General features: G+C 39.2%; 3 protein-coding genes across 3 annotated transcripts; 1 reads left to right on the top strand and 2 right to left on the bottom strand.

Annotated features, from left to right (window-relative positions):
- The first annotated feature begins 6,981 nt into the window (after positions 1-6,981).
- Positions 6,982-13,767, top strand: fzd5 (frizzled class receptor 5). The gene is made up of 2 exons (XM_007260429.4): positions 6,982-7,620; positions 9,057-13,767. The coding sequence occupies exon 2, from the start codon at positions 9,317-9,319 to the stop codon at positions 11,075-11,077; it is 1,761 nt and encodes a 586-aa protein (XP_007260491.3). The 5' UTR covers positions 6,982-7,620; positions 9,057-9,316; the 3' UTR covers positions 11,078-13,767.
- A 1,708-nt stretch (positions 13,768-15,475) lies between these two features.
- ccnyl1 (cyclin Y-like 1) lies at positions 15,476-38,406 on the bottom strand. Its single transcript, XM_007260430.4, has 10 exons — positions 37,160-38,406; positions 29,438-29,512; positions 28,838-28,872; positions 28,638-28,738; positions 26,127-26,162; positions 25,963-26,014; positions 24,290-24,409; positions 21,907-22,073; positions 16,856-17,018; positions 15,476-15,951 (listed from the first exon to the last, which is right to left on the bottom strand). The coding sequence occupies exons 1-10, from the start codon at positions 37,311-37,313 to the stop codon at positions 15,835-15,837; spliced, it is 1,020 nt and encodes a 339-aa protein (XP_007260492.1). The 5' UTR covers positions 37,314-38,406; the 3' UTR covers positions 15,476-15,834.
- Positions 38,407-42,296: 3,890 nt separating this feature from the next.
- On the bottom strand, positions 42,297-56,171 carry creb1b (cAMP responsive element binding protein 1b). Its single transcript, XM_007260432.4, has 8 exons — positions 56,035-56,171; positions 50,124-50,236; positions 49,031-49,177; positions 48,741-48,841; positions 48,520-48,659; positions 47,661-47,843; positions 47,357-47,510; positions 42,297-46,747 (listed from the first exon to the last, which is right to left on the bottom strand). The coding sequence occupies exons 2-8, from the start codon at positions 50,226-50,228 to the stop codon at positions 46,603-46,605; spliced, it is 975 nt and encodes a 324-aa protein (XP_007260494.1). The 5' UTR covers positions 50,229-50,236; positions 56,035-56,171; the 3' UTR covers positions 42,297-46,602.
- Between the last annotated feature and the right edge of the window lie 15,918 nt (positions 56,172-72,089).

Consider the following 72,089-nt stretch of genomic DNA (forward strand, 5'->3'; position numbering starts at 1 on the left):
CTGCAATTGGGTTCAACAACACTCTGAGCTGGAGAGCTACTAGACTGTAGCACTCCATCCCATTGCACATTACATTTTGCAAAACAGAATTTTTTTGTGGCCCGCCACGTAATGGCTTGGAAAACATCTTAATTGCCGACCCCTGGTTTAGCTGGTCTACATGCATGATCATAGAGTTTAGGGTGAATCCTTACTCTGGTCTTTGTCTCTAGGTGTGGGATTCCTCAAGGGTTCTCATTTCCTCTCATCTCCCAAAGCACACAAAATATGCAGATTGATAAAGAAAAATGCTAAATAGGATGTGTGTATGTACATATGTGGTACTTTATTATGGACCCGTTGATTCCAACTGGGCTCTGGACCCATCATGACCTAATGTGCAATCAGCTGCCAAATATTTTGACTGACTTGCTGCCTTATATATCCACCATAGACATGAGCCACTGGAACCAGTCAGCTTTATAAGGTAGAGTCACCTGGAAGGGTTTTCAGTTAACAGCTGTGCTGAGCTTGTTTTGGAGAGCATCAGTTGTGAAGCTGTGAAGAGGTAGAGTTGGTATACAGTGAACAGCCCTGTTTGAGCAATGTTCTGATCGATATTACGACAAGAACTATTCAAAAAATGCATTTTTTTGTTAAATTAAGGTCAGTCAATCTGAAAAAATCCAAGAACTTATAGAACGTTAAGAAAAATCCTCAAGTGCAGTCACAAAAAACGGTTTGATGAAACTGGCTCTCATCAGGACCGCCCCAGAAAAGGAAGAGCAAGAGTTACCTCTGTTGTGTTGCACTTTGTTGTGTTACATCCTTACCATCCTCAGAAACCGCAAGTTATCAGCACCCCAGATAAAATACAAAGAGTATTTTGGTTTGTTCAACACTTTTTAAATTACTACATGATTCTTTATGTGTTCCTCCATAGTCTGGATGGCTTCAGTATTTATTTACAATGTAGGAAAAATAAATCTGGTACTGTAGCTCAGAACCTTATGCTTCTTTTTTCTGACTGTTCACTTGTTGACTAATTTATTCACTTACTGACAAGAGCCATTTGAAACCAAATAATCAATATTATTTACTTCATCTGTTAGTTTTAATGTTATGGCATTTTTTTTTTTTTGCTTTTTTTTCACTGCAAAGTCAACACTTCTTGTGCTTGTGAAAAGAACAAGTGAGTGAGAGATGAAGAATGATGAAGCGTTAAATGTGCTGAATTACATCATCGGTATCGAGTGTTTGTGTGTGTCTCATGCACATGAGACAAGGGTGTGTATGTGTGTGTGAGTGTGTAGAGGTACATAAAGCCTTTTGTGCAGACACCTGTACAGACATGCAGAGCGGACAGAGAGAAAGAGAGAGGAATAAATGGGTCAGAGAGTCTGTATGGTCAGGACACACCACATACCACACCCTAACCAGGACTATAGCAGACTATGATGATCAAATATGTAGGTGGGTTCATTGTGTCTCAGTGATACACACAAGTTCCAAGTAACTTCCATGGCATGGAAAAAGCACTGACCGATAGAAAGAGATGCTCTGAGACAGGTCACTGACTGCGGTGTGAATGGGAGTTTAAAAAAAACATGTTCATGAAGTTCTTTGCAAAAAAAAAAAAAATCCAGTTTAATCTGTTGCTGGTCACGGCCCATGTTTACTCTCAGCATGTACCACATGTTAGAGTTATATTGTGCTAAATGGCAAAATGTGAACTAGGTAAGTCATGCCTAATAGATAGGCATCTGCTGACTTGCCACAGACAGTAGGTACAGATCCCTCCCTCAGACGAAGTCTGCTGGCTAATCCTGCTGTATACTGTCTGAGGTTCTCAATCAGCAAACTGAAATGCTGGCTATTCAACTGATTCATCTAGTGGGTGGAGCTCTGGTGGGTGTTGACAGGTGAGGGGTGGTGCCAGGGTGGTTCTAGGCACATTCCTTATTATGACATCACAGTAAGAGAGTCATAGAAGTCAAATGGCTCATAGAAGCACACATAGATTCCTGACACTATCATATGCTTCCTCTTTCAACTGATTCACAGAAAACTGATGCTTGGATTTTATTTCACACTTGAAGTGTTTATAGAAGCAGACTAGACTCAATATGAAAATAAAAACACACAAAAAGTAAGTTTTGAATGATAGATCCCTTTTTTAAAATGTGTTTTTCAATTGATAATCCAGCATTTATGGTTTACAGTATTTTGGTCGCAACCTATTCATACAAATGGTAGGCTGGTCCTGCATGATGGGAAATAAGCACTTGGTCCCCAGGGCCATTTCATTTTGGGGGCCCCAAGCTTCCATGTTTTTCATTACTGCCCTTAAGTATTAATTAAGAAGATGTGTACTTTATATAAGGATTGTCTAGTCATTTCTCTTCTAATTGCTCTTGATTACAGATGGCTGTGGCATCACTGTGGTTAGAAATTACAATGCTAATTCTGGCGCTTAGACAGTTGCGCCACCTGAAAGTCTGTGTATAACTTCAGGTTCTTACTGAGTAATAAAAAGCTATAGAGCTATATTAGGCAAACCTACTGTAAAGCTGGTCCAACCTTAATTGCTAAAAGTTTAATACCAGTGCTGTTGTACTTTCCTGCACTGACTATTACAGAATTTAAAGGGGTGCTTGCACGGTTTGTCATTGCTTTTTTTTTATTTAAAACCAGTCATTGTCTGGGGGCCCAAGGCTAGCTTGGGGCCATAGGCAATTGATTGTTTTGCTTGCCTTGTTGCAACGGACCTGCTGGTCACGTTGCAAAGATGGCCGACGAGTGAACTTTCTTGCCTATATGGACTTTTTCTAAATTCTTTCTTTGCTTAAAAGGCATCTACATCTCTGGTTAGCATATTGTCTGCTCACTTTTGAGATTTCTCAGTTTTTTGGTGTTTAGTTTGCCAAATGTCGTTGCCTTTGTTACTTCTGCAAGTATTTTTGCATTTTTATTTTGTGTTTTTTATACACTTACACTATTTTTATGATTTAAGCTGATTATTCACTGAAGTCAGCCATGTCACTGGACGAGAAACCCTGCCCTAGAGTTACCCATTCTTTTGCCAATGCCTTATTAATGTCAACTGGTAACGTCTGGGATGGTGGGTGTCTAGGAGTAAGCATTATACTCCAATGAGGTAGATGGAAAGATTGAGTAGACCTCTCTAGGCTTAACCAAAGAAATTGTATAAGTGTGATTGTCAGTCGTATTTTGTGTGTGTGTGTGTGTGTGTATCTTCAGTTCACACACTGATGAGTGAGTCCCTAAGCAAGTCTGTGGAATGTGGACATCTCTGTTTGCTCCCATCTATCAATGTAGAGCCACAGTTTAGTCGGGGTAATCTGAGTGTTAACAGCCAATACAAACGCCTGGCTGAGCTGTTAGGTCACAAAAAAGTTCTTGGACACACACACACTCACTAACACACACCCTATAAGACCTTTGGACCTGAAGAAAGCTGTTAGGTTACTGAATCAACAAGGGTTGGAGTGACTGAGAGAGAGAAAGAGAGAGAGAGACCCACCCATTCTAGGAGAATTCCAAAACATCTCATCTCTATATGTCTCTGAGGAAGTGGCTGGCGCTGGCATTAACACAAACAGTCGGCAGCGGTGGGCCATACATCAAATATATTTCACTGTGAGCTGTTCACTCCAGTTAAATACATTACAGTCACATGACTGGCATAATAACATGCAATATTTTGCATAGTGGTTGTTTTTATGAACAGCTTATAGTCTGTCTGTATTCATCTATTTCTCAACACCAGCACTCTACTCTTCTACTCAATCTTTTGATGTGAGGCTTCTGCCAGGCTTCATAAGCTCAAACAACCTAGTTTATACTTAACTTCTAGCCAGAAGAACAAAACTCATTATTTGAAAGTACTTTCTCTATACCCCTCATCTGCTGACTTGCCATGGACAGTAGGTACAGATTCCTCCCTCAGACAAAGTCTGCTAGCTAAATTCTGCTGTGTACTGCCTGAGGTTCTCAACCAGCAGACCGAAATGGTGTTTCTTTAACTGTTCTATTAGGTGGCGCTCTGGTGGGGGTTGACAGGTGAGGGGTGGTGCTAAGGTGTTTCACAATTACAATGAGGAAGACATTCAAAAAGCTCATTAAAGCATATTTTTGCTGACACCAAACTCTTTCAATTGACTCACAGAAAATGGATGAAGGGATTTTTTTTTTGGCGCTTGGACCGGCAATAAGGCAGCCTAATAATAATAAGTATTATTTATAATTATCTGTCTTTTGAGTGAGTAGTAGCTAGTAAATGTAATTCATTACTATACTTAAGTACATTTTTGGGTATTATTTTGGAAGATCTATACTTTATGTGAGTAGATTTGAGTATACGGTATGTATTTCATTACTCCCTTAAGAATGAATTAAGAAGATGTGTACTTTATGTAAGGATTGTCTAGTCATTTCTCTCCTGATTCCTCCTGATTACAGATGGCTGTGGCATCACTGGGGTTCAAAATTGCAATGCTAATCCTAGCGCTTAGACTGTTGCGCCACCTGGAAGTCTGTGTAGGGCTCCAGTTTCTTACTGAGTGATTCAAAGCTATATAAGGCAAATCTCCTCTAAGGCTGGTCCAACCTTAGAAGGTTTGCTAAGAATGCATTTGTGGACGAGGCATGATAGGTCAGTTAAAGGCTGTATATGAGACAGAGAGAGAGAGAGAGAGAGAGAGAGAGAGAGGGAAAGAGGGAGAGAGCAGTGAGTGCTGCACCTGAGAGAGGAGGTGCTGAATGCAAAATCAATAGAACTAAATGAAAACGGTTCTCCCGCTCTTATGTTTGTGTGCGAGGCCGCAAACACGGAAGCGACCTCTGAACTTCAGGGCTTTCACCAGGGGAGCATCAAAGTAGAGCTAGCTGGTCTCCAGGGTGATGCTATCTCCACGGTAACAGTGCAGAAGGGCACTCCTCCCTCCCTATCTCTTTATCTTTCCTCTCTCTATTTATCCCTCTCTCTTTATCGTTCCTCTCTCTGTTTCTCTTTGTCTTTATCTTTCCTCTCTCTCTTTCTCCGTCTCTCTCCCTCTCTCTTTAACGGTCCTTTCTCTCTTTCTCTCGGTGTATATGTCTCTCTGTCTTAACGCCTCTCTTTATCTTTCCTCTTTCGCTATGTTTCTGTCTCACTCTCTTTCTCTCTCTCTCCCTCTATCTCTCACCCCTTTTTTATCTTTCTTCTTTCTCTCTGTTTGTCTTCCTCTCTTTCTTTTTCTCTCTTTCCCTCACTCTGTCTCACCCCTCTTTATCTTTCCTCTTTCGCCAAGTTTCTGTCTCTCACTCTCTTTCTCTCTCTCCCTTTCTCTGTCTCAAACTCTCTCTTTATCTTTCCTTTTTCTCTCTGTTTTCAATTTAAGTTGGCTTTATCGGCATGACTGTTTCAAAAACATACATTACTACCAAGCATATTGTGAGACATCAATAATTATAAAAACAACAGCAACAACAATAATAATAACAATAATAATAATAATAACTTTCAAGTATAATAATAAACTGTGGTTACTCACTGTCCCTCGGGAAGTGGCATGTTGCCACATCTGCCACATTTAACTCTGCGTCTCTCTGTCTTTCTCGCTGTCTTTGTCTTTCTCTTTCTCTGTCTCTCTCTCTGTCTTTCTCTGTGTGAGGTGTGAGTAATTAAGCTCACATTAGGAGTCATTATATGAGTGTTTGCACACCTCCATCCAGGCCTGGTATGTAAACACTGCAGGAACACCGGACACACAGGTTCTGGAGCTCAGGTCCTCTTCAGTGTTTATGTCAGGAGTCCAGAGTGGCTTAATTCAGATTAGCTCAAGTAGAACCACCATTACAAACCCTTAGCTGAGGTAATTAAGCATTAGCTTGTCTTAAACAAGCTCAAAGTAGCTCCACACCTTATTGGTAGAATTCCAAGGGCCCTGCAATTAAGCAATAATACACGAGAGTGAGTGCTGTAACATGTAATATTGGCACTGCTGTGCTGCGCTCCACGAGCACTGTAAGCCTGTTGAAAGCATTGGCTAAAAGCTCTATATTTCGGAATGCTGGGGAGTGAACAGAGGTTGGCTATTCCACAAAATTTGGTACTCGTTATCATGAATTTCCTATTTCACACAAGATTCCTCCAAAACAGCAACTTTGTGAAGACAGAGATAAAACCTTTTTAACTTTCAATGGAATCAATGTAAAAAGAGTTTTTTTCAGATAATTTTGGAGAATTTCTATTGATCCAATTATCAAAATGTTTTGACACAGTGTAAGGGACAGTTTGTTTATTCAAATTGTGTAGTAAAATACATGTGTCCCTTAATTGTTTTTTTTTTATGTTTAATATTAATCTTCAATGTAGAAAATAAATAAAATAAAGAAATTGAGAAAAAATGTTTTTTTCCCCCTTCACATTACTTTTACTTTTATACTTTAAGTAGTGTTAAAAGCAGTTCATTTACACCTTTACTTGAGAAAAAAGTTGAGTTGATACTTTAACTTTTACAAAAGTATTTGTAAATACCAAAATCAGCAAAAATGGAGATACTTGTTTTTCATTGGACAGTGACGCATATAAAGTAAACAATAATATTAATATTCAAAAGCGATTCTTAGCTTTATATGGATAGTGCCAAAGCAAAATAAAAAAATTCAAAAATGTTGCCCAAAACTAATAAATTAATTAATTAATAAAAAAAAATAACCGTGATGAACCAAAAGAGAATAGAAAGCAAACTAAACAATAATACATACATGTGGAAATAGTCTAAATTTTACTCAAATGAATACAAACTAATTTAATGAAAAAAAAAACTATTAGATTCACTATGGAAATACAGGGTTACATTCAACATCTATCAGCACTGGAGCACACGGTTGGGCGTGGCCTCGCCATCCAGCCCCTGGCAATTGGTTCACAGCTAAATGGGGCGTGGTCGTGTGGAGTAGTGGGCGTGGTTTATCCACTCCACCGCTTGTCTCAGTAATTACCTCCTGAGGAGCAGCAGCACACAGAGAGCAGCAGGCACCCGCGCAACGGCCAGAGACAGACTCAACAACTTTACTCTCATAAAAGAGAGGAAAAGAGGAACGCTGGAGGAACGAGAGGAGCTGAGGAAGATTGTGGAGCTTTTTTAAACGGAGGTTTACAGTGTTATGGTGTTAGAAGAGAGAGGGAGGCTGAGTTTTTGGAGTTGGAGGTTGTTGAATGAGCTGAGAGCACCTGAAACCTGTTGCTGCTGCTGCTGAGGAACTGCCCGTCGTGTTTGGAGCTGTTCGCTGAGGACTATTTTCCCTCTTTTCTCTCTTTTTTTAGGACTTTTTCTTTATTTTTTTTCTTATTTTCATTCAGGGAATCAAAGCTTATGTCCTTTAAGTCTTTCTGAGTGGAAGTATCTTGCATGGGTTTCACCTGCCATGTGGGAAGTGAAGGAAAGGAGCAGGAACAGCAGAAGCACCAACACCATCAACAATGAAGGAAATTGTGGCTTTAAAATGCCATTTACTCAAACCCATTAAGAGGAAATGAACTTTCAGCTCTGCCTCTTTCTTTACGGTTTGCGTGGTGAATGATCTACCATTCAGCTCTAAGGAGAGTCCATGCATGGACACCCCCCCTTAAAGGTATGTTCAAGGAACAGTGTTTCTCAATCCTGGTCCTCACTAGTGTCAGAAAAAAGGTAGTGGTAAATTTTACAAGACAGTTTAGCTTTATAAGGCTTATTTTCTTGTATGAAGTGGGAATTTAAACGTTTTACTGAGCCCTTGCTGTGAAACCACAGTCAAAAACAAAAAATGAAAATCTTCAGTACTACACAAATTGATAATTTAGCCATTTTGTCCAACAAGAGAACTCAAAAACTGTCCAAATGTACTCTCAAAAACATTTCAGTTCTACCTGTGTCCTTTAAAAGCAGGGAAAACAACTGCAAAAGAAATGATGGTACAAATGTGTCCCTTTTCAACTGAAGAGACTGAATACATAGCCTTGAGGGATACCACCCTAGTTACAGTTTTGTATCAATTTTAGTTTTGTTTTGTTTTTTTAGTTGAGTTAAAAGTTCTGGTGCCACCATGCCCTGCACATTTACAAATTTACTTATTGTATTTTCCACCTTGATTATACCTGATTTCAATTAATGACCATATTAGCAAGTTCTTTCTGAATCCTTTCTCAGTGGGTGGGTTAAAGCAGGGAAACTTCTAAAATGTACAAATTACATTTTTTTTCAGGACAGTGTGGCTGTTCAAAGTTTATTTTCTTGGTTGAGAGGGCGATGCAAACGTTTTTACTGAGCCGTAGCCGTGAAACTACAGTAAAAAACAAAAAATGAACATCTTCAGTATTACAGAAATTGATGTCCCACTGTCCCAACCCTATCGCTCAGGTACATTTATGTTTTCACAAATGTGCAAAGGTTCCCTTTAAAAACATGATAATTCAGTACTAATTGTGTCCCTTAAAGCTTTCAACTTAAAAGCATAGAAAAACCACTGCAAAGTAATTGTAGGACAAAATATGACCCTTTTTAACTAAAGAGACTGAATACATACCCTTGAAGGATACCAGCCTAGTGACAGTTTTGTAACATTTTTTTAGTTGATTTGAGAGTGCAGGTGTCACCATGCCTCCCCTCCTCCAGATACAGACATACATACATGTATAATTTATAGATCCTAAAGGAAATTTAGTAACCAGTAGCAGTTACACAATGCAGCACAAATAATATAAAAATTGCAAGAATTTATAAAAGAAAACCCTATCTACAATTATACACTTCACTATATACGATAAATAGAAAATGTAAAGAAACTCAATACACCTGATTCAACTTATAACTGTATTGGCAAGTCCTTTCTGAGTCTCAATGGGTGGGTTGAAGCAGGGAAACTTCTAAATTGTTCCGAGCAAGGAGACACCAGGACCAGGATTGAGGAAAAAACAAGTGTAGAAATGTTTTACATTGGTTATTTCTGAAAAAATAAGTTTTAAGTTGTTTAGTCTAACTTTGTCTAACTCACTACCTTTTCTGTTTTCTCTTTTTGTCTTTTATTTCCAGTCCTGTGCCCAGTTTAGGCTCGGGGTGTGTGTGAAACTCTCCCTCGGTCTGGAATGAAACTCTGCTATGATTTACGACGCTGTGGACTGTGGACATGCTGCTGGAGCAGTTACTGTTTCCTTTGGGGATTTCTACTTTCCGACGAGTGGCAGTAAATTCAGAGAACTGAGAAAATACTCAAGCTTCGCCATTTGACATTCCACTTTCCCTTTTTTTGTGACTGTTTGTGAGTGAGATCAGTTTGGAGCCTTCGTCCTCCAATGGCTACCTTGAGGTGGAAGGTGCCTCATGCTTCTGGTTTGGGCTTTGGGCTCCTTGCGCTGCTGCTGTCTCACCTGCCTGGACTGACCTCTGCAGCTTCCAAGGACATTGTGTGTGAGCCCATCACTGTGCCCATGTGCAAGGGCATCGGTTACAACCTCACCTACATGCCCAACCAATTCAACCATGATACCCAGGAGGAGGTGGGTCTGGAGGTACACCAGTTTTGGCCCCTGGTTCGGATTCGCTGCTCACCGGACTTGCTGTTCTTTCTCTGCAGCATGTACACCCCTATCTGCCTGCCGGACTACAAGAAACCCCTACCCCCATGCCGCTCTGTCTGTGAGCGAGCGAAGAGGGGCTGCTCTCCTCTCATGATACAGTATGGCTTTGAGTGGCCTGAGCGCATGAGCTGCGAGCAGCTTCCCATGCTGGGTGACCCGGACCGGCTCTGCATGGACCAGAACAGCAGTGAAACCACTACGCTCTCTCCATCCTTCCCCAAACCCACACCCAGGGGATCATCCAGGCACCGGGCCACTTCCAAATCGGCTGTGCCCCAGAAATGTGACCGTGAGTGCCGCTGCCGTGAACCTTTGGTTCCCATCAAGAAAGAATCGCATCCACTTTACAATCGGGTGCAAACGGGCTCATTGCCCAACTGTGCCCTTCCCTGCCACCAGCCCTACTTCTCCCAGGATGAGCGTGCCTTCACAACCTTCTGGATTGGCTTGTGGTCTGTACTCTGCTTTGTGTCCACACTCACCACTGTGGCCACTTTCCTCATCGACATGGAGCGCTTCAAGTATCCTGAGAGACCAATCATCTTCCTGGCTGCCTGCTACCTCTTCGTGTCACTGGGATACATCGTGCGGCTCCTTGCAGGCCACGAGAAGGTGGCGTGCGGCGGTTCGGGAGACCAGCGTCACATCCTGTATGACACCACTGGTCCAGCACTCTGTACACTGGTTTTCCTGCTGATCTACTTTTTTGGAATGGCTAGCTCCATCTGGTGGGTCGTCCTTTCTTTCACATGGTTCCTGGCAGCTGGCATGAAATGGGGCAATGAGGCTATTGCTGGCTATTCCCAATATTTCCACCTGGCAGCCTGGCTTGTTCCTAGCGTTAAATCTATTGCCGTTTTAGCCCTCAGTTCTGTGGATGGTGACCCTGTAGCTGGGATTTGCTACGTGGGCAACCAGAGTCTGGAAAGCCTGCGGGGCTTTGTTTTGGCCCCACTGGTTGTCTACCTCTTCTCTGGTTCCCTCTTCTTGCTGGCCGGCTTTGTGTCGCTTTTCCGCATTCGTAGCGTCATCAAGCAGGGCGGCACCAAAACGGACAAGCTGGAGAAGCTGATGATTCGCATTGGCCTCTTCACCGTGCTCTACACAGTTCCTGCCACCATCGTGGTGGCGTGCCTGGTGTACGAGCAGCACTACCGACCTGAGTGGGAACAGGCACTGGGATGCTCCTGTGCATCCGAGCGCCAGCAGCAGGGCCTGGGGCCGGACTATGCTGTTTTCATGCTCAAGTACTTCATGTGTCTGGTGGTGGGCATCACCTCTGGAGTCTGGATATGGTCAGGGAAGACGCTGGAATCGTGGCGAAGGTTCGTGGCACGGTGTTTCCCCTGCAGGGCAAGGAAGCCACCTGCGTCTGCCTCCTCCATGTACAGCGAGGCCAGCACTGCACTGACTGCCCGAGCTGGATCCGCACCGCCAGGGTCCTACCACAAACCAGCTCCACCGTCACACGTCTGAATAACGGATATGGTGCAGCATAGACTTTGGGTAAAAACAACCTGACCATTGGACACAAACTTTGGTCCAGTTCATCATCTCCACCTGCACGCTTTAGGAGTTCGAAATGGACAAAGGTGTGTACCATGAAGGATCTTTACAGACTACAGTCTAGCAAAGTTCTTCTGTTTAACAGATCTTGCATGTGGATAAATGTTGGACATGTGGAGATCATACATGCTTGTAAATGAAATAGGGAAAGAAAAGCAGTGAAAACATTTCTGGAAAAGAAAAAAAGTGACTGGCAAATAAATGGCATTCAAGAGACTGACATTTCAGGAGCCACAGCAAGTTTTAAGAATGCAAAAAAACAACAAAAAAAACAAATGACGGACTACTCTACAGTCCACAGTTCCCGTGGACCAAGCTGTGGAAGCATTTTATTTATTTGTGCATTGCTGTAAATATTTGCTCTTTTTAGACCATCAGGGAATGCCCCAGCTGCTGTGTTTGGGACTGTATAATGGGAACCAGAGCTGGGCTATTCCAAAGAGATCCAGACATTGTTTAGATTTTAACGCCACGTCCAAGTCGTCTAATTTAGCACTAGTGTCTTTTGCTGGTAAAAGACAAACGTGTGTATATGTTTAAATTTGCTTTTATCCTCTGTATATTCCTGTGAGAAGAATTTATAAACATGGTTTATTGATGGGGAAACGTGAAACATTTCTGACAGATGATTAGTATCAGTCAAAACATCTGGTTGCGTCTGGTTGAACCGTTAGGGTTGATGTTGTTGTTAAGACTAATTTAAAAGTGGTTTAATCAGCGTGAGGAACCAACCAGGGTATCACGATTATTTTGGGACTAATCAGCATTAGGTAAAAATAAACATCTTGTGTGTAGCCTTAGCAGAGCCCAGCAGAGAACCCACTGTAGCAGTGACTGAAAACACCTGGCCAAGTTATTGATTGCCTAACAGCAGTTCATAGTTGGTCACTGAGCTTGACACCCCCCAGTGGTGGTTTGTGTTAGGTATGGTCCTACCCTTAGAGCAGCAGTTCCCCAGACAGGGGCTGTGTCTGAAATATAGGAAATGCTGTCTATTTAGGCTGGATTATGAGAGGGGTAGGCACTCGATCATAGTAATCTAGCCTTTTTTTTATTAGGTGATAATGATAACAGCTAATTACACCAAAGCTAAATGCACATATACTTACTGTCAATGTTTTGGCAGGGTCTGGCTGTATTTTTATCTTTTTAATTCAGATTCAGATACAAATCCTGCATCACTACATTTCCTACTAAGGCAGCAAGTCAGCATTTCTTGCTTTCAGACACAGAACATTAAGCCTAGTCTTGGACTACACAGCATGGTAAATATGTTAGAGATTTTCCTTTGAAAAGGAAATATAGTCTAGGACTAAAGGCTTAATCCCTGCCTATGATGTTTAACTAAACCCTTAATGTTCTAGTTTTGTGAGCTGGACTCCAAACCTTGTCCCATGTCATTTATTTAAACCCTGGACTGGATATTAGCCTGTATTTCCAGTGGTTAAGCTGGTTCCCCCAATATCTAAGTAGCATCAAATCATGTTTTATTTTTACACTTTAGCAGAGATTTCAGGTTCCTGATTGTTTCATTTCTGATCGTGTCATTGGTCAGTTCTCCTGGTAACTGTCTGAGCCTTGTTTTGTGGGAAGCTGAAATTTTACATTACATTGTAAAATAACTTGACTTCTTCTCCTATGAGCGACTCTCGTGCAGCTGTAGATTTGTGTACATGTTTTTTTCGAAACAGTCTGAAGTGGAAAAGTTGAGTTTTTTTATTATTATTTTATACGATATTGTTTAATACTAGCATTCCCTGAGCTAATCCAGAGGTGGGCAATTCTGGCTCTGGAGGGCTGGATTACTGCACAGTTTTTTTTACTTTTCCTGCTTAAGCACACCTGATGATGATTCAACTGTTTGAATCCTTTGAAGCCTAGGTTTATTATTAATCAATGCATCCTAGTCAAAATCTAAATCATTGTAGGAGATATATGCTGATCATTTAATTTAGTCTATTTTGTGGAATTGAATCCCACAGGGCTCTATTTTAGGGTCTATTAAACTGATGATAACAGAAACACTTATAGTTATAAGGTTTAGAAGGAAGATCTATCAGAGCAGGAAAATCAGCAAACTGTGCTGAACTCCAGCCCCCCCTACATTACCCACCCCAATCTAATCAGAGCTGGCAATTTCAGGTTCAGAAAGTACAGATCCGTTCCAGGATTTTGTATCAAATGTCTGAACAGCTCCACTGCTGGTCATAATTCTTGGTTCTGGACCTGAATTTGCCACCATTGCATCTATCTGCATTTAACTGCCAAGTTTTCAGGAATTTGTTAAATTGTTTCTCAACAAAAGTCTGGTTCTTCATGTCATCCTGAGAGTTTGTTAAATGTAACCCAATAGCTTTGTGTCTCTACGTGACCGTGTACATATTTGTTTTGCTCTTTTCATTTGTAAATCCTGTAATGAACATTTCTTTTAAAGAGCCTGAACTGCAGCTTTGTATGTAAATACTTTTTTTCTAAACAAAATGTCAAAAATTCAGTGCTGAGATTTTTAAAGAGATTCTTAGATATTTATGAAAAATGAGTGTCTTGTTCATTTCTCTTATTTGTAGAGAATAAAAACTGTGGAGAAATCTGTGAACGTGCTGGTGCAGTATGTGTTCATTTTCTTTTTTTTCAACCAGGTTCAGAGAAAACTGAACCCATTTTTTTTTAAAAGATACTAGGGTATATTTTAAAATACTTCTGTAGGAGTTGAAGTATCAACTCAAGCTTTTTACTCAAGTGAAAGTATAAAAGTACTGCTTTCAAAACTACCCAAAGTATAAAAATAAAGTAATATAAGAGGAAAAATAAAAGTGGCTTAAGTTCTCTTGAATGTCTTGAGTCATGGATCATTTTCATACTAGGCTACATACGTCTGCTATGTTCTTGCTAGAGTGGAGGGGGTGTGGGTGTGACTTGTGCAGGTGTGATGGATCACAGTATAAACCAATAGTGTGTCAGAACATTCTATGTTTATACTTCTCTATATCCAACCACAATCAGATTCACTCTATCTGGATGGAGAGATTTATCTGGATAGTTTTTTTTGAACAATGAGAAGTCGGAATAAAAACCAGCTAAAATTAAATAAGAGTAACAGAGCTATTATTAAAATGTAAGGAATAAAAAGTTCATTATTGTGTAAAAATGTCAAAAGAGAAGCAAAAATTCAGCTGAAAAATAATTATTTCAGTAAAGAATAGATAACCAACATTTCTACCTAAATAATATAAAGTATTTGTACTTCATTACCCGACACCTCCAAATGGAACCCAAAAAAAGCGTGATTATGGGGACAGTAGCAAAAGTTTGTTTAAATGTTCTAAATCCAACCAACTACAGTATGTGTGTACTTTTTAGTTCCATAAAAGAGAACCTGTGTATAGATAAAGAACCTATAAATTGTTATAGATCCTTTTATAGTATCTTTTAGTAGTATTGTAGTAATAATATACTACTATAATTATTGTAAAACAACCAAAACAAATGTATATTCTTTAATTGAAATTTTCAATTATGATTTTCTTTCTCCTTAGTTCTAATAAAGTACAAGACAATTTGGTTTCATTTCTCTAGATGTGACAACAGAATAACATACAACTATATTAATAAAAAAACTTTCAAATAACTTTAATATTGTTAATATACTTTCAGCCTTAGAGTAGCTCTTATATTAAACAAGGAGCGAAAATAACCTGCAAACATATACCGTTAATAAAATAAATATTAAATAAAACTTATTCTTTACAGCAGAACCTATCTACTGAGATCCCTTCTGGCAGCTTCTATATGTAAAGATGCTTTATGCAAGTATGCAACCTATTCTAACTGTAAAAAGAGGTGTTATATGTTCCCTTAAAAAGAACTGTTGAGAATGTGTTAGTATATCCATCTATACATATTTATCACTATGTGAATTGAAGCTGGTTTGACTTTTCTCTTTTTTAGATTCTTTGGGTTTGAGAAAAGAAATAAAATACAGTTGAGGACATTAGAAAATAAGGTCATTGCAAAAAAAAAAAGCAAAGAAAATTGTTTAGAAATTCAAGTCTGTTGCAATGCACCTGTGTGTATCTTTGCAGAATAAAGTGAGCATAAAATTAATTGGATTCACCCTTCAGACACCAATGAACTGATATTCAGCTGCACACAGATGTTCATTTTCCCCCCAGTGATCAAGAAGAAAGCTTCCTGAGTGTTCCTGAAGTTCCTCTTATCAAAATTACTCAGCTCTGTCACATGAAACAACAACTGATCCACTCATGCATTCGTCATGCTGCAGCTCTAATAACCTCAGACAGGAAGACGTACCTTTTACATGATTAGTGTTTATTTAAAATACTCCATCTGCAATTGATTTCAATTAAAAACTGACAAGTTTCACAGCTAGTAGCCTACATAGTAAGCAAAAAATGAAAGAAATAAAGAACAAAAGAACAAAAAAAAAAAAAAAAACAATTCAGTCAGTTTTTGTTTCTATGTAGATAGGTCATTTTGCATTGGTTTGGGCTGGAGTTCTCGTAAGGGGAGGGACGGGACCGGTGAAAAGTCTCTACCGGAAACGACACGGGAAGAGTCTGAGGGGGATTCATGATGCTGAACTCCAGTCAAAGGAAACAGGGCTTCAGGATATTGAGGATCTCAGCGGTTGTAGGATCTGTGGGGGTCTAGGACAGTACAGCGTTGGACCTGCGGATGCCCACCAGGTTGTCCGCGCTGAAGGATCTCCTCATGGCGGCTCTGCTCAGGTCTTTATACTTATCTTCACACAGTCTGGAGATAGCCTGCACCAGAAACAACAGCAATAAGATTTCATATGGATTTCTAGATCTTCTTAATCATTCAAAGTCCCAATCCCATTTCACTTCTATGTCCTACCAATAAGGGGGAAGTGGGGAGAGAAGAGGCACACTCAAAGTAGCGCACTGAGAATTACTGAAAAGATGGAAGCGGCACAAGCATCCAAAGAACCCCATAAATGTGAGAATTTTCCTTATTAAAAATTATAAAGTTAATGTGTAGTTTCAATGTTTATTGGTCATTTTCTTCATAAGAATCAAACAAAATCACTTGCAGGTCGTCTCGGTAGCTATATAGCTATTTAACTTTCCTGTTCCACCTTAAATGATGCAACAGACTGCAGAGCCTGCAGCATTTAAGGTGGGACAGAAACATAACACAAAATTAAAAGCTAATAAAAGCTCATTTTAGCTCCCCATCACAGAGGAATTAAGGAACGGACAATAATAATTAATTGCCACACCACTTCCCTATTTTTGAAGGCATACGATGCCCTAAAATGAACTAGTTAACCAACATCTTGGTTGCTGAACTTTAGTGCTTCTCTGCTACAGAGCTTGTAGTCTGCTTAAAGGGATGTCTTAATTCTTAGTGTGAGGATTTCACCCTTTCCTCTTGTAACTCTGTTCCAAAGGGGAGGGTTACTCTTTAAAAAAAGGGGTAGTGGTAAAAAAAAAAAAAAGAGAATGGGATTAAGTCCAAGTCTTCCTTAAATAGTCCTTTAAAACTTAAAAAAAAAAAAACTTCGAGGTTTTAAAACCTTTTTCACTTTTGCATAAAGTTTTCTGCCCCAAATGATCACCATGAAACCAAGATAAACAGCCTCCCTTATTGAAACAGTTGGTGTATTTAAGTGATATGGTGATAGATGCACAGTTCCTGACTCACCTCGAGTTTCTGAGCTCTCTCGTTGCTCAGAGGCTCCAGGGGGAAGCTGAGGTTGTTGTCGTCGGCCAGCGAGCGCAGGTCAAAGTAATACTTGGCGTAGACGCTGGCCGGCACGTTGATGTTGAATTGCAGCAGCTCTAGAAAGTGCCTCTCCATCTCGTTCCTGGTGGGAGAAGAAGCGAGGGTCAGCAAAGCAGCACTTCTTTCACAAGTTTTCACAACTTTCACCATTCAAAAACTGGTTGAGCAAATCCTTATGAAATACGTGGATCTGTCAAGTAAGGATTACACTAGTCACTGAGAGAGTTCCTGCCTATTTAAGTCAACTAAATATGGGACTAAATATGATTGACAAGACAAGATCAGTAGTTCTCATTTGCCAAAATCTGGAAGACCCCAACGGTCACCCTCTGCTAAGAAATTATTTCTGATGATCAGGAACAATCCAGGAACCACAAATGTCCAGGCCAAGGATAACTGGAACCCCAATATTGCAATACCAGAAAAAAATCATTTTTTTTTTTTTTACAATGCTAGTGTTATTCTTGTCATGTATTCTTTGCCACAAACAGCAAACATTTCTCCTAGTTATCCCAGTGGTGAGATTAAGGTAGTTTTTTTTTTTTTTTTTTTTTTTTTATCTGCACACTTTCATTCAAGTTAATTCAAGACTCTACTTCATGTTCATGAAGTTTAAATGAAATGAAAAATATGGATCAAAACAACTACAGAAAGACCCTTAAGAGGGTGTGGCTCGGGTTGCTCCTAATTGATCTCTGGAGTGGATTGTTTGTGGGAAGAAATGTAAGCTGTTGTCTGCAACTCTGAATCAGTTTAGCTCAGAGCTGTAGGTGTGAAAACCATTAAACACAGTGGAGTAGCTGACCCTGCACTACGACCCTGGCTTTTTAAAAGCTGGAAAATGCAAAGAGCTGTGCTGTACACACATGCAAATGTTGAACGGCTAGAAGTTAAATTTCTAGTTTATTTATCCATGTATGCTTAAGTCAGTGTAAAACAGGGCTAAATTAGACAGGAGTCCCAAAGAAACTAGTGTAATCCTGTAACACCCGACAGGACTTTCTAGGAAGACCATTCCCTGCACACCACTATTTTGTTTTTCTTTCTTTTAAGAAACCTAATGCAATTCTAATAAAAATAAATAAATAAATGATAAAAAATACACTTTATTTTTATAGCTCCTTTCATACATTAAAACGCAGCTCAAAGTGCTGCACATAAGCAGATATATGTGAACAAAACCCCCACCAAAACCTCAATACTAAAAAAAAATCCGATTTAAAAAATCTAATTAAACGCTAATGTAAAGATAAATGTTTTTAACTTTTCCTTAAAAGCAGTTTTGGCACTTAAAAACAAAAAGCCACTTCTCCTTCCTTTTATGCTTCTTTTGGGGGGTCTGGAGGAGCCTCTTAGTAGATGATCTTAAGACATGGTTTGGAATGTATTGAGTCAGAAGGTGCTAAACAATATATTTATTTATTGATTTATAGTAATAATATAAGCCTGAATCAATTCTAAAAGAAACAGGCGTAGAGGGAGGCTAGAATAGAATATTCCTGCTGCAATTTGCACCAGTTGCAGTTTGTTTATAGTAGTCCAGTCAGTAGCAAGTCCAGTCAGTAATGTGTTGCAGTAGTCAAGGAGAGAAAAGACAAGGACAAATGCATGATTTCTAGGGGTCAGTTTCCCAGACATGGATTAAGCCTAGTCCTGGACAACCACAGCATTTTAAATAGAGATGTTCCATTGTAAGGAAAATACTGTCTACAACTTGAGAAAACTGGCCAAATGACCCTAAATGTCTAAAATGAACTGATTAATGAGTACACAGGGATAAGACAAATAAACAATATGTGCAGAATCAGGTTTAAACAACAACACTGTGTAAATACTAGGGGTGGGCGATATGGCCCTAAAATAATATCACAATATTTCATGGTATTTTTGCGGTAACGATATGCGATATGCACTCCATATATCTCTGTATATCCAGTACTGCAGTAGAATTAATGATACTGTACAGATATAATCTGTCTCTAGTAGATATATAATGGAAAATGAGAACAGTTTGAATTTTTCTTTTGCTAAAAGCAGCAAAAAAGTCTTACCCTGATGTGATCATTAGGGGTGGGTGATATGGCATGTTATTTCAGAGTTTAATATCGTTCACGATATTCAAAAATGTTGGCGATATTATCGCATACGATATGATATGGCACACCCCTAATAAATACAACTGAACATACAACCAAGTACCAGAGGAGAACAATGCATGTGGTTCAATTTCACGCCGTGGGAGCTCATTACTCCTGATAGTGGAAAATGATTTTGTTCCACTGTGCCGTGGGACACGGGGCAGCCACCGGCGTCCGCTCCAAATGACACCATTACAAAGATTACAGTCCATGTTCTTGCTCAATTTCAAGGCTTGAAAGTTGTGCAAGCAGCTCCCAGCCGGCTACTTTCCTCCATCCCTGAATGAAGTCTAATTAAGTCTGATTCGGCCACGAGCGCAACATTAGCGCGCGGATCTATGAAGGAGAAATGCGAGGGACCAGCATCTCTCCGGCTCATCACTCGGACGCTCTCATCTCTTCACTTCTGAGAGACAGCGGCGAGCCGGTCTCCAGGGAGACAGCGGCCTGGATGCTTCAGGGAGAAGACACACAAGGGCGGCGGTGTAGGGAGTGCGGAGGGGGATACCGGTCGCCAGGGGCAACAAATGGAGTGGGCGAGAGCCGGGGCCATTATGTTGGGGTGCTGAGAGCACTTGAGGCCAGCCAGCCCAGAGGCTGACAAAGACTGCTTCAATGGAGGGGATGAAAATAGACCTGAGAGAGCATGGGGCTGAGAGAAGAGAGGAGAAAAGGGACACGGCCTTGCAAACACACGCTCGCGCACACACACACACTTTGCTCAGGTACTGATTGGTATGAGAGTAAGCGGGACTGTCTGTAAATGATGCTGAATCTGTCATCTAAGGGGTGACTGATACACCTGCAGTGGTAGAGAAATGAATGGACACTGGAGAGTAGGAGAGTAAGCGCTTCACGCATCAGGATCAATAAACAGCATCCACTTAGGTGGTGGGTGATGCGGCAGTGATACCATGTGTTAGCTTTATAAGTGTACTCTCGTTCAGTATCAAAAAAATAAAATAAAAGTCTTTGATCAGTTTCAAAATAACTAATTTTATGTGCAAAAGGAGCACCAGGATCAATAAATGTCCCCAGCTTGGTGGTGGTGGGCGATGAGGCAGTGTTACGAGGTGTTAAGTTTAAATAACTTAAAAAGTATTTTAAGCACAAGGATCAGTTTTTGTGCATCAAAATCAATCAATAAAAGCCTCTGCCTACTGGTAATATATAATGATGTTATGTTTTAGCTTTTCTGAGCTTTTCTGTTGTTTAGTATTTAAAAAATAATTTTAGTCATCAAAGCCTTTTTTGTACTTGGTTTTAAAATATTTTACAACTTTTACATATGTGGTGTTTACACTAAACATCAAATAGTTTAGGTTTTGATAAAATTGCAATAATAACGGCAATAGAATTTTTTCATGACCATGGGGTTAAATTATAGACCCCCACTATGATGAATAAGGGTGTTTTCACACCTGTAGTTGATTTCCATGGTCCGGATCAGTTGATAAGTTTTTTCCCTCTGTTTGGTTTGGTTTCACACAGGCCCAAACCTAAACACACCAAAATGCTCACCCATAAACCACGCGAGCAGAGGACTCTCTGGTGCGGGAGCAAGAAAGTAAATATTGCAAGAAGATTCTGTGTTCCAGATCATATACTTGTGTCTTTTAAAGCTGCTTAAAATGGAATGCTGAAATGCTGCACTTTTAAACACAGTGTATTCAATAGGACATTAGTGCAATGCAGATGTCCACGTAGGAAACAGATTTGCGCAGCTGCGAGTAGTGAACACAGCACAGCTGTTGTAATTAGCATTACCTGGCTAATATACCAGATTAAAAACTGTGCCTTATCAGCAGTTTAGCTCAAATAACAAAAAGGAGTACATGTGATAGCTGAGATTGGACCATGTTCTCACCACAAGTGAACTGCTCCAGAGTTCGATTGGGACCGGACCGAGACCACCTCCTCTAGCTGGCCTCGATCCTGTTGTTTGAACCGCACTAAGGGTACAAACCAACCAGAATCCATTTTAACTGCACCAAATAGTGCTAGTTTTCACACCTGAAAGTCTGGACCAGACTCTGCACCAAAATTTGTGTCTGTTACATTGTAAACTGTATATTTGGTTCGGTAAGTTTGGGTTTTACACTGCAGTTTAGTTTAAAGGGGACTAAAGAACTTAACTAAATCCTGTCCCCTCTATACTTTATATTAATTAAATTGTAGAATATCAGTTATGTTAGAGTTTGATGAGTTGCTTTGCTTTGAGGTGTTGTGGCAAATTCTAGCTCTCTGTCAAAATCTGACTTTTCCTCGCATACAGGTGCCCACTGTAACAGATTGAGTTTAAAAGTTTATCCTCATATTTCCTTTTATTTCTGGTTATAAATGAAGATTAATCTATTGTTAGCGTAAATAAATTAATTCCCAGTCTAAGCGTTTGTGTTCATACTGATTTGTGAAGTGCCTGCAGGCCAAGGGGAGATGGATTTCGGCACAACATCAGTGCTTTTTCCTCTGGCTCAACTTTCTGTAATTGTACTGAAAGTCTGAACCATCTAGAAAAGTCTTTCACACTGCAGATAAATTGGACCATAGTTCAGTAGATCTGGACCGAGAACACCTCTTCTTGTGGGATCAAACGCTAATCTTTTGAAACAGTCCACCAGGGTAAAAAAAATAATATATATACCTGATAAAACTGTGATACATACTGTGATGTGTATAATGAAAATGTACTGCAATGCTATTGTGCCACACAGAGAGATTTGGCTGACGTCTTTGAAGTTCTGGGCATGGTTACAGCGTGCATGGAGACAACACATGGTTATACTGTTCACGTTGTGTCCCACACACATATACACACACACACACACTCACATGTCCTCCACGGTGATGTCTTTGAGGATCTGGCAATAGTCCACGTTCCAGACCGCCTGGTCATCCCACACTTTGGAAGCTAGCAAGATGGCTCCCAGCACGATCCGCTTCCAGTTACACGGGCAGATGTCCATCTCTGCGTACGTCAGCAGCCGCTCCAAATACACCTGCATCACAGACAGAGAGGGAGAGGCTTTAGTAATGCTGTTCAGCTCTGCATTCTGATCACACACTGTAACACTGCATCTGTGATGGGAATTAAACACAATAGCATGATTAGATGATTAACAGAATTCAAAATTAAGATATAGGTATAATTTTGGGTCAGTTGGTGGCAAAGGTGGCTTATACTGGGCCAACCTATTAGATTTATATTATGACACTATACTGCCCTCTAGTGGTGCATCATGTTTAAGCATCTGGATTAAGAATCTAGGTGGTTTGGTATGTTTGTTTGTTTTTTTTAACATATAAGGAAACTGTGGGAATGATTTGACCGCAAACATGATAAACAAAATTAAAAATATATATTTTATTATAGAAAAACGTTATAAAAATGCAAATATACCAAAATTTAATGTTGATCATGTTGAGAAACCAAAAAAAGCGGTCAAGAACAGCACTTATATACTGTATATGTAAAAGATCATAAAGGATGATATTTTCTGTAGTAACTCATAACATGATCAGGATGTATCATCAGATATTAAGGAACCATGCTAAGTTTAAGCACTGGCAGCTCTTGTCAGCAAAGCTTCATCCAGTATGTTCTTATTTAAACTGTGTGGGTTTTAACTTCCAAACTTGTCCACCGTCATTCCCCCAGTCCCCTGGGTTGCCACGTATAGAACACAACAGCACGCAAACAGTGTGCTGCTTCCATGGAAATGGCTATTTTCTCCTAAATATTTATAATCACAGAGCTTTTTTTGAGCTTCACTAACCTAGCTAACAAAGTTAAATAAAATCTACATGAGTTTGTTTGGGGCTTGAGATAATTTCAGTGATAATTCAGTGTTTTGAGATTGTGCTGCTATAGCCATTTAACAGGCCTGTTCACATTAAAGGGAATTAAGTATTATGTATTATTATGTAGGCTGATATGATTTTATTATAAATCAACATTTTCTTGAATAACGCATTTTTAGTAAAAACAAAAATAAGTTTTACCTTTAGAAACACACAAATACAGTTAAAATAAGATTTATAAAAGGAGTTTTTTATTTTTATAGACATTCCTAATATGAGAATCCAATAATTAAAAGACACAGATTTTGGTTTCTGAGATCTCTGTGAACCAAGCAAAGCCAAATACAGTCCGTTCTGTCACTGCAAACAATGGACTTCCTTGGGCATGGTTCAAATTAACTAAACCAACTCCGACAGGCAGTAAGGGATGGTAATGTTCTGCAGCCTGAGCTGAGAAAACAAACCTACATCTCAGTTCCTTCCCAGAATTTAAATTTCTCAATATTGAAATAATATTTTTCTTTGCAAAACAGATTTTCCTGGACTTAACTTGCAACCTGTTGTCTTCAATGTAATGTTGAACAATTGTGTGAAACACTCAGAAACTTAATATAAATGTTCGCTCACACCTGTATTGTAAATTTTACAATGTAAGCTGTTATCTTTTAAAGCAGCACTAGGTAGGGTTCCTTGATTTTTTAACTTTTTAAAGAAGTAAAATTACAGCTTGAAACTCACTGCAGCGCTGCATTGAGGTGTAATAGGAGGAATAGCGGTGCTCTCGTGTCTGTGCCGGAGCTCCTCTGAGGCGGCCGCAACCAATGCTCGCAAGAACTGCGACCTGCTTTCCGACCTTTAGTTCTAACAGTTCTACAAGGACTACTGGTTCATTCTTTACAAACTAACATACAGACACTGTGGCAGAAGCTGGAAAGAGACCGAATATGTCTGTGAAAGCCAGAAAATGAGAAATAGAAACTAATCCGCCTGAAACATTTATTACACTCTGCAACTGTAGGGGGAGCCCACGAGCACAAAATCTCAATACTACCTAGTGGAGCTTTAAAGTTAGGTTGAGCACTAGTGAGCATGCTCATGTTATTCATCATAGCCTTGCCAGGAGGTCAAATGTTTTACGCAAAATATGTACATGTTGGCAGGTCTGAAGATTCCATAGGACATCATGGATACCATTCTCATGACATTTACTATGTCAGTATACGACCTGTCTAAAAATAAAATGCAGGGTCTTGACCAATAATGTAATACATTTTTTAACTATAATTTAATGTCCTTAATATGTCACTGGGAGGTTATTGTATTTTCAGGAGGACCATTTTCTCCATTTCTATTTCTGACTTTTACACTGATTGGAAACATCAAGTGGTAACATTAAGTGCTAGAGACTTCTTACCAGTGTGACGATGGCACACTCAGCGGTGAGCTGAGCGGCGCTGAACAGTGTCCGGACGAATCGGTAGATGAGTTTGTGTTCAGGGTCAGTTCGCGAATAGTCATCAGGAACTTGCTCCCTCTGTAAGTGTCAACATTAAAACACAAAGTCAAAAACTTTAAAACTTTGTCTTTATGACAGATCAGTTTAATGAACAGTTTCATGCATTTGGCTCCCAGCAGCACAGCTGTCTATTCTGGGTCGAGTTCCAATGCATTTGATAAGAGTTGGCAGTGACATACGAGGCAGAATGTGAAACATTACACCCAGGCTTTGATTACCAGTTTACCAGGCCCATTGCCAGAGGTGCAACCTTACAGAAATGTATGGAAGCCTGTTTCCACAGGTCACATGGGTTGCTTTTTGCTTTTTAAGAGATTTTTTTTTATTTTCTAGGGATCTGGGTCAAGTTGACACAACGTCTTGTTATTTTTTGTGGGAGACTGCACTTGAATTTAACTTAATATATTGAAATAATAAGAGTTACATTTCTATGCTATTATTTTAAGCTGAGATAAGAACTTTCTTAACCTCATTTTACTCTGTTCCTCAATTGTCAGGACCCCACAAAACCACCACAGAGCAGCTATTATAATTTGGGTGGTGGGTTATTATTCTCAGCACTGCATTGACACTGATTAGCATGTTGGTGGAGTATGAGGTGTTAGTGTGGGTTGTGCTGGGTTGTACGAGTGAATCAAATACAGCAGTGCTGCTGGAGTTTTTAAACACTGTATAACTCACTGCCCTATTTGTTAGACACTCCTACCTATAGCTGCTTTACCTTGCAGTTGCTGCACAGTTTATGTTGGTAATCCTTGGTCCTTTATCTGTGGTCACAGGACGCTGCCTACAGGACATTTCTGCTTGGAGGACTATTCTCAGTCCAGCAGTCACATTGAGGGTGCAGCATTGCTGTGTCTGATCCACTTTACTTATACCAGTACAACACACACTAACACCTCAGACACCACCACCATACCAGTAAAGTCACTGCAGTGCTGAGAATACTGACCCACCATCCAAATAATGACAATAGCTGCTCTGTGGTGGTCTCTACTGTGGGGTCCTGACCAGTCAGAACAGGGTGAAATAAGAATAATAAAGTACCCAGGGAAACAGATACAGAACTACAGTCTTTAATGATAAAACATAAGTGCTCATATATAGTAAATGTGCCGATAAAATGGGCAGTGTGTGTAAAAACAAGGAGATGGAATTAATGCAGTGGCTTATCAGTGTAAATCAATGTTTTGAGAAAACATCCATTAATATTAAAGACTGTTGGGTACAAATATCCACAAGCATTTAGCTAAAAGTGTTCCGAGACAGAACACCATCAGTCGCAGCAAAGCTCTCTGAAAGGAGAATGACTGAAAATCTGTTTAAATATCTGAGAGACTAAACAGCCTGTGAATAATTGAGCGAAACTGAAGCAAATTGGAGAAAATTAAGCTGACTCTTAAAATAGTTGCAAGTCAGATGATTTCTGTGTTCAGGTGGACAACAGCTCAAAACAATACACAGTGGTGATCTGGGGTATAAACCTAAAAATAGTTTAAACTAGTAGCTTGAGAATGTGTCTGTGCATCAGTGAGTCCTATAAACCCAGCAAGAGACCGAACATCACTTACAGACAGGGGGTGCTTCTTCTCATCAAAGATATCCAGCGATCTGTCTGAATCCCTGGAAAAGAAACAAAACATTTGACACATTAACAGTTTATCATTATATGCTGTAACTAAGCGCATATAATTTTTTAAAAGGGTAAAAAAATGTATTAGACATGTTAACATACCTGTTTTTGATGTGGTAATATATTGCTAATGTAACACTGGAAGAAAAAAAAACAACAAAAATATCAATACAAGACAAATAAAGATAAAGGAACTAAACACAGAACTACGCAAAAAGGTTTCGTATTCTCTAAAAATAAGAAATTCAAAGCTCATTACCTGAGAAGTAACAGTTTATTTACTTATTTAAACAATAATATTAAATAAAATACTAAACCTTCATGCAAAAAGAGACAACATTTATCTCAAATTCCAAATAAAAATATTGTCATTTAGAGCATTTATTTGCAAAAAAGAAATGGCTGAAGTAAAAAAAAAAATATGCATAGCTTTCAGACCTTAAATAATGCAAAGAAAACATGTTCATATTCATAAAGTAAGCTTTAAGAGTTCTAAAATCAATATTTGGTGGAATACCCTGTTTTTTTAATCACAGTTTGCATGCATCTTGGCATGTTCTCCTCCAACAGTCTTACACACTGCTTTTGGATAACTTTATGCCACTTCTGGCTCAAAAATTCAAGCAGTTCAGTTTGGTTTGATGGCTTGTGATCTCTAATCTTCCACTTGTTGATTATATTTCAGAGGTTTTTAATTTGGTAAAATCAAAGAAACTTTATAAGTGGCTCCTGATTTTTTAAAGAGCTGTATATACACTGTGTAAACCATGCAGAATTGCATGCTTATTTTAAATGTTAACCTGCTATTTAATTGAACTGTCATTTACTGTCTTCTTAGCTTAAGAGTTCCTTCTTCATCTGCAAGTTGGTGCATCATCAGTTTTATCACACACAATCTGATATAATTGATATTTATGACTGGAGCTGTAGCTCTTTTTTTCCCTCCCAACACCTGCATGATAGCATCTACTATGAGCCCTCACTTCACTTCAGTACGCAATAATTCTAAAACTTACTATGATGATTTTTCCCCTTAGTCCTACTCAGACACTTACTCTTTTGCATGAGTCAAGCTCCCACCACTGCTAAACCAGACAGCAAACAGCGCCAAATACCTGCCATAGTTCTGGAAGTGTCTTATAGACAGATAAGATTAATCTTAAGTCTTGCTCCAAGGAATTCTTTCAGATCTATAACTGTAAACCAAGCTGGGTTTGGCTCACGGCTGACCACTTCTTTTCACTGATAATCTGACTGCCAGCAGCATCAGCAGTGTGCCAAGATGCCTCAAAACTCTGTGGACAGCACCTTGCAGCAGTATAATGACCCTGAGCGGCCTGCTAAAGCAGCTGCTTCAGTGCCAACAGTGGATCATTCGAGACTGGCCAAATCAATCACAGCATCTGAAGCTCATGGAGCACACAATTCACTCACTGAAGACAAGACTGAGGACAAGACTGAAGGCAAAACCCCCAAATAAATAAGAACTGAAAATGTCTGCAAGCATGACAAGGCTTCTTCACTACAGGTGATGTCAGTAGGCAACCTAGAAACCACATTCTAAGCATGAGAACTTTCTCTGAACTTCAGTTAATTAGATACTGTTTTAAAAAACTAAGACTGGTGTAAAACTGTCTGCATTTTCAAAACAGTGTTCCTTCAGTAACTCTCATTGATTATACATCAGATATATCGCTCTGTCTCTGTCCAGATACAACATACTGCGCATTACTGCTGTTCTAATGAGTTCCATCAATATTCTGAAGAATTCTAAATGACTAAAACATTTTACATTGATTTTTGTATCCAATTTCTCTATGTACTTAGAAACCTGGAGCCAGTTGTACATGCACTGTATGTCCAAATGTTGTGGACAACTCTTCTAATGATTGCACCCATTGCACCCACAAATATGCAAATGTGCACACAGCTTGTCTAATCCAAGTAATAGGACTCTCTGGAACAGATAAACATGAACTATGTTGTACTATGAGTACATAGGAAGGCACAATCTATGTTTTAAAAAAAAACTGTGGAAGATCTCTCCATATGTCCCCTGTGATGCTGTATGCCTACAGCTCTAAAAAAGTTTCTGAATCAGTTTCTCTGGTGTTGATATTTCTAAGTACAAGTTTGAGTAAAATGAACACTGTTTTATTCTATAAACTTCGGACAACATTTCTCCTAAAATCCAATTAAAATAACCATTTAGAGCATTTATTTGCAGAAAATAAGAAATGTCTGCAGAGCTTTCAGACCTCAAATAATGCAAAGAAAACAAGTTCATATTCATACAGTTTTAAGAGTCCAGAAATCAATATTTAGTGGAATAACCCTGGTTTTAATCACAGTTTTCATGCATCTTGGCATGTTCTCCTCCACCAGTCTTACACACTGCTTTTAGAAAACTTTATGCTACTCCTGTTGCAAACATTCAAGCTATTCAGCTCGTTTTAATGGTTTGTATTAATCTACCTTCCACTTGATTATATTTCAGAGGTTTTCAATTTGGTAAAATAAAAGAAACTCATCATTTTTAGTGGTCTCATTTTTTTTCCTGAGCTGTAAATGCTGAAGCTGGCAGAAAAACAAACAAACACACACACCACTTACCATTTGATTGTGCTTTTTAGATTTGGCTGGCTAACTGTACTGTCGTCAATGAATATCGTTGAGCATGAACTGTATTTTTTGGAGAGGGGACCAGGAGAGACCTGAACGGAGAGAGAAAACAAAACAAGCACTAAGCACATGTGCAGAAACTTTCCAATGCATCACTTGGAGTTCACTGGAAGCGCAGTCGACTGACTTACGTGATTTATATGATTGCTTTTCCTCTTATCCCGTACTGAAAGAAAAACGAGACAATATTTTAGACATTCACTCACAGGCTGATTTGTGTCACTTTATTTTTTGTGTAAAAACTAGATGTGGGAGGTATACCCCTTAAATAATCAAACGTATTTACATTCATTACTCGGGCAGAAGTGTACTGAAGATACTAAGGTTTAAAATACTTCTGTAGGAGAAAACTCAATTTTTTTACCCTAGTAAAAGTACTGCTTTTAAACCTTCTCAAAGTATAAAAGTTAAAGTAATGTACGGATTTAAAAAATGCCGTTAAGGACAAAAGCTTAGGGTTCTATAGTGTACTACCCCCTCCCCAAAACACATTTTACTAAAAACCAAAATGACTAGAATGTTATATTAAAAAGGTAATGTTGATAAAATATTTTGAGATGCACTAGGCTCTGTATACCAGACTAGGCTTTATGTTCCCTAATAAGGTTGCAGAAGTATTCAGAGTGAAAACAGGGAGAGAGAGAAATAATAAAAACAACAAAAAATATTCCTTCTTTAAAATATAAATGATATGAAGGTCTTTCTAGTTGTCCAATGCCGTCACCACTCACCATCTGTCTGTGACTTGCTGAGGAAGATGGTGCTTGCACGGGCGTGATCTGAAGGGTTGGACTCTACAGCTAAATCTGAAACACAGAAAAGGAGAGAGTAAAATGAATTAGAAGCATTCATTTCATTTCTAAAAGCAGAGCAGCTCGTAATACACAAAATTTAAAGCACACAAAAAACCTGAACAATCATTTAAGTCATGTCACGCTGAGCACAATGAAGTCATTGTGTAGCACCAGACGAGAACACAGTACCCTCACACTCTCCACGGCCCTCCTACTCTGCCGTGCCAACTAGAGGAGGGGGGAGGGGGGGGGGGGGGGGGTCACGCCACCCCAGACAAGCCGCAAAATGTATGAAAGTGTGTGCACAGACAATCAGTATCGTCTACAAACGAGACAAGCAGAAACAACCTTAACTGATGATGATGCTCCAGAAATAACGTGCAGATAACAAGGGCATCCTGTTTGAGTTTACATGAGGTGCTGTCAATCACAAGACTGAAGAATTACTACAGCATTCCAGTCCAGACACCCCACATCTGCAGCTGCTCCAACTTCCAGCTCCGCCCCTCTGCAGACCCAGCTCAGAACTAATGAGATTAAGGCTCGGCTCTGGACATGTGCATTAACAAGTGGTTGAGAAAAAGCTGAGGGAACAACCCTGAACATTTCAAATACCAAAAAGGGTGAGGAATTAAAAAAAGGGGACTAAAATGAGACTTTTAATAGTGATTACGAAAATAAATCCGGCATTTGAAAAAGAGGAGAATTCCAAAAATTGTGGGGACAAAATCAGACATTTCAAATAAGTGTCAAGCACAAAACTGATGATTATAAAAAGCGCTCTGAGGACAAAATCATAAAAAAATTATAAAAATAATGAAAATAATGAACAGTAGGCATTTCCAGAAAAAAAGGGCTGTGGACAAAAATGAAGCATTTCTAAAATTGCTAGGGACAAAATCTGTAATTTTTAAAACATTTAAAAATAATGAATATAAAAAAAAACGTGAGCGCAACAAACATGAGACATTTAAAAAAAAGGGACTTTAAAAAAAAAAGTAGTGGGGACAAAACTGACATGACTGGGGACAAAAATAAGAAATCTCAACAAGTGGCTACAACAAAAATGAGACTTTTCAAAAAGATGGGGATGGGGACTAGACATTATAAAAAGTGGAAATTTCCAAAAATACTGAAGACAAAATCAAGCACCTAAAAAACAGCAGTTATTAATACATTTAAATGTTTCAAGAAGACAAAAAGAGGTGGTGATAAAATGTAGCCTCTTTAAAACCTGGCAGGGCCAAAAAAAAATCAGGCTCTTAAAAAAATGGTGATGACATGTTCTCAGTATGAATTATACATCCTGGCTGGACTTTAACATTGATGGAGAAAGGCCAGCGTACCTCACCACATGCTTGGGCGGGGCTGTAAAATCCTGGCAACTCAATTTCTTAGTGAAGCCAGGGCTGGTAATGAAGCGACAATGAACTCCAGCCAAACCTATGTTAGGCTGTACAGTAAATCCATGGAAGGAGGTCGCTTGACCCCTCTCAGCCCTGTTATCTGAGCTGCCCAACTGGCAGAAGATGGGTGCAGGTGCTAGTGGGACACTTGTGGGTGAGGGGATCTTGTATCTGCTGGTTCTTTGGGCTTCAACTGAATTTAACCAACATCTAATAAAAAGTAGTAGTCCTAGTAGCAGCCGCCATAAGCTAATAAACACATTCCAGTAAAATTGGGCTGCTTATCCAAGATAGCTTTTACACCACGTGTAGAGAAGGACCAGACTGTGTTTTAAATAGATCAGCAGATGTCTACTACTCTACTCTGACTGGACAGGGGACTTTTACTGATGAACAAACAGGCCTGTGTTGTCTAGAACTGAGTACACACTGCCTGATACACCAGAGCTTTCAGGTCTTTTCTGCTTGGTGTGAAATGAATGAAGCTAAGGTTACTAATTTGGCAAACCAATATTGGCAAAATTTTACTTTCATTTGAAAATAGGATTTTTTTTTTACTTGCACAATTTATACAAAATAAGCACTCAGCATCACTTGATATCATGCTCAGCATTAATTTCCTACCTCTTCACAAACTGAGCTGTACAAGGCTGGCATAGTAACTCCAGCTGAGTTAAAGATTGACAGAATTTCTCTGTGTAAATTTGCTAAAGCCAATCCGTTCCTAGAGTAGCGCTGCTGAAATAAACTCATGATTAAAATAGAACTGCAAAGGTAAGTACTTTGTGCTTTGTTGGTTTGTTTACTAAAATGTTAAAAATGTTTAGCATTGAATAAATATTTTGAAACGGTAGTTCTGTAAATAAGCAAGCCAAAGAAAACTTTTTGGGCTACTTAATTTGTTTAATATTTTTTTAAATAGATTTCCATTTCTGTGCATCTCATATATTATGGGAAACACTATGATCAGTTCATAAGAATGTTTTTAAATGCAGTTTTATTGTGTCAAATGTGTCAAATTTCTAGTGGTTCTTTAGAGACCTTCTCAAGACACTATAGTGAATCCATCCCCAGGATCCTGAAAAGAGAAGAATGGAGTCTGACAGTTCCTGTCGTGATAACTGCCAGACATACTAAAAATGTCCACTGTAGTTTACAGTAGACATCTACTCAACTAGGTAAACCACAATGTTCAGTATATAATATTACTGCAAGTTAGCTAGTAAGTAAGTATATATAAAAAACAGCATCACAGTCTTGCTGTTAAACAAGCTGCAGGTTCATCAGTGCTCTGTCTGATATGTAGAGCAGATCTGCTTTCACAAGCTCTTACTAAGAACCCAAATTGTGTGTGGTAAACTGGGGGAGCCATTTGTTGGATGTTTGTACAGCTGTTTTAGTCTGTAACTGGTCTGAGCACCTTTACAGCTCACAGAAAAGGTTGCAGTGATGTACTTTTATACTCAGGCTTTTACAGTGGCGAGACTTCTTTGGCTGTATGTCGCTTTTATGCCCTGGAAGAAACTTACATAGGAACTTCTTCTTTAGGACACTTTAAAACTGTTTAGCCTTCTAGCCACACAAAGATGCCAAAGATTTCAAACACTTAAATAAATGGCCTTATTAACTGGTGCTATTGTTATGCGTAGGTGTCTCTATAGTGCGTCAGACTTCCACTGCAGTACTACCTGCTTGTGTGCCATGGGATTCCTGTGAGATAATGCTGACTGCTGGCCTTCTGAGAGGAACGGCCAGAAAAGCAGTCATAGGCTGAATAGTAGCTTAGCACATCTTTTCAGTGTTTGCTTACTAACCCTGAGATCCCTGTAAAAGCAAGGAAGTCAAAATGCTAGCTCTGCAGGCTAAAGGGTGGTTGAGCTTATAACTGATACGGCAAAGTTCATGAACTGTCAGCACAGTTACAGGAATGGTCCTGCGAAGAATTAAGCTGAGACTTTTCAACACCGACTCTAGCTGACCCCAGGCATGTCTGGTATACAAGTTTTTTTTTCTTTCCATTTTTATACCAGGTTGCTCAGTAATAAGGGTTGCTTTGACTTGAAAAGAAGCATGGCATGTTAACCCTGTTATTGGTCAGGGTTATGCTGACGATAGCATCAGAACTGCCCATTCTAAACACTGGTGAAATACAGCAGACCATTTTTTAGACTTTAAGAAGATATTCAGGAAAAAAAAAAAATACATTTACACTTTGGGCTCTGAGAATCTAGATTAACTAGATTGGAAAGAAAACTCAGGCTCCCCGGAGTTTTACGGAGATGTAGAATTGTAGATTAGGTTTAGGACACACTATGACTTGTGATTGTAAACTATAAACATTTAAAACGTTACATTATATTTGGCAGACGTTTTTGTCCAAAGCGACTTACAATAGTGAAGTACAAAAGTAATCGAAGGTAAAAAAACATCTTAAGATAGGGCCTAAGGGAGGTCAAAGGGAGATACTGGGATAGAGGAGTGAAGGAGGGGAAGAAGGAAATGAGGTAGTAGATAGTGTGTTAGAGGTGTTAGGAAAGTAAGTGCTCTTTGAAGAGCTCTGTCTTCAGGAGTTTCTTAAAGATAGCGAGAGATTCTCCTGATCTGGAAGTGGAAGGTAGCTTAAAATGTTTTTCCAGGGTTAAGCAAAATTGAGATGTTTCATTCATGTTGATTTGATATGATTGGCAGTAAAAGCAAACTGCAGCTTAAAGCACATTGACAAGTCTACAGAGCATTAGTGAAGATCTGGATGTTGTTTCGGATTGGTTGAGTGAAGTGTGTGAGCATGACTTTAGAAACATATGTACGTGTTCTTATATATTCTTGGGTGACTCCAGTGCAAAGCTGGCCATTACTAAGCTGAGAACCTTAACTGATGAAATTTGTAGTAAGAGGTAATTTGGGCATCTTAATGTGTGTCAAACTACTCCTTTAATAAACAAACACATTTAACCTGAAATGTCTTGTGTTTCTGGTGCAGATGTCTAAAGAGCAGCCTTATTCCTAAGCTGTACTCACAGCACAGAGGACTGTCCATTCAAACAGCACCCACGGGTCAATCTTGCCAGCAGCTGAGCTTGCTAAGCCGGGAGTGACATGCTGCCATGTCAAAAATAACCCATGGGGGTGGGGCAAGGCGCTTTCGCCGAAAAATACATGTCTGAGCTCCAAAGACTTGGTGTGGGCAAGCCTCTAAAACAACCCAGACCATTTAAATCTGATCTATTACATGTGTCTGATGATGATGATGCAGGTCATACCAATGTTAATTGAACTTTTAATTATCACCAATGGGTCACCTCTGATTACACCTTCCAAGTCAAAAGGCAACCCAATTAAAATGTCTGCATAATCAAGTAGTTAAGATGTAAAAAAAGAGTTGTATGTGGTGTGAAAGACTCACTTACTGCAACTTGTAAAGTCGGAATGGTTTGCTGATGTTGTAAATAAAAACAGACACCTAAACAAATTAATACCATACTGCTGCATGACGTGTATGTGAAGAAGAGTCCCAATACCAGTTCATTTTCTTCTTCTGTTGTTTTATGGATCACAGGCCTCCCTCAACTTTCTAACATTGATCCAGAAGTATGAACAAAAAAGGGCTCTCGCACTGCAAAGGAACTGGACCATAGTTCATCTGATCTGGATTGAGACCAAATCTGTTGATTGGACAAAAGTTCACATTTGCTATTTTGGTACAGACCATACCTAATTAACCCTAAAAATCAATCATTAAATGGTAAATGGACATTTGTAACAGGGTGCTGTTTGAAAAAAACAAGTCCCAAAGGAACACACAAAAGTTAACAGATGGGTTTGGATAGTAAATAAATGGCTATATATGCGCTGTAGTCATGTTGACTGGGACCTGGCTTGATTCGACGCCATTGTTAAGAAATACAAATAGTTGGTGGGTTTCATGAGAACCATAATTTCACACCAAAGCTCCACTCTGAATGGGTTAATCTTAATCACTGCATTGTTGGAAATTTAAAAATCTGGTGAAGGTCCCCTGTAATATTTATATGCAACTATTTCAGCTGATCCTATGAGAGAAGGGAGGGCAGTAAGAGTACAGCTGTCCCACCTTCAATGGAATGCCACAAATTGTGCAGATATTTGGACGTCTCTGCTGGCCCACTGTGCATTCCCATTCCTCTTTTTGTCTGGCAAAACTCAAGGGAACAGACTGGAATGCCCTTTCCGTCTTCAAGTTGCGCTCCTGGTAGAGCAGTGTACGAAGTACACTACCACTGCTCTGTAACATATTGCAATATTGTGATCAAGGGAATGTACACTGATGTTGCAAAAAAATTGCAAGAGGAAGTATTAAAATGTCCCATGACTTTTACCATGCCCCATGGAAGCGGCCAGAGGTCCCATAAGGGACAGTGAGGACTAAGCAAGTAAGTACGAAGTTAAAGAACTGCATATGGCCTCCTGAACTGAACATAGATGTGATTTCTGCCAGAATCTCCTTTTAGGTTTGAAACTTTATTTCCCATCCATCTGGCATCCACTATCAGTGTTGAACCTCATTCACTATATAACACCTCACTACTTATACAAGTGTAGGCATTTCCTAAACAAAAACTGAAGTAAGACATTATGAATTTACATACTGTTATACTGGTAAAAAAATACCATAGCATTAAAACCCTGAACAGTGAAATCTGAAGAAAGTTTAACACAGCTTTCTGACAGTCTCAAAGGACTGTTAAAAGTTTTGCAATACATAATACTGCAACTTCCATTAATCAAGATTTTCGAAAACCCATAGTTCTTAAAGTCAATAGGACTACGCATGACCCAAAAGGTGCTTGCACAGGATGCTACCTCTGTGTAGGGCTCCCCTGGGGGTAAAGTAAACAGCAGTAAATTCTCCTAACAGCCCCAGAGGGACATACCTACCCCCCAAACGAGAGGCATGCTCTCAACTAGCAGCTTTCAGTTTTAACATCTCCAGTGCTTTTTACCGTTGGCTCCTACTTTGATCAGAGTTGTTGATCATGAAGAAGAACTCCCCTTCTGTAACTGAATAACGGCAGTGGAGCCCTCAAGAGTAACCCGAGTCGCAAGAAGAGGAGCTCAGGAAACTGGATAAGAGTGTTTGTGTGTGTTTTGGGGTGAGGGGGATGCCAAAGACATGCACCAATCCCTGATTAAATTAAGAATATGTCCAAAAGCATCTAAAGACCACTTTGAAATAGTGATCTTAGCTACAGTAAAGAATGATTCCACCACATTTTTAGGATCTCCAGATTCACCAATGAATCTACCCGTCTTGTGAGCTTTGTTTAGCTGTATAATAGGGACATATTTTAAATAGTTAAAATTTAGACATTTGAAGTTTTCCATTTGGGGCCATTTTTCACTCCACCCTTCCGCATGCATAACTTCATCACTTTAAGAACTCTTAAAACTATAAATTATTAAAACAGAGACAGCCACAGGAATCATGACCTTCATTAACAATAATCATTGCCAATATGTTTACTCTTTCCCATTCCAACCATCTACTTAATATGTTTTAGGTCAAAATATTATACAAATTTATGGTAAAACAGTGTCCAGTGCCTGACCAAAAGTTGAATGGTAAATGCAGTAAAGATATTTAATCATTAACAGACAATTTTGCCTCAGGCACCCAATACTTAAAATATACTCTTCCATGACATGCCTTAAAACTAAGTTCGAAGAACAAAGACAAAATATCTGTACAAAAAGGAATCTGGTGGGATTCTACTTTAGGATACACCCACCCACCCATTGTGGCTTGGACAACCTCCATACAAAAGGACTGCCTATTGATAAAGATACCCACCATGGGTAACTCTCTCCATTTTTAATAAGAGAGAGTTAAGGTCCATCATGCCGCAATCCAAACATCTCCCAGAAGCATATTAAGTTCATCCCAAAAACTCCTGGGAGATGTTGAAGGGGCAATTGTAAACCAAAAAGTTAATCATCCACCGTCTCACTAAGTCTCACTAAGGCTGCTCCGGCCGAATGCAATCAAATCCTCAACTTCTCCTTCCCACAGCCTTTGGCTCCAAACCTAATCCACCTCACATGAACTGAACATCATCATCACTGCCTTCAGGAGTCCTTGAATGGGAGATGATGAAACCTGCAGGGGATGGTAGGGTTGGATCTCCAGGAGAAAGGCTGAAGATCTATTGAGTGGTACAGCCTAGTGTTAGCTTACCTACAGTGTGTAGTTAGCTTGGTTATAGATGGAAACACCTACCGTCCGGCAGCTCTCTGTCACTGATGTGCTGCAGGTATGGACCCGTGTCGTCGCTCAAGTCTGTGTTTATTTGGTAGTCCTCCAAGCGATCTGCTTGGCGTGGAAGCTTTGGACTCCCACTGGGAGACACGCAGCACGATACTGTATTGCCCATGACACAGTGCTCCCAAAACAGTCCTCTGAAATGAACACCAGGAGGAGAGGAGCTGCCTCGGTTGCTTTTACTGGCGGCACATTAGACTGGAATTAAAGGGGGCAGCTTCCAGTGAATGAAACGTAGCTAGCTTAGCTTAGCTAAGCGTAGTTGGCTATTTGAAGGCAGAGGGCTAAAACACTAGCGTAGCTAGGTTAACTAGCTAGATAACATCAAGGAATAGCAAGCATTCCAGTCTATTTTAGGTGCTATGTTCATTGAACTAACGTTAGCTTAGGTCGAGGAAAACTGCCTGACTGGCTAGCTTGCTAACTAGCACCTCAGCGAACACGACTTTTAGCCACTTTTGGCCAAAACTCTGATGTTTCTATTCACTCTAAAGAGACGTTTCGTTCTGACAGGACTATAAAACACTGTCAGCACTCTAGCTAGCTAAATAACACCTCAGTTAGTTAAGATAGGTTAGCTATTTAGTTAGCCTAGCCAGTTACTTCATTAGTTAGCTAGCTGACCTAACTAGCCACATATCCACCCTCTTATTCGAGACTGTCCACCCATGTCCCAATAGCTAATATCCCACCCCGTTCCTCACGAAGCTAACGTCGCTAACAGGGCTGCTGGACGCATTATAACTACCAGCATTATTGCGCCAAAGCAGCAGAATTAAGCTAGCTAGCTCCTAAGCCAGCTAAGCCGTCCCCTCAAAGGCCTGAGCTCTCCTGAGCACTGGCGTCCTCGGCGACCCGCAGCCCGGCTTTAAAAGAAGAGTGCCGGCTCCAGCAAGGCGAGAGATGCGGACAGGCAGCTCTGAGCATCCGGGCAGCTCGAAGCCTTCGGCGGCTAGCTATCCACCAGTAGCCCGGCGCTCAGGCCGAGGCCCACCTCCAGCAGAAGCCGAGGCACGCTATTCCTTCTTCCCCTCTGAATGAATAAATCCAGGATAAAATCTCCCGGTCCTGCTTTTATCCCCAGTTAAAACCAGCTGCCGCTAGCTAAACTTCTCCTCTATCTCTCCAAGCCTAGCCCTTGTCTCCTCCTCCTCCACTACAACCGGCCACTATCGCTACTCTTCTATTCCCACGGACGCCATCAGCACCCGCCCCCTTTTTTTTTAATTCCAGAGATTTCTATTGGTCGTGAAATCATAACAAAGGCTCAAGAGCTCAAGCCTATTGGCTGAGAGCGCTGCCACTCAATATGTTGGAGCTATCCCTCCTATTTAACACAGCTGGTATTTTCCTGTCTATTTTTACAGCTAGAGCTTTTATTAGGACAAGCACTTTAGTATTAGTAACTGCTAAAATTACTTACTACGATTCACATACGTATTTGTATATATATTTGCATTATTGTTATTATTACGAATAAAAAAAAAACATTAATTATTATATTATGTTTTTTTTATGAATGAGTAAATACCGATTTAAACCAGTTAAACGTCTATGTCTTTCCAAGACTGACTTATTTCACTATACTATCTCTGACCGTCTATTCCATATCCAGCCTATGGTCTATTCCCACGGACTCCACCAGTATCCTCCCCTTTTTCAATTTCTCAGATAATTATTGGTTGTGAACTCATGCGCAAGGCTACTGGCTGAGAGCGCTGCCACTCAATATGTTGCGTGACCCAGTCTATGGTCAATTCCCACGGATGCCATCAGTACCCGCCCCATTTTCATTTCCTGAGAATACTATTGGCTGTGTAGTTATAACAAAAAAACCTATTGGTTGAGAGTGCTGCCACTAAATGTGTTGGAGTCATCCCGCCTGTTTCACAAATAGCTATCATCTTGCCTATTTTTATATCTATAGCTTTTATAAGAACTAGCACTTTAGTATCAGTTGTATTATTTGTATTATTGCTAAGAATAAAAACATTGTGGATGTATGGATAAATGAAAATGAAATTAAAAAGTGATTAAGCTCGGAAAATATTATTACTGTGTAGTCTGAAATCTTAAATATGATGATTTGTCGAAAGATTGAAACATCCTAAATAATGTTTTTAAGTGCTGATGTTATACAGTATACACTTATGGGACACATTGTTTTCGTAGTGAACAAAAAAGTGAATAATTATCCATGTGTACCTGTATAGCTTTCATATAATCTTCAACATTAAATTTACAATGTAAAAAAGCTTTTAAAAAGTGTATAAAAAGAGGTGTGTCCAAACTTTGGACTGGTACTGTGAAGCTGCTAATAAAATACTGTAATATAAAATACTGTATGCTACACTGCATGCAAACATAGATGGTAAGTACAACACATATAATTATACTCTTATGTGGCACACTTAGAAAATAAAACAGGGCTTCCAGCCTGTAACTGGCAGCAGAGACTTGAACCTGACCTCTTTAATAAGATGATTTGAAGAGGCCTGGAGTGGCTTGGGTGCACAGAACTGAATTAAAGTTCTATTTGTGTCCTGGATTCATGAGAACAGTGTGAAATATCATCTGGGATCAACTGCATCGATTCTCAGTATGGTGGACGGAGGATGCCAGTTCCTCTCCCGCCTCCTCAGCATGTCTGTTCATGCTGATTAATGAAGGCCACTGTCTCCCAGATCTGATTCTACACAGCCGATAAAACACTGATTAAATATTTAAATTGCGATGGGGAAAGAAATTACTATGTGGCCTGGCTGTGAAATCCAGCTCGTGGATCAGCTTCTTCTGGCAGCTGGATACAGACTGTTGGCCAGACTAGTTTATGGGTTCACTTAAGTTTGATATACTTGATGGTATCCCAGCTAAAGTTATAAGAACATTTCACAATGTTTTACAAAGGTTCCAGGAAGGCTAGCCTGTAATGTCACAGAAATTATGTTTCAGTAATAATAATGTAAACCATGATACTGTTTTGCATCACAACGTTATTATAACATTTCTCACATAACGTTTCCAGCTAGAATAATTCTAATGTTATGGAAACTTTAAAATTAACGTCACAAAACTAAAGGTGAAAACACTGACACAAGTTATGTTGCATCAACATTTCCAGAATGTTTAAAATCATTAAATAAAGACACCCAGAAAACTTGCTCATTGAACATTGAACGCTCTAAGAACGTTCAGTTCTACTAATCAAAAATTGCTATCTTACACCCCACTAATACTCCATTTTCATGTCTTCTGTTGATGGCCATGGTGGTCGGGAAGTGAGGTGTGTTCAGGTATATTTCTGGCGTGTTGCTATCTTGGCAGCAAAAAACACAGGTGCACCACTGGCTGAAAGCAACTTAGACAGACATCAACAGACAGATGTTCATTACTATCTTGGCAACACGCAGCAGTGCACAAACCCAACTTTTACATCAACAATAACCAGAATACATAGTGTGCACGGGCACATCAGTGTCCCAGTGTGACCCAGTGTTACACACTACTGAGGGTAAAAAGAAATTTATCTTAGGAAGTCTTTAAATAGCTGGAGATGCTGGATTTTTATAAGCTATAAACCACACTGATGTAAAGTTATATAATAAAGTCTTGCAATATGTCACTTGTAATATCTTGTGTAATTAATATAAATCTTGAGAGTTTAGTTTTTCTAATTATATTATGAATACAAAGATTATATTATAAAAAATATGTTCTATTTTTTTTTCATGATATTTGAAGATACACTGCAAATTTTTGGTTAGATTAAATAAGAACTAACCAGCTGTTTGTCGTTACTGTCTTTATTTAGAAATGACTCAGCATGTATAACTCAGACCTCCTTAGCCACCCCTTCCCCTGTAACTCAGTAAGTCAGAATAAGCTTGAGTTTATAGAGAGGCCTAACACAGAACTACCTCCAGTGAGACCTTTCCCATTCCAAGCTCTCTTCAGCTTTATCTGCAAAACGGAACAAATCCTCTCACAGAGGGAACGGATCCCAGTCACAGGTTCCAGAGAGGAATGTTCACCTGTCAGAAAATAATTGGTTTTACAGGAAAGTCCAGGCCCAAGGTGTTCTGTGTCAAATTGCATATTCTTGGAGGGCACTCAAATCTGTACTGGAAAAAGCCTGCTGCTCAGAGATTACTTATCCAATTTGTCGCATTCTGGTCCGGTGGTACAACACCACTGGCAGGCTGGATTGTACCCTACTGATAATTCTACAGTCTGAGTTAAAGGATAACTTTATACTATTGCGGAGACTTGCTTCTGGCCTTATGCTTCAGTTTCATGATTAACATTAACTGTACAATATAAACAACCTTAAAAACAGTGTTAATCGTAACAGAAGGAAAGACTACCTGAATACAGACACAGAGGGTGGGTATTAATTGCTAAAATGTTACAAATTACACTCATTGACAAAATATAATACACAAAGTAGGAGTTGTTGGAAGGGAATAAGGCTCCATGTGTGAATGTAATGATGATATATGTACTATTCAATATTATGTTCAATATTATAGTAAAAGGATTTTACTAGTTTACTGTGGAAAACAGTAGCTAAAAATGAAATGAGGTTCTTTCTCCCTGCTAAAAAAAAGAAATCTAGCTTAAGACCAGCTATTTATCCAGAAAAAAAAAACATACCCTATACTGGTGAAGAGCTTGTTAATGAGCTAGCCAACCAGCACAGGCTTTTTTTTTTCAGAAGACAAGCTGGTCTTGAGCTAGATTTTTTTTAGCAGGGAGAAAGAACCTCCTTTTAACTGTGTTTGATTTTTTTTAGCATGGCTAGTACCTTGTTAGACACCTCTAACATGGATATATTTGGTACATTTGCCCACAGATGTTGCATATATAGTGAGCAATGCATCATGAAATCATCTTGTGAGATGCCCTGTGATTCCAACCTTGAGTTGCTTTCTGCTTAAAACAATGCTGAATTACTGTACACCACCAAGAGAGAGATTTAAATGGTACAGGAGTGAATTGTGGGGCTTGACACACATAGAAAACAGACATTTTTTCAGTACAGAAAATGACTGATATGAAAATCTGTGACTTGAAATATGACACATACAACTAAACGCTGGTTTCAACACACGTCTTTTTTATGAAATAGCTGCCAAAAATGCAACAGTCATGGTAGACTAACAACATATATTTGTACCCTCTATTTACGCGTTGATGCATCAAATACAAAGACACTGAATCCATATCCATTGTGACACAATGCAAAAATAACCATAGAGATATCAAAGTTAAAAATGATATACAAAAAAAACAAGTTTAAACATGCCATATTTGCGAAGAGAGATATTAATACTTGTTATAGAGGATGATACTCATTTCAGTTCTGTATGATGAAGCAAAAAGTGGAGTTAAAAAGCCACAAGTAATCCAACAGATTTAACAAATTGTATAAAAACAAACAAACAGAAGAATTCAAGTCCAAGAAACGTAAAAATCTTGACCATGTTTAACCATTTCAGATTAAATAGCTAATTAATCTCCAAACTGAGCCTCACCACAAAGGTTTGGTTGTGCAAAGATAGGAATCACTGTGGTGGGCCTGCGAGAGCAGCCTGAGCCAGGTTTACAGCCTTGATTTCAGCAATAATGAGTTCCACAAACTCAACGTCTGGATCCCCTGCACCTTGTGAATTGCTCATCTTGTAGAAAATGTGCAGAAACTAGATACTTAACGGAAGTGCATTAAATCGCACAATCCTGCTGTACTGTGGTGGTTAAAACACTCAGTACTGTGCTGGCAACAGAATCATCTAATTTAAATAACCGTGTAATAAATAACTACAAATTATGGTCGTTTTGAGATGGTCCCTAACTCTAAGCACAGAGACAGTGCAGGAGCTGAAGCTTAAAAAACATATATACATACATGTGAAAAATTCAATTATTAGTTGTGACATTAGTCTGTTTTCAGCTTTATGTTGGTGTAACTAATCTAGTAATAATGAACAGAAATGCTATACCTCTATTATGCAGTGGTCTCTGTAGCAGCTTAGCATAGCTTAGCTTCACTGTACTTGACTAAAATACATATTGTCCTCTATTTTGTAGATCTGTGTTCAGCTCAACACAGCTGCATTTCAAATGTAGTAAAGCAGCTATAGAATACACAGCATGGAGTTTTGGTCTGCCTTTTTAAATATTCCTTCTATATGCAGATACTAGCTATCATACTATTGGTCTTCATAGCTGCTTAGAATAGCTTAGCTTTGCTATACAGGAGCTTAAACACAACTATTTATTTTGTGAAAGTCAACGTGTGAAATCTGAGGCTCGGTTCTGTTTTTAACATTTTCAAGCATGACATTTAAATATTTAGTTTTGGGAATGCTACCTTTAATATTTTAATGATATTAGTAGCCTATAAATCTATCTGGGAACGTTGGGTGAGATACGTTTTAATAACACTGTGAAGCAAATCATTATTGTGTTACACATTTTCAGAATATGAAACGTTATTTCTGTAACATTACAGGCTAATCCCCCTGATCATGATTGCTTATCATTTTTATAGCATTCTCTGTTATTGAGTTAGGTTAATGTTATGTCAGGTTCCAGACCAGGGTTCCATTTCCTGACTGGGCAAACACACCACTTCTTCGACCTATGCTGGTTTCTGTATCTGATTAGCTTAGCGTAGCTTAGCTTTAGTGTGAAAGAGCGGAAACATAACGCTTTTATTCTGAGAGTTGATGTGTGAAACCAGATGCACAGACGCACTGTACTGTGAAAACATCCAAAAATATACAAACTTTACCTCAGACAGCTTTTTGTAGGCATACTGTCTTGAAGCAATTCATATATTTAGCTTAGCTCAAATGCACATTCTAGCTATCATAAACAAACTGGTGGTTGAGTTTTACTGTACTCAGGACAGATTTAATGCATTAATTGGTTAATTGAGTTAGGTTAGTATAGTGCAGTGAAAACACCACTTCCTCTGTGTTCCTATCCCTGACTGGGCAGCTTAGCTCAAAAGCACATTCAGCTAGGTTGTCTATATTTTACCTGCCACTGTTTTAATGTATTAATTTAGTTGATTAAGTAGCTTAGTGGGTAGATTCACCACCCGCCTTGTTCCCTTACCTAACTGGGCTTAGCTTAGCTTAACTGTACAAGCGCTAACAGTTTTTTTTTTTTTATGATAGTAGATGTGTGTGAATTCTGACTCTGTTTTGTGAGAACTATTTAAAATATACACTTTGTAGCACAAATGGCTTTTGTGGCCTGCAGCAAAACCTGTATTCAGCCTAAAAGCACATTCTAGCTAGCATAAACAATTAGCACAAATGCTAACCATGCTGTTGTTCCTGTATCTGCTTAGCTTAGCTTGACTGTATGAGCTCTGAATTTTAATTTCCTAAATTTCTCTTTTCTTCTCAAAGAGGGTCCTAAAATCTATACATTTTACCTCAGACGGTTAGCATTACCCAAGTTTTTTATACTAGTGGTTAAGTTTTTACTAAACCAAGTTTATTACTAAAGCAGCCTGAAACAGGAGCACCGGAGCACTTTCTTCACCAAAAAAAAAAACGGCTTACAGGGCATTTATTAATATTAGAGACCCTGACAAAATTAATTAAAAACAATGAAATGAGACCTTTAACCAAGTGGCGTGTTTAGCATAGTGAGTTTTCTTAGGCTAGATCTTCCTCTGGTAGACCAGGGTTTAATTCCCTGACTTATAATAATAATAATAATAATAAGAAGAAGAATCCTTGGGCAAGACTTCTAACTCTACATTCACATATTACAGCTATGGATAAGAATAGGGCTGGTATTGAAAATGGATACCAAAAAGGTACCAACCAAAATCTCTGTATTACCGAGTACCGAAAGGTCTAAAAAAATGTGGTGCCTATTTGTGATACTTTGCATGAACACCAGTGCATTAAAATAAAACCAATAATACAGATTTTTTAAGTGATGGAAACCACTAATCTAATGCAGATTTTTCTAAAAAAAAAAACTTGTATTTTTTTTGTAGTTTGTAGTTTAAGCATTTAAAGAAACGCTGTTATTTTTGTTCTTAATAAAGCTCCAAAAGTATGGAAGCCTCTCATGGTGACAGCATGAGAATAATTATCACTTTTTGTAATTGCTTTTTTTATTAGAATTTAGAAACAGGTACCGAAAAAATAATCGTTTGGGTATCGGTACTAAATTCAAAGTAATTGAAGCGATACTTTTTACCATTATCCCAACAGCCTTAAACACTAAACATGTGCAGCAGTTGATGAGGTGCTGCTTTACTTTTACAAAGAAATTAACAGCTTATTCTTTTTCCTATATCCGTTCATTTGAGTGAACAAGTGAACTGTTCTCTGCCAAAGCTGCAAAGAGGTGCTGGTCTGCCATGACAGATAACCTGGATGTAAGCCCACTGGCTTTGAGAGGGAGCTTAACCAGACATGGCTCTCTCTATAGCGCTTGCATTGTAAAACCGTGTTTGCATAGCTTGATGCGTTGCATTTGGTGCTGATGCCAGATCATTGGTGCAGTGGATCCAGGTGAGCACTGCTGCCTAGAAATCAAGGCTGAAAATCTTCCCATGAACGAAATGCCGCCGAAGGCAAAATGTACACGGCTAGAATACTTTTCTCTAGATTAATATTTTTCATTTATAAATGACTTATACTCTCTAAACTTATTTTCATACATCTGTAGCTTTCTCAAGGCATCAAAAGTAAATGTACAGTTATTTTTAACCATAGAAATGTTGAGTAGGTAAAAAACAACCAAAAACAAAGCATGAACTCAAACATTTGACACCAAATGTTAGTAACAGTCAGACAAATATACCTCAAACTCTGACACTTCAGGAAAAACGCTTTCTTCCTCTCTGTTCCCCCTTAAAGATTTGATCATCTTGGCTCTTGACTCTTGACTTGCAGAGACAATTCAGAATATTTAAACAGCACAGCCTGTTATTAGAGCTGCTTTAACCATTTAAATATAGATTTGATTTCCCCTTTCTTCCTCGCCGATCAGCCGGCCACTTCTAAACCGACAACCAGCGTGCCGTCTTTTTATTTCTCCAGCAATCCTGGTGATTTAAAAAAGGGACGAGGCGTTAAGAAGCCAACCATCCTAAGTCCTAGAATACCTTCAGCCAATTTCCCAGTAATGACATGATCCACTGGTGCTGATGAGATTTTGGCCATGGGTGGGTGGGTGGGTGGGGGGGGGTGTGTCCCTGCATGTTTCTCGTGTGTGTTCAGGCGGTCCAAAGTGTTTTAAAAAAAAGTACATTTAGAAAAACATGCGTTCCGGTCCGGTGGGAGGAGGGGGCACACACACACACACAGTCTCCTTACAGGTACACTCGAGCCCGCCGAGACCGTGGACAGACATGGACGAGGACATTACTCAGACTTATGGCAGTACAGGTCTTTGAGAGCTTTCAGTTCCTCAATGAGCGTTTTGTTCTGGTTCTCCAAAACAGCCACACGGTTCTCCAGACATTTGACATATTCCTTTTTCTTTCGACGGCACTCGCGAGCAGCCTCTCTAAAGGAAGGGAGAGAAAAAGAGAGAGAGAGAGAGAGAGAGAGAGAGAGAGACTATTAAATAGACCTAGACAACAGTCAAACTGTATTGGTCTTAATGTAGTGGAATAATGAGAGTTACATGAGAGTACATGGAAGTGGCAAATCATGAACCATTAATCACTGTTTTTCCTTCCTTATTAAAATAACCAAAGAACCAAACCCAAGCTGGAAAACAGGCCAATCACAAAACCTCCAAACTGTTACATAACAGTCTTGACTCTTTCGGGGAGCTTTAGGAAAATCTGGTAAGGTGACATTGAGAGGGCTCAAACTTGAGGGGAGATCAGGTTTGGCATGCAACAAAGCAAAAGCCAGAGGGACTAAACAGGGATCTATGCTAGGCTAAAAGCTAACTGATGCTAGTTTCTCTTCATTGGCCTCTCTTTTTATAAAACGATCGGGTTTTTCTTAGCTAAATCAAACTGAAGCTAAACGCACATCAAAAGGAAAAATACTGGTCACAATTAGAAGACAGCAGCACAATCTGGAAAGTTACATTAAATTTACTAAACAAACACCAATTAAATTTGGATATCCATATATTTTGTTAACCACACTCATCTCCTACCTGTTTTTCATAAGACGAACTTCTCTTTTACGCGTGGCCTCCTCAGCGCCCCCTTGGCTGGGTAGGGCTGGGGACGAGGCCATGACCACTCCCGGGGCGATGGTGCTTGCTGGTGCTGTGCGGATTTGGTAAGCCTGAACATCTCCCGATGCAGCTTCAGGCAAGCAATTCATTTTTCATAAATGGTCAAGTAACACTTTAACTTTCAGTCGACTTAATAACAAATATAAACAATTTATTTTTAATATTAATATTGTTAAGAGACTGCAGATGGTACGGAGGACACCAAAGACTAGCAGCTCACCTTGCACCACAACCTGGTTGCTGGGCACTAAGATCTGCTGGCCATCGCTGGTCTGGGCGTACTGAAGGATGGTAGTGCCTGGCTGGGCAGCTGCCGCGTTGGTCATGGTGAGAGTTTGCAGGCCTTGGACACCGTCTGTTCCATTATTGGCCAGCTGGATGGCTCCACCCTGTGTAATGGCAACTGAAAGACACAGAGAAAACAAGAGGAGAAGAAATGTGTTATTGAAGTTTGCAACCAAGGCGTGTGAAGTACCACCCAGTAATGTCAGTGTTACTGTTAAAATGTTAAAACTCTTGCTAAATTGCGTGGGTTCTATGAACCATCACTGGTGCCTTAAACCAGCCAATCAGAGCAGACATTGTCTAGTTTTTTCCATGAGCCTTCTGTCAAAATAAAATGATAATTCTCAAATTAAATAACAGGGTGGTAAATAGGCTTGTTAAACCACATCAAAGCATTTTTACCCCAACTACTAAACAAATGCATTTTGTGCCAAGGAACTGTTTAATAATCAAACATCCACTTGCTCATTTGAATGCCTCATCTGTTGATTCAAAAACAGTATCAGTACAGGATTAATAGCTGCAGAAAATGTATTGTACTTCAGATCTAGCCTGAAAAAACACAGACTTAACGTATGTGTTTTAATTTTGTTAGCTGTGTGTTTTTTGCCTGTTCTTTTTTTTTAGTTAAAGTAGAAAGGGGAATAATTGCTTCTAAATGAACTTTTAGACGCTCTTGTTTTAAAGATCTGAAGATCTTGATTTAAGTGATTTTTAGCTCATTACCAGATGATCCTCAAAACAGTATTATATTAGCAATTCTGCTGTCTCTAAAAATAAGAAATGAAACATACTATATTGGCCACTGCTCGTCTGGTAAATCGGAGTTGGCACAGTAACTGTAGTGATGGCAGGTGCAACATCTTCTTCTGATTTCTCCTCCTCGATTCGTGGCACTCCTGGAGCATCTGACGACAAGTCATTTAGAATTTTCCTGCAGGGTCAGGCAGAGGACACGACTTTAGCGTTTTACAAGACACCAGTGCAGTCAGTACAGATAAACCACCACACATACCTGTACGAAGGGCGCCTGGAGAGGATCTCTCTGCGTTTTTGAGAGTCAGTCACACTGTCTACAGACTCCTGCGAGTCCTCGCTCTCAGCTACTGTAGAGATCTGATAAACAGACACAAAATTGAACCATCTGGTAATTTCATAACACAATATCGCTTATCAACATTAAAATCTAATTGGAGATATCTAGCATTATGGTAACTATGTCCACTAATTCTGTAGCACTAACTAGTTCCCAGGAGCTTCCATACATCATTTGCACATACAGTATTAACAAGTTGCTGGACTTACCTGCACTGTCTGCACCTGAGGTGACTGGATGACAGAGGGCTGGGCTGCCTGGATCACCCCATGGACCTGGACCGTCTGGCCGTTGGGCAGCTGTACCAAAGTTACTGTGGGCCCGGTGGCAGTGGCATGACCTGCACCCACAGTCACCTACACAACAAGCCACATACGTTCAGCACACATGCTCTGCTTATTCTAAAGATCTCAAAAAGAGGCCAGTAATTATTAGCACATTAAAAAAAATCAGAGTCTGGAGTTCCTGTGCATATGACACAAGGCTGACAGTTTATATGAAGCTCAGTTTATACTAGCAATCTTTAGGCCCTCAGGTGGCATTAATCTTAGTGCTAAGAGCCTTTTTATTAAGAGAAGATGGCAGCATTTCTAGATTGTTTTGCTATTTAGGTATATTTTTGCATGGTTTATTGAGTTTTAACGTGCATTGCACAACTTGGATTACAGCTTTAACTTGCAGTTTTAGATTGCACAGTAGGTTAGTAAGCATGTCTGTGTGAACAGATAAGGGACTCTGGGAGAAATCACATCCACATTCAATGCAAAAACAAAACCTTCATTGAGATAAAGCATGTACCTGAACTACAATTAAAATCAGATGAAAAGGACATTCTTTATGAGTAGTGCTGGGCAAATGGTGTCCGAAGCACCAGCAGGACAAGTACTGATGTTCTCCTTTTTCTCTAATTACCTTTATTTTTGGCCTAGTAATGTTAAATTTGAATCTCGGATTCGAACAGAATCGATTAATTTGAATCACAATGTATCGATACACTGCTTCGAAATCTGTATCAAAGTGAAAAAGTCATGTGAGTCATGTCAAAAGTCATGTCATATTTCTTGACATGTTTCATGACATATGGCATGAACCAGTTACATACAGAAACACAAACCTCACAAATAGCATAACTTAACATAAATAGCATAACACAACATCTGGATCACATCACATATGTCCATACACAAGCAAAGTTCACAGTTAACACTGTACTGTAAAACTGTAACTCCAGTGGGTTACTGGTGGACCCATTTATGGCTAACATGAGGATGAGCCATGGTCAGGTGATCAGGTTGTGGTTACCTGGGCGAGCGTGGCGATCTGGGCCTGAGTGATCTGCTGGGTCTCTGTCTCAGCCACAGCTGTGTCTGCACCCTGCTGGGCCTCGGCTCCCGACTCCATGGTCATCGAGTTAGCTGCGGAGAGGGCGGGGCACATTACAACACATCACCACAGAGTGAGGAAAATATGACATCACTGGAAGTGAATCCCTTTAGAGCCCTGTGTTTTAATTTTACACCCTGCTGGCTGAGCTGTGGGAGTAACCAGAGTGTCTCTCCTGATCCTGTTAAGCCATTATATGATGGAGGAATTGGAATTCATGCATATTTACCGACCAGCCACTTCATTAACACGTTATTCACTACATTCACAGTATATGAGCACTCTGTAGTTCTATAATTACATACCGTAGTCCTGTATCTGTTTCTCAACATACTTATGCCCTATTATTTTCATTTCAACCTGTTCTTCAATGTTAAGTACCACATAGGACCACCAGAGAGCAGCTATTATTATTTGGGTGGTGGATCATCATTCTCTGCACTGTAGTGAGTGTATGAGGTGTTAGTATGTGTTGTGCTGGTATGAGTGAATCAGACACAGCAGAGCTGCTGGAGTTTTTAAACACCTCATTGAAAAATAGTCACTGAAAATAGTCCACCAACTAGAAATATCCAGCCAACAGCATCCTGTGGGCACCAGAGGATGACCAACACAAACTGTGCAACAACAGATAAGCTTCTGTCTCTGACTTAGTGTATAAAAACTTCAGCAGCACTGCTGCAGGGTCTGCTTTGCTCGCTCCAGCACAACACACTATTTTTTTTTTAGAATAAAAAAAAAAAACTTTTTTTTTTAATTGTATTTATGTTTATCTCTATCTGTTCTAATGTGATCTGCAGCTTTCACAGTATTAACAAACATAACACTTAGTGTTTCATGACACATCCTTACATTTTGTTATTGTGATAAAGAATATACAGTACATATTATTGACAGGGATATAATGATAACATAATGCCATAATAACGTAATTACACCCTTTCCAATATCAGTTTATTATAAAGAATACTCATAGAAATATATACAATTTTAAACATCCTATATAAATTAAAAAGGCACTCTTCGTTACAGGAGAAATCTGATCTGAAATGGACTTGGGGTGTAGTAAAAAGTTATGACAAATAAAACATTTTTTCGAATAGCCCACCTCTTTTCACTCCCAGTATTCCAAAATACAGTGCTTTTAGCCAATGCTCCCAACAGGCTTACAATGCTAGTGATAGGGGCATATTGTTGGCCATGCAAAGAAAACAACATTTTTTTTTTACAACATTATCAAGCTCAAAGTAGCTTTACATTCATTGGTAGAATTCTGAGAGCCCTGAGATTAAAAATGAGGCACTGAGAGCTTTGACAGTGTATAGGTAGTCATTAAAAAACACTGCTTATAAACACCCTTTCACTAGCATTGTAAGCCTGTTGAGAGCATCGGCTAAAAGCAGTGCATTTTTGAATGCTGGGGGTGAATGGAGATGGGCTATTCTACAAATGTCATCATGTTTCATTACACCCAAGTCCATTTCACACCAGATTTCTACTTTAAAAAATAATAATAATTAATAAATAAATTGAGGTTATGTGGCCTAATTACAGTTAAACATGCAGTACTGTGCAGAGCTCCTAGACACCAGGAGTAACATTGTAACATATTATTTAAAAGCATTTTAGCAATATAAGTGGTGTAAACCCATTACTTTTTGTATGAATGTTTTAGTATGTATTCTAATATTATTGTTTTTACTAAAATATACACTTACTGCTCAGATAAAAGAGCATTTATCATTCTACTTTTCAAAAGAGACTGTAGCTACTTCAAATGACATTTCCCTTTTTTTTTTTGTAAAATTACCATTCTTAAGTCTGTATTATAACAGATATCAGTATATATTAGTTATTCACTATACAGTAGAGTATATTCGATATTGAAATTGACTCTGGCTGCTCCTGGTTTCAAGGTATGCTAAGAAAAACTCAGGCTGCTGGTTTATCACTTGGATGTCAGTGCTCTACTTAGCCATGTCTTTCCTCAGGGGCCAAAGAGCCCTTAAACAAACACCTCCAATAACATACCACAGCTAAGCAGGCTGTTCTTCTCACCTGGATGCCATCCAAACACTAGTTAGGCAACTCTGGGAAAGGTTTCTTTTCCAAGTGTGCCCTGGGACTTAGTTTTGTGGTACTCTGCCAGCGACCGTTACAGCAATTTAGTGTGTACTGAGGCCTAGTGTGTGTGAGAGACGAGGGAGGATGGAGGTGGGTTGTAAATTCTTGCTAGTTTGCTGCATTCCTGTGCTGAAACTCTATTTATAATCACAGTTCGTTCATTCGGAAGCAGAAGCCAGTCGGTGATGGCTCTGCTCTGCTGGGAAAAGGCACAGTGAAGCAGTTTCTGTGGACTCTACAGTGGCTGTTCTGGACAGAGACAGGAGGGCCATGTTACTGTGGCAGGTGAGTGTTAATGGTGTGTAAATTAAAACACAACAAGCCAGAAATGTTGCCAGTGTGGTGAAAGTAAGCCTATGTTAGCATTCCAGCCACATGGAAAAGATGTAGTTTGTTACTGGTCACTGGCACTGTCAGGGCCGTTTTAAAGCATTTGGGGCACCAAGCAAAATGGACCCCACCACAAACCATCACCTGCCCCACACCCCCACATTTTTTGCGAAAAAATGTAATGTTATAATAAAGAATGTCATATCAAGTGTAGTTTAAACAGAAAAGCATGGTATTAGACACACTATAACCACTATCTTTAGTGGTTGGATGTTATATTGTTGTTTGACCAAGATTGAGGCAAATAGTTGTAAATAGTAATTATACACACATGAAGTATGATATTTGGTTTTCAAAATGTCAATCAAATAAAATTTTTTAAAAAATAAGTGAAGTGCAAAAGTATTCAGCACCTCTACATGAATACTTAGTAGAGAAACCTTTCACTGAAAATTACTTCATTAACAAACAGTGACTTCTGAATGCATTTGATTGCACTGGATTTTATTAAAGGGTTTTAGAGCAAATGGGGCTTAATACATTTGCACATCACATTTTTCAGACTTTTATTTTATTAAATTTTTTAAAGAAAACCATTAATTATTTTTGTTCCACCTCAAAATTATGTGCTGCTTTGTGTTGGTCTATCACTTAAAATCTCAATAAAAAACATTTTATAAAATACAGGTCATCAGAGGTGTCAAGTAATGAAGTTGTAATGTGACAAAATGTAAAAAAAAAAAAGTTTAGAAGGTATGAACACTTTTGCAAGATCACTGTTGTGGCTGTTAAAATGAAAAATGTTTTTTTTTATATTTTCCTAATGTCGAATTAGGATTGGCTCTGGTTGCTTTCACTGCTGAACTGTATAATAATAAACTTTCTCTTACACCAATAATACTGTAAAAAAAGGCAATAACAACTGTCATATAAATTTTAAAGTATATTAAAATATAAAGTTTCCTGAAACACTAGAAAAAATTGAGCTATGTGATTATTTTAGGAAGGTGTTGATGTAGTAAAAAGAAATCTGACCACATTCCTGCAAATCTGGAGAAAATATATTGTAAATAAATAAGGCTAATTGAATCTGTGTCCATTCTGCCTTAGACGTTGCCTTAGGCTTATATCAGTAAGGTCAGGAAGTGCCCTCACACAAACACATTCCTCAAGGGCTGATAAACATCATTAGACAGGAATGCATCGTAACAGCATCTGTAATCACCTTCCGGAATATTCTGTAGGCTGAGGGACATCATGCCTCTGAGCTAGCACAGGAAACCAAGCTGTAGTTTAACTCTTAAAGGGGAAGCTTGCTAACCTACAAGTGAAATAAAGTCAATGGAAACTGAACAGCATTATTCCATAGCATGCTACTTCTTTTCATTCTAGGGTTGTGTCTAAAGATAATTAGAAATAAAATAAATATTATAATAAATATTATAATATTATTTTAGTCAGTTAATAATAATTTTACTAAATTATTTTGGCATCTGTTGATATTTAAACCCATTAAAGCCATTAAAACACCTCAATGCATTTGATTTGCTTTTTGACAGTATTAATTGAACTACACTTAAAATATTAAATGTGAAACCTCTGATTATCTTATTTTACACTGACTATCTATTGACATATAAGCATTTTTTCCGTACTACTGTACAGTTACTATTCTGTAGTGTGTTATTGTGTGGTTACTGGCCTTTTCAGTGTGTAAGACTGAGACATGCGCATATTCAGTTTAATTATTCAAGAATTCTGACCCAATAACAAACAACATAACAGCACATTCACCACTGATATCCCAGAAACATTTAATTAGGAGATGTGTGGCATATTTAAAATATACAACTGGACTGAACTGAAAAAGCTATATTCCCACCATTTAGCACTATTATTGCACTACTACTACCAGCATCTGAACTGCGGCAACTTTGTAATGTTATGTAATGCAATAGCTAGAGGTGTGTATTCCAGGTCCAGAAAGTAAAAATCCATCCCAGGATTGACCCAACACAGAGTGTCAATCCAAATCTGGGCATGTAGTCATTCACACATTCAATTCCACACGATTAAGAGTATCTACTTTTTCCAGGCAATTTAGAACACCCAATTTACCTGATCTCTATGTTTTTAGACTGTGTGAGGAAACCCACACAGACAAGAGTAAAACATGGAAACTCCACCCAGATAGGGACTTGAACCCAGGATCCCAGCGCTAAGAGGCAAATGTCCCAACCACTATGCACATTACAAAGACTTCTACTGAAGTGTAACAGATTAGTATTTCGTATTTTTTCCTTCTAATGTAGTTACAGTTACAATTACAATTTTGGAGTTTGTGTGTTTATATGGTTATTGTTCTATTCTATAATGTGTAAGCGTGTGTAAGCGTGAGAGAGGCATATCTGCAGTTAGATTACTCAAGATTTTCACCCAATAACAAGCAACATAACAGCACATTGATCACTGATATCACAAAAACGTTTAATTAGACGTGTGGCATTTTTAATACACATCTGGACTGTGTTACTAGACTTGAATGAAATATCTTAGATTTATAGATGTATTGCTGAGAAGCTTTGTTACAACAAAGGAATAATAATCTACCAAACACACATTTATTAACTTTTTTGTGCTATATTCACTAACAGCTAGTTACATTATATAGTGCAATAATAACTATCTTAATCCAGGTCCAGAAAATAAAAATCCACCCCAGGATTTTGTTCCAACTGCCTGGGAGGCACGGCTGCAGTTGAGGATCAAAATCCTGGAATGGATTTTTACTTCCGGGACCTGGATTCGATATTTATAGCAATAACACTACAGGTTTCCTACCTACCTAGCTAGTGTTAACTAGCTAGTTTGCTCTTTATAATGCATTTAAACACATTCAACATTTAATTCAGTTGTCAATGCAAGATAACTATTACAAAAATTACATTCTTAACCTGTAAAATATATAAGTTTCCATTAAAGAGAACATTTTGTACTATTTTAACCCAGCCCAGCAGTCGGACTCTCTCTCCAGCCTCAGTCAGCAGCTCTGGAGAGGGAGGCTGGAGCTCACAGCGGCCGAGAACAGCAGATTATAAACCGGACTCTCAACCAGCACTTCTCCCCTCCTCCCTCTCTCTCTCGCTCGCTCCGGCTAGCCGGCGGCCCGGTTGCCCGTCTCCACAAGCCGCGGGCTCCCCTCCCTCTCTCTCCCTTTCTCGCCCTCCCTCTCCCCGGCTGCTCACTGCAGCCCACCGCCGCCATGATCGCTTTGTTTGCACCGGGCCGAACCCGACCGCAGCCCCGGTCTTAGAGCAATCTGGGCCGGCCTGCCGTCCCCCTCCGCCCCGCTCCCAGGACACTCGCCTTCTCTTACCAATTACAGACTCCTTCCGTCACTCCCGAGCCCTCGGAGCTCCACTTTTTATTCAGGCCGACACGTAAGAGGCCGCGTCAGGCTACACCTCCGCCGCGTCACCGAGGACAACAACAACCACGACGAGCTTCAGCAGCGCGGCCGACAACTGCCGAGGCGCTCCCGGAGAGTTCCGAGCGACCGCCGGAAAGTGCCGAAGTGGGCTCGGGTTCAGACGGAAAAGGACGAAGATTTTTTTTTTTAATTGTAAAGCATGTAGCTAGGCTAACTACACAATATATTACAAAAACTGGCAAGTATAATACAAAAACAATATAATCAGCAGCATCTAACTGTTACACATAAACAGTACTATTCAAAGGTTTTGACACACCTCCTCTTATAATTGTTATACATTGTAAAATTAATAGTGAAGACATTAAAGATATACAGGGACACATGCAGAATTATTCTGTAAACAAAAAGTGTTAAACAAAACAGAATATGTTTATACTTTAGATTTTTCTATAGCTACATTTATCTTTGAGGACAGATCTACACACTCTTGGTATTTTAATCTCAGTGTCTTCATGAGGTCGAGTCACCTGGAATAGTTTTCTCAGCATCTTGAAGGAGTTCCTGGAGGTGCTGAACAATAGTCGCTGCTTTTTCTTCACACTGTGAAGCTCCAGCTCATCCATAATCACCTTAAATCACCATGTCAGTTAATCAGGTTTAGGTCAGGGGATTGTTGAGGACTAACACGTTTTTTTACGGATTACTACGTAATTCCACATGTGTCCCTTATTTTTTCTTGAATTAACCTAAATGTAGAAAAGTAATTAAATAAAAAAAAAAAAAAACTCTGAGAAGGTGTGTGACTGGTATTGCTATTGGTATTGGATTTACCTGTAAAATATGTAGTCTTGAATGCAGCAAGTATGTTGGTTTAAGATCTCAATTTGCTTATCTGCATTAATACTGTATTAGAGAAATGTATTAATATAACCCCTGCTAACAGTTTGGATAGTTCTTTTCATTTTTGATCTGGAGCTCATAGCATCTATATTTTAAAAGCAGCTCTCATTTCAGATTATTTTTATTATTATTATTACTATTTATTTATTTATTTATTACTTATTACTACCCCTAAATTGCCCCAACCCTACTGCTGCAGGCAGGAAGTGAAGAAATGGATGTATATTAACAAATGAATTAAGCTGACTATATTAAATATGAAAAATCTTCGGTTCATACTGTCTGCAATTTAATAAATGTCAAGTAAATGTAATAAACACTGGGTTCAATTTAGGGTTGTATTTTTTGATCATAAATCATCTAAATGTATGTGTATGTGCTCTTACTAAAGTCTATTACATTGCAATCATTTTAGCTACTATTATAAAACATAGTGTAATCTGTAATCACCAATAGAACATTTACATGGGCTTTAATACATATGCATTAATTATTAAAATAGGTTTAACATTAGCTGTATTGTATACAGGATGGAGGGATGAAAAAAGTTAGAAAAAATAATAGAGTATGCATACTTTTAAGAGTGTATCGTGTAGAATAAAAAGAGAAAGTAATCTATAGTTTATTAAATCAGAGGATTATGGATTGTGCTTTGCCTGGAGGGAGTTTCTATCTTGTGACCAATGATTCTGTGACCCTGACACTGACGATAAGCAGATGGATAGAAGCATGGCTGGAAGGATGGATGGAGGTACAGATGGACGGAGAGACAGATGGATGGATGGAATATGGATCATTTGTACTCCCACAGTTTTAGCTGTGCAGTAAGTCTATATAAACCCAAGCTGCTGTGCTGGAAACAGTGGGGGGCAGTGTTGAACCTCTCCTGGGGTTTCAGAAGCACCACCAGCCATCCCCCCATCAGAACATCAGTACAAGCTGCTGGACGGTCCTTGTCCAATAGGTGGCACCACCTGCTCAGTGTGCTTAAGATGCTGAACTCAGTCACCTCTCCCGGTGCACGGAATCGGCTGTGGGTGTTTGAGATTTTTTTTCATCGCAATTCCTTTTATAATCCTCCAGATGCCAGTTTGGTGTGTTTTATCTGTTTAATAGCGCTTCTCCGCTCCAACCCATAAAACCTGCCTTTTATTGTGACACGGAGCACATTGTTTGGGGAATTGACCCCATCCCGTTAATGAACAGCCACCAATTTAGGCCTGGTGGGGGAAAAATGACAGATTCCTCCAATATGGGAAATGATCTTTACGGCGCCGGCTTTGGCAGACAGTGCTGAGCGGAGCTGGAGGGGCGAATCATACGCTGTATGATAAAATCAATACTTACTTTGCCTCCATTTTCATAGAAGACGCGAGGAGAACGCTCCTGCATGCAGAAGCCCCCCGGCCCCCCGACCGCACTGTCGCCGTGAAGTGGAGGAGAGGAGATTCTTTATTAAAAATATAAACATGTCAGAGGGAGCAGTTGTATGGGACAGAGCTAGCATGAAAATGTAGCATGAGTGTGTTCGGTGTTGCAGCTCTCTTTCTTTCTGTATCTGTGTGTGGAGTGTGTGTGTGTGTGTGTGTGTGTGGAATGTGTGTGTGTGACACTTTGTTTTCTGTACAAAAAAAAAGCGTTCTCAGTGTGTTCTCATCCAGTTTAGAGACTGACCTTGAGAGGAAACCACAATTCATAGTCAGTCTTTTTCTCTCTCGCTGTCTGTCTGTCTGTCTGTCTCTCTTTTTAATTTATTTTATTTTCTTTTAATTTCACTTTTTATCAGTTTCTCAATTTACTTTCTTCTTTACTTTTTTTTTTACTTTTATTGATCTATATTTTTCATAATTGTTTCTCTCTGTCTCTTCTCCTCCCCTTTCTTTCTCTCCTTTTTTATCTTCTTGTTTAATTCATTTTTCACAATTTATATTAATTTACTTTTTTCTTTCTCACACATTCTAATTTATTCTTTCTTTCTTTCACGTTTCATTTTTCATCACACTTCTTTCACAGTATAATTTTGACATTTCTTTAGTGTCTATTCTTTGTTTTTTTTTACTTCTCTCTATTTCTCTCTCCATTTTTCTCAATTTTGTTTATTTTGTCTAATCCAAATTCTGTCATTCTCTCCCATTTCAGTCATCTTTTTTTTCAATTCCACCCCATTTGGACAGCTCTTTTCACTTTTATCTCTCTTAATATCCTCTTTTTCACTCTTTCAGTCTTTGTGGTTTCTCTCTCTTTCTTTTTATTTCACTCTACATTTTCTTTCTTCTTACTTTTGTTCCTTTGACTCTCTCATGTCTTTCTCTTCGGCCCCCCTTTCTTTCTCTTCCTTTTTTTCTTTTCTGTTTTTTTTTCAACTGTGTCCATGTCTTTTCTTGTCTATTTAAATCTTTTTTCTTGTTCTCTCCCATTTTAGTCAACTCTTTTTCAATTCTCCCCCCTTTTTGACAGTTATTTTCACTTTTATCTCTCTCTTAACATCTTTCTTACTCTGTCATTCTTTGTTGTTTTACGCTCTCTTTTTTATTTTGCTCTGGTTACTTTTCCTCTTTCTTTTATACCTTTGTCTCTCTTATGTCTTTCACTTCTACCCCTCTTTCTTTGTCTTCCTCTTCCTTTTTTCTTTTCTGTCTCTTCCGTTTTTCCCTTTTCATCTTCTCTTACCTTTTTTATCCTCTCTCTCCTGCTCTCTCTCTCTCTCTCTCTGTGTCTGTAATGTAAGGGGAAAAGAACTCATAAAGACAGCAGAATATCAAAGCCTCCTCACGTCTCTGGCAGCTCGCGGGTCATGCAATGAAGCTGATCACGTTTTTTTTTTCCTCTTTTTTTCTGAGGAGGGATAAAAACTTGCCCGGCTGATCTTCAGCTGCAGGAACTGTTCAGACTGCAGCGCGTTCAGACGAGGAGGTCCCTAATAAATCATTGACAACTAAGTTTTGAGTGGATGAGCATTTACAAGTAACCTCTGTGATCATCCTTAAAATCCTATTTGCATCTTATAAATTTTTCTTTATGATATCCGGGGCATTATGGCTAAGTGTAGGGGTGGATGGGGGTGTATTTCCCAGCTTGCCGTGATTCCTATTCGCTTAATTATGCAGCCGAGGAGCTGAAGATGGGGAAGTCTAGGAGGTTTCCCACTGGAGTAACGTCCCAGACTGTACTGAGTTAACAAACACGCTGAAAAAGGAACAAACCTAGACAGTTCAGAAGACACGAAGCATCAGAGAACTCAGTCTGCGTTATTATTATTCACTCAATGACGAGCGGAGATGACAAGCGTAATTAAATATGGATTAATCTATAAATTGTTTGAGGTTAAACATGTAGTTTCATCACTGTATCGTCTTTTCTTCATGCTATTGCAGGCGTAAATTGTCTTTTCTCTTTAACTGACCTTCTTAAGGATAGTTTATTCCTCTACATGGTCCATTGGTTTAGATTGTATTAACTCCTTCGCCTCCACTTTTCCATTTTTTCAGGACAAAAATGGATCACGGATTGGTGAACCAAATCATTAAATCTACCTGCATTTCTTCATCCAGTGCTGGACAAGCACAGATTTACATATATTCACCATCCTCCTCAAGCTTCTATTGGTTCAATTGTATGGACCATCTACTCCATCATCTTTTTTCAAGGCTGTAGATTCCAACAGCCAGGCTCAGTAAGCTGCCAGTCTTAATCCTTAATCTACAGTAGAGTCTCACAGACCACCAATTTGGGCACTCTTTATGGGCACTATGTTAGTGACCTATAGGCAATTTAGGTCAGTGTTAGGTCAGTGTTTCTTTGCTATTGTAACAACAGGAAAAGAACACCATGTGTGGATTGAAATGTGATAAATGCATGTACTAATTCTAATAATTAATCATTGGTGTGTTGTGAGCCCTTTGAGATCTCTTGGATTTCTTGGAGTTGTAGCTGCCCTCTTGGGGTAATTTTGGTCGGCCGGCCACTCTTGAGAGGTTCACCACTGTTCCATGTTTTCACCGTTTGTGGATAATGGCTCTCACTGTGGTTTTGCGGACTTCCAAAACTTTAGAAATGGCTTCATAACCTTCTCCAGACTATTCCTTAATTTCTTTGGATATTCGAATTATGTCTAGCTTTTAAGTATCTTTTGGTCTACTTCACCTTTTCAGGCAGGTCCTGTTTTATTTATAATTAATTACTTGATTAAGAACATATGTATCAGTAATCAGGCCTGGGTGTGGCTAGAGAAATTGATCTTATGTGTGATAATACACTTAAGTTATGTTTTAACTGGGGGGCAAAAATACTTTTTTACACACAGCCATGCAGGTTTGGATTTTTTTCTCCCTTAATTATAAAACCTTTATTTAACAACTGCATTTTATGTTTACTTGTGTTGTCTTTGACTAATATTTAAATTAGTTGGATTAGATCTGAAACAATTAAAGTGACAAAATGCAAAAAAATAAGAAATCATGAAGGGGGCTATCATTTTTTTACACTACTGTACATATTTTCTATTGGCTTCTAACATCAGTGTGTAGTCTTGCCAACCATATCCCAGCATGCTCATGTGGGGCTCACATGGGTAGATCCTGGGCCAGGTGGGTTCCAGGTGTGCATGGGCTCTGAGTGGGTTTGTGCAGGTGGTGTTACTGGGACCCAGCTGGGCTTTATACATGTCATCTTTGGTTAGATTAAAAAAAAAAAAAAACTTGGTGCTTGGTGATTACTCTCCTAGAGTTTCTATACTCTGATCGCATCTATACGAATAAAACACAGCATTACGACTTTAAAAATGTTTTAAGAAAGTTTAGCAACATTTTGAAAAGGTTCCAAGAAAATTTACTTGAGCTGTTACATAAAGAATATTCCAAGAACATTCTGAAAACATGTGATATAACAGTGTTTTGCATCACAACATTATTATTAGAACATTTCTCACATAAGTTCACAGCTGGAAAAACACTAACACAGGGGTCGGCAATAGGCGGAATAGCCAGATGTAGCCCGCAAGCATAAAACATCTGGCCCGTGATGTTGTTTGAACTATAATGAACGATAATGAAAATAAAATAAAACTCTCTCTCACAACTGTTCTGCAATTGGGTTCAACAACCCTCTGGGTTGGAGAGCAACTAGTCTGTAGCACTCCATCCCATTACACTTCATTTTCCAAAACTGACCCCTGCACTATCATTAAATAGTTAAATAACATTTCCAAAACTAAAAAGGTGTGAAACAAAATTAGCAGCAAACAAGCCCAGAATCAGTCCTGGGAACACACTCATTTATATGAGACAAGTGCTTAGTTGCCCCCAGAACAAAATAATGAAACAAGACTCAACAAGAACTAACAAGAATCATTAGATCTTCTCTGAAGGTCTAGATGGCCCTCAGGGCTCCTTTAGCTAAAGGAGCCGCATCTCAACACAACACATTGCTTTGTCTTTCTGCTGTGAAATGAGGCCAGAAAGAGCCTTGCTGTGTCTCTCATTGAGTATCGAAGTGTGGCTTTCATTCAGCAATCCATGTCTATCGAGCTCCAAGAGTTCCAAAAAGTGTGTTCGCCTTTTTCTCGCACTCTCGCTGTAGTCCTCTCTCTCGCTCTCTCTCCGCTCTTTTATTTCAGCAGAGCTGATAGCTCCAGACTCGCAGATAGAGCAGCAGTCATTGCTTTATTGATGCGTGGGCTCAAAGACCCAGCCTTACTGACTGCACAGCAGCACTCTTCTCAGCTTTCACATGCTGTTGTTCCTTATAATAGACATCAGAACTGCAACAACAACAGAAGAGGATACTGTAGACTGAGACTTATTCCTATTCACTCTGGGAATTACGCCGTTTCTGGACACTTTCTCTTTCTCTTTTTATTCAGTTTTGGATTGAGATAAAGCAGCACACGTCAGAACAGTCTGGCTGACTAAGCTGACACTAACCAAGCCTTTTTTTTTTTTTACATATTGTAGAATTTATGTCTAAAATGTCTGATGAGATGCGTTAAGCCAAAAAAAATGTGTGAAAAAAAGTATAAATTGCAGTTTTTTTGGTGTTTTTTTCCCACTGGCATACCATAGTAACCACTTGGACAGTTTGCACTGTTTTGAATTTATCCAGCTAACAGAGAACATTAGAGCTACGTTTTGAAAAGGTTGTAGGAATGTTATCCTATTATGCAAAAATAATGTTCCAGGAGCATTCTAAAAAAAAAAAACTGTGACATATTAAAGTTTTGCATCACAACCTTCCAAGCTAGACAAATGCTCACATTATGGAAATGTTAAACATTACATTCATAAAACTAGGTATAAAGGCATTGGCCTGTGGATCAGTCGAACTGTTCTCTCTGGAATGATGGTGCTCCATCCACTATTATTTGTTTAGAGAATAAGTTGGAGTGGTAATCATCCAACATCCTGAATTCACTAAAAGCCTCACAGCAATGCTACAAAATCTCAAAAGGCAGGACGGTATAGACAATTACTCCAGCAAAATGAGGAGAAACTCTTGAAACTTTTGACACTGTAGCTTTTAAATGAAACAATGAATGAGCAGGTAGTGTCCCAATATTTTTGCTTAAAATTTGTTTTATGTTTTAACATGTTGTGGATTTAAAAAAATAAAATAAAATACATTCTGGAAATTACATCCTTTTTTTTACCGCCCAATCAGTTGCTACTAATGCCAGGTTCTGAAAAACTGGCCCAAAATCATATAGTGTGAACCAGGCATTAGCTGTATATTCCCTCATCACTGATAATGCCACAATACAAGGAGGGTGAAGACTAGCACATGCCTCCTCCAACACATGTAAAGTCAGCCACCACCTTTATTTGAACTGCTTCTGATGATGCAGCATTGCCTCGGTTCTGATACAACAGCTCACAGACGCCTCATGCTGATCAACATCACCCTTAGGAGGGATGAGAGGAAAGAGCGCCATCTGCCTACCCAGAGAGAAAAAGGCCAATTGTGCTCTCTCGGGGCTCTGGCAGCTGATGGCAAGCTGCATGACAGGGATTCGAATCAACAATCTCCCACATAGTGGCATTGCTTTAGGCTGCTGGACCACTCAGCTCCTCCCTGAGGGCACCCATTTAATAGACAGATTCAACCTTCACCTGGAAAATGGAAAACTTGCGATAACTCTGATGCGTAAAGCGCATTAGTTTAGAAGCGTTGGGCGACCTGGGTCACGCAGAATTTGTCTTCACTTTTCTCTTTGCAGACTGCAGCTCTGATATACAGTAGCGCAGCAGCATTCGCAGCCCTCTTCCTGACCCCATCTCCTGCTCGTCTCGGCTGCTCCGTGTCAGAGAGCCGCGGAGAACTCAGAGGTAGGCGTTTTAATAAACCGGCAATAAAAAGCTCGGTGGCGAGGGATCTTTCACATCTCCATCTTCCTCGTATGGCTCCAGCTGGTCCTAATATTGCCGGCCACGGAAGGTGCTTATAGCAGCGCTGGCAGAAAGTGTGTGTATGTGTGTGTTTGTGTGTGTGTGTGTTTGCTTGTACTGTATAGGCTACAGTTTTTAGTGTGTGTGTGTGTTTTGGGAGATGGATAGATGTAACAAGAGCAATAAGGGTCGGGAGCGAGAGAGCGCGGCTCAGCCATAAACAGCGGAGTGAATGTCGAAAGTTTCTATTTTTGCTGCGGCGCAGGAGGAAGCGGCATGGAAATGCGATCGCTGCATAATGCATGGCCCCCACTGAGTAGCGGCAGGGCGTTACACAACCAGGTGCTCTCTCAGGATCCCATCATACACTGCAGCAGCCAGGCCTGACACTGATTTTGCAGTGCTGTGTGAGTTTTATTAATAATATGACTGATCATATGAAAATGATCAGAATGATCAGAATTACCAATTTTTAACATTTTCCAGCATTTCAGGGGCTTCAGAAATGATTGTGATCTCAGACCATCTTCTGAAACAGTGTACTGGGAGGTGCAGGTGATAACATTGATAATCTGGATCCACTGGCATCTGTTAAATTCTAAACATATGAGGCAGCAAGTAAACAGTCAGTTCTTGATGTTTGAAAATTTTTTGGCCTAGGGGTTCACATACTTTTTCCACCCTGCACTGCGAATGTTAACATGTTGTGTTCAATAAAACCATGCAAACATATCATTTTTTGTGTGGTATTAGTTTAAGCAGACTGTGTTTGTCTATTGTTGTGATTAAGATGAAGATCAGAACACATTTAATGACCAATTTATGCAGAAATCCAAGTAATACCAAAGTGCTCACATACTTTTTCATGCAACTGTATATTTGAGTTAACTTGCATGACACTGCTTTAATTTGCATTAATTTGCATTTGCACCAAAAATTCTGGAAGTGTTTTTAAACACATGCAGTGATGTCTAGTACAGAATCAGTAAAGTCTGTTTTTAATGCATTGCCACCTGAGGGTTCGAAGATCACCAGCATCCAATACTGATCATTGGCCATTGAGTTTTTTTCCATATTCTCTGAATTTTTTGATAATATTAAGTGTATAAGATGGTATGGGATATCCAAAAATTTAGCAATTTTACATTGAGAAACATTTTCGGAAATTGATCACATGATAGCGCTTTGAAATGTATTTGTGAATTGAACAGTGAACTGTGTTTAAAGATTTCAAAGATTTTTGAAAGTGTTCAGAATCAGGACAGAATCATGCCTGTTTTTAATGTAGTGCCACTTGAAGATGCTGCCCGAAGTTCACCAACCTTTTCTAGCGACTCGCTGCATTTTTATGAAATCATTCATTCATTATTTGATAGACACAGTCTTTACTTCTTTACTTTTTAAAGTGTCAGCCCATATTATTTTGTTTCTAAACTGAAAACAGAAGCATTTCTGAGTGGAGAAGGGATAAAATATTGTGTTTAATGGTACCAGTGTGTTGGAACGACCATCCCTGCTAAGCCTAATATATATTTATTCTAAAAACTGGGGTGTTGGGTCACTTTCCGCGGGAGTTTTTCTGGCCACGCCATGCATCTTTAAGTACTTACATCACATGTACAGCCTCTGAAAGAGGATCCGTCATTTTTACTAAACACGAGAGCTCAGTAGATCATTCACTCATAGTAAAAGCAAAGAAACGAAGAAGTAAAGTTTCTGACTGACCGTTCTTTTTCTCTCTGACTAAACATAACCTGGAATCGGATTCATCTGCTCTGAAAGGAGACTGCATCACATCCTCCCAGTTAAAAATTATTCTTCCACATGCTCGGTGCAATTACCCATTCTCACCAGAGAGGGCTCTAAATCCTCCAAATCCAACACTTTCTGACATCAGCTTAAAAATTGCTTGCAGACTTTCTTTTCTTAGTACCACTTATTTTACAAAGTATCTTTGCCTTGTTCCAACGTTTCATTTTAGATGTGCTGCTGCCAGCTAATTCTAAATAATTTAATATTTTTCATGAACTGGTAAAATGTCTCACTTTCACCATCTGATATGTGTTCTATGTTCTACTGTGACTAAAATATGGATCTGTGAGTGTTACAAATCATTGCATTCTAAATGTATTTATATTTATTTACAACCTTTTGGGAATTAGGTTTTTAATAGAAAATTAATATTGTTAGTTTTCCTCCATGGTTGCAAAATTCCTGATATAGCCAGTTATAACCAAAGTGTAAATTTAATGGGAATATTAAAAGAGACTTTCTTCTGGGTATTGAGATTCCAGCCACTAATTCCAGATGCTTTTCAAGATTCAGAGCTCCCCAATCCCTTTAATAAACACTCTAACTAGAATTTCTAAAGGACTAGAAGACTTTCTCTGAACTTTATACCTAAACTTTTCCAATCTGTCATTCTCCAAAAGGCTCCTTGTTGCTGCCGTCATGGAACGTGGAGTCGGCATCTGCTGGAAATGCTGCAAAAAGAAATGTTTGTTCTCTACTGGACAGATAAAGAGCTGTGCAGGGATGTGTGCACGCATGGGCGTGCAGATAGCCTGGAAAACTGTACCTGACAGAACTGCAATAGCTGTGACCACCTTAGCGTACAATACGTCAGCCCGGGCTGGAGCTTCCGAGGCTGAGAGATTAGATTCCCCCTAACCTCGCCTTCAGACCAGCCCGGCTGCCAGCGTCTACCTGTATTGTGACTGCTATCCTTCCTGCACGTCTGCCGCTTCGCTACTAACGCTCCACTCCCTCCTCTCCTGTCTGCTGCGGTTTAAAAATAGCCGTTTGAGTGTCGATTCGGAGATACAGCCTCGCACACACTGGTTTCTGGGTCAATTCTTCCATAGACATAGAGCACAATTAAATTGTGCTGCTGGCATTGATACAGATTAACTGCCATGATCCAAATAGCTTCGGATGGGGCCAGATGAAGCTAGCAGAGCATAACCCGCTGCATCTCATCAGAGAATACTAATGGTCTTGCGTTTTCTGCCGGCATGCTTTATGAATGCTTTATTCTGGATCGTTCCCATAACTCTCTGTTAAACACGGAGTACACTCCCTCGCTCCCTGTGAGTTTGCTTTATTCAAGACGTTGACCTCAAAACTCTTCTTAGCGCTGGAGGAAAGAGATAGACCGGTCGGCTTCCTCAGACAGCAGCCGCTAACTGACCCTCGAGTGTTGCTACCAACCGCAAGCTTCCCTGCCAGCCCACCCTGGACATGGAGGAGGGTCTTGAGCGTCTTTTGGATCTCCTATTAAAGTCATAGCTTTAAAGTTTCACATGCCACAGCTGCAAACATTAAAGGAGGTCAGCACAGTGTTGTACCAAAATTGTATATCACAGTATTTTTTAAGATTCTGACAGTATCACGGGATATCACAATTATTTTTTTATTATTACTTATTTATTTATGTTTTTTTTTTTTTGCATGACTGGGCTTTAATAAAGGTTTTTAACTCACTCTATTACACAATACATAAAGAAATCTGTCAGTTATTGCAGGGAGTAGAGGATTTGGAGAAGGCGTATGCAAATTTTTAGGCGCACATAATTTATTACAAAACAGAAAACCAATAACAAAACAGAGATAAAATGAGATAAACAACTTAGAAGCAATGAATACACACAGACTAGGAACGAAGGAAAACCAACAACCAAACAGGAGTAAAGATGTAAAAGAGCCGACAAAGGAAACAGGAAACACAGAGCTATAAATACACACACAAGGCAAAAAAAGGAAACAGAGAACACCTAGGGAAAAGTAACGAGGAGGCGGAGCTAGAGATGAAACACAGGTGAAGGCACTAGACGGGGAAGAGACACGGAAAAACACACAGCAGAGCACAGGGAGGAGATAAACAACAAACAAGGGGGCAGTAAAAAAAAAAAAAGAATATAAACAATAAACCTAAAAAGATATAGAGATACACAATCAACTTTAACACAGCTTCCTTAACATTTCCTAAACATTATAAATACTTTAAATTGTTGCACTTTGTTTCCAGTGTTTTAGAGAGTTTTATCACTTGTGCTGAATAAATGATTCTCTATCCAGGATCAACTGGATCAGATTGATATTACACTCATGTTCTATTGATATTAGCCCGATACCATCTGTACTTACTCTACTGTTGTAAGCAGCCATGACATCAAATCCACCTACATATTATTGTGTCAGTCCTGCTTGTGCAACCAACACAGCTCCAATCCATCAAGGCATGAACTCCGTAAGACCTCTGAAGGTGTCAGTGTCAATGAGCCTTGGGCTCCCATGACCCTGCTCCTGGTTCATCAAGTGTACTTCTTTGGTGCACGTCTTGTAGATACTATATACCAGGTACTGCATACTGGAAAAAACATCAGGACTGGTCTGATAGTTTGGAGATGATACTATGGCTTACTCTGACAAACAGAGGTACGATCTACTCAAAGGTACACTCTTTATAATTGTACCTTCAAAGATACAATATTGGTCTTTCCAGGGTCAGATTTGTTCCCTCTGACGTACAAAGTCTTTCCTAACAGCAGGAAGTACAGATTTGTTTAACCATTTAACCAGCCAAAAGGTACATTCAGTGTTCTGTATCACTGCACTGATAAACAACGTATATTTTAATTGCACATTTTTTATTTGAAAGCCAGACAATTTTGGATCATCATGTTCTTGACACATGTTCAGTTGATGATAATGTTTATAATCTTCATAATCTTTACTGGTACAATAAACAAGGGTACAAAAAATGACTTTTTTTGTACCTCAATATAACGTACAGGCCCAGCAACAAGCTTTGTACTCTTTTAAGCACAAATCTTTACTTATTTTCCTTAGTGTGCTTCTTTTCTGTCAAAATACCAACAAGGTAATCCACTGGGTTACCAGGTTCTGGTTTGTGATCTCTAGGTTGAACCATGTTTGGTGGAAGAAACTGATTTGTTAGTGGGTTAGTGGTACAAAAGGACAAAAGGGACCCCAGGCCAGAGCAGAGTAAAGCCGGCTGAAATCTGACTGCCCGGACTGTTTGCCGTTTGCCTTGATAAATAAACATCCTCCTGTGGCAAGTGCATACATTTGTGTCCACACAGTATCCTGTATATGTATTTATGTACATATCAGCCAGACTTAACACCCCTGGGTGTGTAAGTGGTCCTGACCACCCGCTACTCGAACAACAGCATGTTTATGTCCAGCACTCTGTATAGACATGACTTCACTCCTCCGTCCACCATGCTTTTGACCTTGTAACGGATGTGTCATTCAAGTCACGAACACTTCGACCTGCAGGGATTTGAATAGTAAATTTTTTGCCATTCTCTCAGCGACGCCCGCCCAAAATCCCCCCTGACATTATTTCTCCACGCTGCTGACAGAACTGTCAAATATTCCTGGGAGTGTGCCACACACACACACACACACACACACACATATATACCAAGCTTGCTAAAAAGCAAAAGTGTTCTAAAATTGGGTGACCACATTCTGGTTTCCAAAAAAGAGGACACTGGGGACACACTGGTATCTACAGTGGTTAGGATGTTGTGGCCAGGGGCTTCAAGTAGGCGTAAGTTGTAGGACATGGACATGGTGTGCGTGTGTGTGTGTGTGTACGTATTAGAGAGTTGAAGGGAGGTTAACCCTCATATTATCTACAGCAATAATGTTCCCAAGTTTTATTCTCCCTGAACATTCCTTTTAGCTTGGTTAATAAAAATATAATCAATATTTAATATTTGATAATAAATATAAAAAAACTTTTTCATTACATGTACAGACCATTAGTCTGTTCAACTATAACAATTTACTACAATTCACAATAAATAAAAAATAAATGAATAAATACATTATTTAGCCTCGCTTTTAATATGCATTGTTACACTTTGAATCCTAGCTTGACCAGAACACTATGTGTGTTAATATAAATTAACTTAAAATTAATAAACTTAATATAAATGTATATTTACTAGTGGTATCAATTGATTTAAAAAAAATCACTCACAGCCATATTGTGTGATTAATCATGATTAATCACACTTGTTCATCTTAATGATTTTATATTGATGTGATTAAAGTAGATATTTAAATGCTAATACAATAATTGATGTAAAATTGGCTAAATTCATTCATATTTATATAAGTGGTGTCAATTGCTTTAAAAAAATATTTGTACTAAACAACATTTTGTGAATAATCATGATTAAAATAAGAATTGATGCTGGTATTTCTCTGTATTTTTGTAATGTGGTGTGGAAAATTTTAAAGGTGTGGACCAAACAAAGTACCCCTTGGGTGGGGTTATGTTTTATGTTGGGCAGTGGTGGCTCAGCAGCTAGAACACTGGGCCATTACTCACAAGTTTGTGGGTTCAATACCCAGGTTTGACAGGTTGCCATTGTAGGGTGCTGGATTCTTTTGGGACCTCCTGAATGAGTTGTCCATGTTCTTTTGGAGTATTGTTTTTTTTTCATTTGTGAATAATAGCTCTCACTGTGGTTCCCTGGATTCCTAAAGTCTTAGAAATGACTTTGTAACCCTTTCCAGACTAATATATTCCAGTGTCACCTGTTTTTGAATTTCTTCAGATCGGGAGAGAATTTCTTCAGATCTTTTTGAGATATTTTATTCTGCTTTATGGTAAAAATAAATACACCACACACTGAAAAATGACAAGCTTTAGACACCAAACCAGACATACAGCTCTTCCTCCATCACTGAAACTAACTAACAGGTATCAGTTGTGGTGTTCAGAGCCCAGATTACTTGCTGTAATTGGTTTGTGGGCTTCTGCATAAGTAAAACGCCGCCTAGAGCAGGTGGGCCGGTGACCTATTAGCGAGCTAGCGCTTCTCCATGCTGATTGGGTTTTAATTACAGCAGCTTTGCCTGACACTTTGCCAATAATTGGAAATATTCAGCCCCCCTCTCCCGCTCCGGGTCCGCTGCGGAGGAATACATTAGAGTCAACAATGGAAAGGAGAGGAAAGTGACCTTCAAAGACGAGACAGACTGAATTTTTCAGCCCGTTCATTTATTCAAAGCCTCAGACGTGTAATATATCTGGCGAGCATGCGCAAATCAGCCATAACATTAAAACCACCTGCTAAATACTGTCTTGGTCCACTTTGTTTTGTTAAAATAGTTCGGTCTCCATTGGGTAATGGACTCCACAAGATCTCTAAAAGGGTCCTGTGGTATTTGGTACCAAGACCAAAGCAAGGAGTTGCATTGAGTACTGTTGGTAGGTACTGATTATACCAAGAACATCCCACAAGACCTGCCTGATGTTTTTTTAGAGAGGGTAATTTGGCCCATTCCTGTCAAAGTTGGCACTTTGTGACCACATTGAATTGTAAAGAGCACCAGATTGGTCTAGGTTGTGAGCCAATCAGGATTTGGCTTGACTACATTTGGAGAAAAACTGATGTAGTAGGCATGTGGTAGAAAGGGGCAAAGGGACATTCTCTACCCAGAGCAGAGGTCAACAAATCCAAAAGTCTGTGAACAAAGAGAGGAAAGTGACCTTCAAAGACGAGACATACTGTTTTTTTTTTTAAATGCTGAGCATACACAAATCAGCCATGACAAAAAAACTACATGCCTAACATTGTTGGTCACCCTTTTTTTGTAATTTGTGATGTGACACGTTTGTGAGCATCAGTCTTGGTCTTGGTCGACCATCCATAACCTTGGCTAGTTCATCGG

This window comes from Astyanax mexicanus, chromosome 11 (assembly GCF_023375975.1).
Source record: "Astyanax mexicanus isolate ESR-SI-001 chromosome 11, AstMex3_surface, whole genome shotgun sequence".
NCBI classification, from domain to species: domain Eukaryota; kingdom Metazoa; phylum Chordata; class Actinopteri; order Characiformes; family Acestrorhamphidae; genus Astyanax; species Astyanax mexicanus.

Excerpts from the sequence above, each read along its gene's own strand:
- ccnyl1 (XM_007260430.4), bottom strand. The coding sequence starts at position 37,313 with ATGGGCAATACAGTATCGTGCTGCGTGTCTCCCAGTGGGAGTCCAAAG. Across the intron at positions 28,873-29,437 it reads CAGCAAGTCACAGACAGATG|TACGGGATAAGAGGAAAAGC; the intron begins GTGAGTGGTGAC and ends TTTTTCTTTCAG. Across the intron at positions 22,074-24,289 it reads AGTGTGCCATCGTCACACTG|GTGTATTTGGAGCGGCTGCT; the intron begins GTAAGAAGTCTC and ends TCTGTGATGCAG.
- creb1b (XM_007260432.4), bottom strand. The coding sequence starts at position 50,228 with ATGACCATGGAGTCGGGAGCCGAGGCCCAGCAGGGTGCAGACACAGCT. Across the intron at positions 48,842-49,030 it reads CTCAGGTGCAGACAGTGCAG|ATCTCTACAGTAGCTGAGAG; the intron begins GTAAGTCCAGCA and ends TCTGTTTATCAG. Across the intron at positions 47,844-48,519 it reads GACGAGCAGTGGCCAATATA|TTGCCATTACACAGGGTGGA; the intron begins GTATGTTTCATT and ends TGTGTCTTTCAG.
- fzd5 (XM_007260429.4), top strand. The coding sequence starts at position 9,317 with ATGGCTACCTTGAGGTGGAAGGTGCCTCATGCTTCTGGTTTGGGCTTT.